Source organism: Equus asinus, chromosome 4, assembly GCF_041296235.1.
Source record: "Equus asinus isolate D_3611 breed Donkey chromosome 4, EquAss-T2T_v2, whole genome shotgun sequence".
NCBI classification, from domain to species: domain Eukaryota; kingdom Metazoa; phylum Chordata; class Mammalia; order Perissodactyla; family Equidae; genus Equus; species Equus asinus.
Window position 1 is genome coordinate 138,588,883 of NC_091793.1, and position 53,480 is coordinate 138,642,362.

General features: G+C 41.5%; 1 protein-coding gene across 5 annotated transcripts; it reads left to right on the top strand.

Annotated features, from left to right (window-relative positions):
* Window positions 1–15,408: 15,408 nt before the first annotated feature.
* Window positions 15,409–52,156, top strand: ICOS (inducible T cell costimulator). 5 transcript variants are annotated; one of them, XM_070508435.1, is made up of 7 exons: window positions 15,603–15,706; window positions 16,802–16,846; window positions 30,962–31,297; window positions 32,269–32,375; window positions 33,420–33,504; window positions 47,295–47,345; window positions 49,772–52,156. In XM_070508435.1, the coding sequence occupies exons 1-6, from the start codon at window positions 15,649–15,651 to the stop codon at window positions 47,303–47,305; spliced, it is 642 nt and encodes a 213-aa protein (XP_070364536.1). In that variant the 5' UTR covers window positions 15,603–15,648; the 3' UTR covers window positions 47,306–47,345; window positions 49,772–52,156. The 5 variants fall into 5 exon arrangements, with proteins under 5 accessions (XP_070364538.1, XP_070364537.1, XP_014691878.1 ...); XM_070508436.1 differs by lacking the exon at window positions 16,802–16,846 and having other exon boundaries at window positions 15,553–15,706; window positions 49,772–52,143; XM_014836391.3 differs by lacking the exons at window positions 47,295–47,345; window positions 49,772–52,156 and adding an exon at window positions 35,869–38,852 and having other exon boundaries at window positions 15,605–15,706.
* The last annotated feature ends 1,324 nt before the right edge of the window (window positions 52,157–53,480 follow it).

Genomic DNA, 53,480 nt, shown 5'->3' on the forward strand with positions numbered 1-53,480 from the left:
CTAGGCCGGAGTTCGGGTCCCCTCACCCGCCAATCACTGCACGCCTGACTGCGGTTCCGCCATCTGACCAATCACGGTGCAGCCTCTGACACCTGGGGTTTTCCGCGTGTCTGGCGTCTTCAGAACAGTGCTCAGGAACACATACGTGTGTCCTGCGTATGCAGGACATTTCCTGATATTTTAAAATCCCTTTAAGGTTTTTTGTTTGTTTGTTTGTTTGTTTTAACAATTTCTGGTTCAAATTCTGGGCAACTGGAGCGTACTATTGTCCATAGAGGGGAACATTGCCCGTGGCTTCCTTGAACCGGACAGGTGGGTTTTCCAGGTGGGGTGCACACTGTTTTCTCTCTTTCATGCACTGACAGGATAGCAAAATGAGACTTCTAAAATCTGGCTTGGATAATTGATGTCTTGAAACATTAATATTATTGCATTCAATTCTGGGGGCATTTAAGGAAAACACTGCCAATGTGAAACTAAATATATCCAACGAAGCAGTCAATTCGCAAACGATTTGGGGAAAGCAATTACTATCTCCCTCTCTTCCCCGTTGTTATGGATGGAGTTGATAGGGAGGAAAGCGTCAAGGGAGTTTTTTCGGCTATAAGATCACGTAGGAAAACTTTCCACTCAGCCCCGAAGATCACGTCAGCATCTGCATTGGGCTTCTTTCCCACCCCGTCTGCTTCCTCACTTTTCACATTAGTCTCTTCTTTCTAAATTCAGCTTTTGGAGCGCACATAAGGAATAGCTTTAACTTTTCACTAAATCTTACAGGTGGAGCAAGAGAAAGCTCGAAGTGATTTCTTTCTTTCTTTCTTTTTTTTTTTTTAAGGTAAACAACCTCTGCATCTTCAAAACAAAATCCACCAAGAGCGCTGGTGCCACAAAACCTCACCACCACCACAGGCCCAGCTCAGGCCGCTGGAGACAGCCTGAGGTGTTTACCAGCTAACCACGCGGCCGCCGTTGGGTTCACTCGGCCGGGCCCGTCCTCGGCTCTTCGAGGGGCGGAGGCGGCAGGGCGGGGCCTGCGGCTGTTGGGGGAGAAGTTCTGTCTGGTTCCCTGGTTTTCTTACCACCAACTGCCGCTCGTGCTTGTTGAGCCAATAAGACATATTAGATACTAGTTGAAGTACTTTACTTGTGTTAACTTTAATTCTCACAACAAACTAAGGAGGCAGGGGCTGTCATTATCTTCATTTTACAGACGAGAAAATTGAGTTCAGAAGCGCAGTCTCCTGGCCCCGGGGTTGCAGCTGGGAAGAGAGACGCCGGGCGTCCAACCCCGCAGGCCTGGCTCTGGGGCAGCAGGTGTCTGCTTCTCCACCCTGGTGGCCGGGGAGGGGGGAAGCACTGTCACTCCGTGGAGTTGGGAGCCAAGGAGAGTCTGTGAGGGGCATCCAGGGAATCCGGTTTTTCTGTTTTGAAATCTAGTTGTATGCCGCTGGAAAAATTCCTGGCCGCTGGGTGGAATAAACATCACATTTAAGAATGCGGCAAAACTGCTAATTTTATATATTAGAAGGAAAAGCTCATTCGTATAAACTATTGTTAAGAACGTGGAGCCTCACTAAATCAAATAAAAATGAACAGCTCTGGAACCTGAAACTAAAATGAGCCAGTATGAAACAAATGCCTCTGTTAATGGGGTTTCTGTCACATGTGATATTCCATGTTTGGGGCTGAGATCTCTGAAACTTGAGCAATTTGGTTTCGATTTTCTTTGAGTTTGTTTTTAATCAGTCCCAAACCTATTTGGTCCTTTTACATTTATTTCTAAGGCAATGGGTTCCCAGGCACAAATTTCGAAAGAGAGTTCTATTACTTTTTAATAACTGCAATAAGAGCGGGAGGTATTTATTCCCATAGAGAGAAAAAGTAAATGTGATTGCTGGGGCTCGCTCTTTGCCTTGCTCTCCGTTGCTGTTGAGGCTTCCCGGGTTCATGTAGGGCAGTGGCCGACCCACAACTGAGCAGACACCAGATCCTTGGCACAAACGCTGCAGCCCAAGGGCTTGGTTAGGCGAAGGCGTGGCTCAGGGAGATGGCAGCCTCAGGGAAGACGCCATAAATAACCTCTGCTGGAGGAGCTGCACCCCGGAGTTGTGGAGGGGGCCGACCTGTACAATCCAGGGGTCTTATCTCACCTTAGTTTATTATTTTATTCCTTGCTCTTCACATCAGTTGAATTTCCATACTTCTTGCTCCAGTAATCCTTGTACAGTATCATTGCAAGAGAACAGGTAACACACGAAGTTCTAAGATGCCAAGTCCTTGCTTAGAAATGGAGCTTTGTCCCAATATTTCGTAGAATGGGCAGCAGTCCAACTAGAGGTTAATTCCAAAACATGGCTAGAAAATAAATGCACTGACAATTTTGTTGTCCAGAATGAGGGCCTATATTGATGAATAGATTTAGAAGGTGCTGTAGCTGTGAGCCACGGCTCCCGGACAGAAGCGTGGTTTTGAAGGGAGGTGGCCTAGGGAATAAATACTCAACTTCTCTTTCCTCCCGCCCTGCAACCTCCCGTCAGAGCTCTCTCAGCTGAAAGCAAGTGGAAGCCAGAGGGTGAGGGGGCTGGTGCGGTCTGAGGGGTCAGCCTCCCAAAGCCCAGTGCAGGTGGAAGGGTCCTCCTCGCCCCGTGCGTTTCATCCCTTGTTACAGATGAGGTAACTTTCCAGGCCATGGAATGGTCCAACCACGAGTGCTCATTCCAGGCTCCCATGTTCTCCACTTCTATTTTGAATGATGAAATGACTAAGAAAAAGCTTCTCTTAACCACTGTCAAGTATTTAGTCTAAAAAGACTTGTTACACATCCTACCACAGTCAGTTTTCACACTGTGCCTCGAGCGTTTATTTTATCCCCAGTGTCAGGATGAAGGAAGCGTTGTCCACCTGTGCAGACTTCTGTTTTTGTCTGCCCGACATGCCTTTTCCTTTCTTCTGCTAATAGCACCATGTGGTTCCTTTGGGGCACTTTTCCCCAACTCCCAGTGCATGTGGTTGGAGGGCTGACCTCACTCTGGGCTCCAAGGATAAGCAGGTGACCAGGCCCAGCCAATCAGGACTCTGCATCTTCTTAGCCATGGGGATTATTTAAAAAAACAAAAAGGCACGTGTCCCCTATCAGCCTATGCACCTAGGGCTTCTGCTAGTGTTATATACTCTTTAAGGCTGTCATATTTTTGAAGCTGGGAGGTTGTAAGCCTGGTGTTCCTTGGAATAACCTGCTTCAGAATGAAGCCAACACAGAAAACAGCAGAAAGGAGATACTAATAAAGGCAGATTCCTGGATCTAGCCATACCTGAAGTTCTCTTGAACTTACTTTCAGTTTCATGAGCCACATTCCTTTTCTTTTCTTAAGTCAATCGGGATTTCTGTCACTTATAGTGGAGATTCCTGACTAATATGTTCTCTGTGATCTTAAAATCAGTACTGCTTTATGTTGCGTTCTATTTGTTTTGTTCATCATCAAATGGCCTGGGTTCAGTTCTGTTCTTTGTTGCATTGCTGGGATAGGTTCTTTAGCATTGCTGAAGATGATTTGTTAGCAGAAAACCAAAATTCTATATAGGCTGCCAGCTGGCCTGTTTTCTTAGGAATAGAAGCCACCTAGCCCTTATAAAGAATATCACTTATTTGGTAAAATAATGCAAAATGAAGACATGGGCCATCCACAGGAATATGTAGCATTAGTTTTAGTTTTTTAATGTAATAGCAACAAGGCTACAGGAGCAAAGAAAAATATAGTACGTTTAGAAGTTGCTCTTGTTTCTTATATATCTTTAAGTTACATTATGTAATGCAAGTTTATTTCGAGGCCTCCTTCCCTTGGTCTGCGAAGGATAAGCAGAATAGTTCCTATTACATTTTCCATTTGTTTTTTATCATTCTCTTTCAGGCTGTAAATATGTTTCTAAGGCCATTTCCGGGGCAACTTTTCAAAGCTGGAATAGGTACGTATTCTGCCACATTACTATTCAGACTTTGTCCATCCAACAGTAAACAGTTAAAATTCCTTCAGTCTTTAATGACTCCAAATTGCTATGGAGAAGATACAGCAACATCTGGACGTTTGGAGTTTGCGTCGACATTATGGAATTGCCTTCCAGAAGTTGTATCAAGGTTCCCTCCACCAGCTGTGGATAAAAGTGCCCGATACTTGCTCCCTTACCAAAGCTAAGCGTTAGGTTTTATTTAATATCTTTCAGATATCATTTAATATCTTTCAGTTATCACTTAATATCTCTTAAATATCTTTGCCAACCTGGTAGGACAAAAATGTATCTCGTGGTTTCATGTCTCTCATTTCTCTTTGCTAGCTAGTGAGCGTGAACTTCATTTTCTTAATGTGAATTTTGGACTTCTGCCTGTTCGAATTGCTTACATAGGGCTTTTATCTACTTTTCAAAGTTCAAGTGTTTATCTTCTTATGAATGATGTGTAAGAAGCTTTATATTGCTCACACTGCCTTTTTGCTGTCATTCATATTGCAGACATTTTTTCTTCCTTCACTGTTTGACTTTTTTCTTTTCTCTCTTTTTTTTTTTTGGTGAGGAAGGTTGGCCCTGAGCTGACATCTGTGCCAATCTTCCTCTTTTTGCTTGAGGAAGATTGTCACTGAGCTAACATCTGTGCCAGTCTTCCTCTATTTTGTATGTGAGACGTCTCCACAGCATGGCTTGATGAGTGGTGTGTGGGTCCATGCCTGGGATCTGAACCCACAAACCCAGATCTGCCAAAGTGGAGTGTGTGAACTCAACCCCTACGACACCCAGCTGGCCCGCCATTTAATTTTTGATTTTAGATTTTTGGTGCTTGAAAGTTGTGAGTTCTTATGAATTAAATTTATCAAGGTTTTCCCCTTTGTTTTGGGATTTAAAATACTTTCTACACTTCGAGATCAAGCAAATAGTTATCTATATATTTTTCCAAAAAAAAATCTTTATTACTTTTTCTAATGCATGATCATTGAATTAAGAAAGATAGTACAAATGAGGAGAATGCTGAGGACTAACTGTGAAAGAGTTCATTCTTCTGAACAGTTAGGATATACGTTTCTAATCTAAATTTTCTTCAAATTCTTTTATGATTTCGTTTTCATTACATTTAATTTTGAATTAGGAATTTATCTTGCCATATTTTGTAAGATAGCATTCTAACAATTTTTTTGAATAGTTGACTAATTATTCCTAACTCTTTATTTACTGAAAAATACGTATTTCCCCCACTGACTTGAAATTCTCAGTATCTATCATTTTACTAAATTCTTGCTATGTGGTTTTACTTCTGGATTTTGTATTCAGTTTAGGTAATTCTTACACCATTCTTAGGACTCAGCCCCTTGTCATTTTGCATTCCAGTCCATTAATTGTCTTGATTATTCTCAACCTTGTTCTTCCAAAAGAACTCTTGGATCACTTGGTCAGATTCTCAAACATGAAAAATCCAAATGAAAAACATTACATTTATAAATTAATTTGGAGAGAACTGATGTTTTTATAACATTGAGTCTTTCCTTCCAGAGGCTATGTGGCTTTCCATCTATTCAAATCTTGTTATAACCCTAGGAAGTTTCATAGCTTTCTTAAAATAGATTATATCTGCTTACTGTTATTTTCCCTGTATAGTTTTCTGACCATTCCTTTTTCCCTGACATAAAGAAAGCTATTGGTTTTTCTTATTTTCATTTTGCTCTTGGTTGTCTTTCTGAACTTATTTAATAATCATAATACCTTTTTAGTTCATTCTCTTGGATTTTCTCGGTAATCAGTCACATCGGAACCAATATCTGACAATTATTTCTCTTCTTTTTAAAAATGTATTGCATTTATTTCTTTTAAATATCTTTCTGAATATTGAAAACCAGCAGGGCAGTGCCTTCCTCAAGTCTTAGCTGATTCCTTTAGTTTTTCATAATGGAGCATGCTCAAGTGAATGACTTTTTAAATAAAAACAGAACTTTTAATTTATTAATTATAGTTTGTTTCTGTTTCCTAATTCAGCATTTTCTCTGTTTTAAAATATATATTAATTCTATGTTTCTGCTTTTTAAAGGCATTTAGTTTTTCTTTTTGTATTTCTTGATCTAAATGATTAGCTCATTAGTATTATTTCATTCTTGTCTAATAACAAAAAGGCTAAAATTATACAAATGCATTTTTTTCCAGTTATAGCTTTGGCCACATCTAATGTGTTTTGTAAGTTGTACTTATTGTTTCTTTCCTCAAGTTGTCTATAATTGCAGTTTACTATTTGCTCTTTGACCAAAGAGTTATTTTAGAGAGTGATTCTTGAAATTTTCAAGTAGCTATATTTTAACACCTAAATTTTTCTCACTAATTTTTAGTTTTATTGCGTAGCGATCCAAGTGTCCATCTTCTGCTTTTGGATTATCTTGAGGGTTTCTTTGAGTCCTAATATACAGTCATTTTTCATAAATGTTCCACACGTGTTGGAAAAGCAGATATAGCCTCTAATAGACTAAAAGTTTAATATGTGTCTAACAAATCAACCTTTATAATTTTGTTACTCAGATTCTATCTTCAAACTTTTTGCTTATTTTAACTTACAAAGACTAAGAATAATCTCTCATAACTATTGTGTTTCTGTCAATTTTCCATATATTTCTGGCTGTTTTTATATTTTCTAGTGAAATATTATACAAATATAAAGATTTATGGTTACTGAAGCTTCATTGTGAATTGTATTTTTTATCAACATAAAAAGACATTTTTTGTCTTGTGTTTTTCTTTCATATTAATATTTTGACCCTTTCTTTTTGTCACTGTTTGTCATACTTATCTTTTATATTTTCCCTCTTTTGTCAATTTTATATTCAAGTGCTTTGTCATCTATCTATGGGGTCTTAATGTTTTCCTGTCAATTTGCATGAGCATTTTACATAGGAAAAGTATTAATCCTTTGCCTCTTTCTTGTAAACATTGTCTTTAATCTGTTTGAATTATAATCTTTATTTTTTTATGTGCAGAATTCTTTTTGGATCTAATAATGTTTCTCTATGAGATTTCTTTTATTGCTTTTATACTTAGAATATACTTCTCCATATTCTTTTATTTTTATTATGAATTTTATAATTCACTTTTTAATGTATATGCAGTTTATGTTGATGCATGGTGTAAGCTATAGACCTAAATGAATGTTTTTCCAACTAGTTACCCAAACGTCCTGGCATCATTTGTTAAGTAACGCCTCCTTTCTAGCTGATGTGATAGGCTCTTTATGGTGGATATTGAGAATTTGTCTTGCTCAAATTCTGTTCCAGCCTCCAAGTGGGACTTTTTACATTGCAGAGGCTGGAAATCTGCAAACTACCTTTTTGGACTCTTGCAGCCACAATTCAGATGTAACTTTGGTTCCACTGATCAACACTTATTTTTGCCAATACAACACTCATTTTTAGAATGCATTATTGAAAGAGGAATGGAAGACATCTATTTGCTGGCGTAAATTCTAGCAGAGGCAGGAGAGCCTTATAATCAGTGGATTCCCAAGGTGGGAGCCTCCAACAGTGGCTGTGGCAGCTTTTATGATGATGATAGAGACCATGCGAGTCTAGGGGCTGGGAGTTATTTCTGGAAGCTAAGCGCAGACTCTGCTTCTCCAGCCCTTCCAAAGATCTTGTAATATCTGGTGACAAATCCTCTTCTGGTTAAACTGGAGAAAATGGTTTCCTATCCAGTGCTTTGATTTTATATCAAACATTAAATTCTTGCCTACACAACTACCTGGTTCTAGATATCTATTCTTTTCCATCAAATTGTCTATCTTTGTGCCGGTATAAATGATCTAATTATTATAACTTTGTATATTTTAATATATGGCAGGCCAAGTATAAAAAAATTTCTTCTTCTGGATGAACATCAGTATCACTCTGACAATTTCCTCATAGTCCTCGCCCTACCTCAGCCCTGGTCCTTGGGGATTTTGACCCACTATGCCATTTGAGGAAACTGCTCACCTCTGGGCTGGGGGTCCAGGCTGGGCTCACAGCATCTTGATAATAAACCTCATATAACTGTCGCAAAATAATTCTAAGAGTTTAAGATGGGGGTTTTGATAATAAAATGAGACATTAATTTTCAGGACTTTATAAGTGCACCTGCCAAACCTTTGTTTATATTTTTATATCAGATGACTTATGAAAAGCTAACGTCAAAAAAGTTTGGACACTTTAGTGCACCCACAATCTGGACAGGCTGGGTCCGAGATTACTTATAATTGCATTCTTTAGGTATAGGAAAATGTAAACTCTGAGAGATTGAAATGGAACTAAGCCCCCAGGATGAGCTTCTATGAGCCCAACATCTTTGTTTCTCTCTTTCATTCTAGATACTTATAAGAACAGTAATCTAGGAACAAGTATATATGAGCTCTTGTTCTGATTCTGGACTAGCTCATTTGGGCAAAACATTTAACTTCGCTGAGACAGGTCTTCGTTCCTCCAGCATAGGAACGATAATACCCCTTCTGTGCAAGTCATCGGTTTTAGCATATAATGTATGGGTAGGTGTCATCCCATCCGATGTGAGTTAATATATTTCCTGTCTTTTATCATCTTTTTTACCTACTTTAATCATAAAGACATTCTGCTGTCTCTTCTCCATCAAACTTTTCAGCTATCTCAAATCAGAGGCCTTAGCTGATCAAAAATGTGAAGCTCCTTGTCAAGCTGGTAAATCCCTTTTGTCCTTTGTGCTTTAGATATTCTGCTTCCTCATGCAAAGGTGATCTCATTCCTCACGCAAAGGTAATCTCATTCCTCACGCAAAGGTAATCTCATTCCTCACGCAAAGGTGATCTCATTCCTCACGCAAAGGTAATCTCATAAAACTTTTGGGAAAGAAAAAACCTGTTACACCCCCCCCCCCCACCATGTTTGTTTACTCCTGTTATGAGAATGATGCATGATCACAGGAGAAAATTTCAAAAGTGCAGAAAAACAAGGGAAAAATAGTTATTTGTAGTACTAGCAAATTAATTAGCAAATTAATATTCCGGCACCTATCCTTTCAATTGTTTCTATGTATGGTTTCGATGTATGAAATGGATATATCATTTTGTCTATAAATTTTTATACAAAAATTTAAACATGAAGCTCATGTATATGTGATGCATAGAACTTGCGTTTTCCACTTACTGTATCATGAACATTTTCTCAAGATTTCGTGAAATCCTTGACTTTTGACAGTGATGTGGTTTTCTTTTTTGGGGGGGCGGGGGAGTTAAAAGAAGAACATTTATTTTTCTTCTTAAAACGAAAGGGCAGATTTTCGATTTATACCAGTAGGTGTCATCCATTCACACAAAGCACATCCAAGAAAGAAACCCAATGTCGTTTGAGAACCTTGTAATAGCTACCGAATTCCGGCGTTGTATTCTAGCCTGTCTGAGACACTTGGGTGGAGGGCATTTCGATTTTAAATAGAATTTGCTGAAGATGCTGCTTTGCCCTTAGGGTGCTTGCAAAGAAAGAAAAGAAGAGAGAGAGAGGTTTTGAAATGGAGTGAATTTCATAGGTTTGCATTTCTCTTCTTATATCCTAAAAATACATCAATTACTGGGTCAAAGTTATTAAAATCTGAATAGCCACCCAAAGAAGGCCAATGAAGTTATTGTCACGTTTTTCTGAAAGAGGATCGCCAATCTTAATCCCATGTTTAAAAATTCAAGATGAGTCAAAACGTAATGAGATATTTTTGAAACATCAAGAAATTATTAAAAAGTCATGAAATTTTAAGACAATGAAATTTGCTTATAATAACTAGAGTTTTTGGTGTCATGTAAACCTTCTTAGGAGCTTTCATATCCATTGCCTTTGGTCCCCACAAGAATCCTCTGAGGTTACAGATGAGTACATTTCTGTTCAGAGAGGTTAAGCATCTTGCTCAGGGCCACACAGCTGGAGCCAGGTCTAGAACAAGGATCTTCTGCCTTTATATGCATATGTATAGGGATGCTCTGGGCCAAAATGGATCTTCAGATACGTTTTCTTTGCCTCTCATAGTGTTGGGTCACACTGTATTTTAAATTTTTTGAATATGTTGCAAAATTTAAATATCAGAATATTTCCCACAAAGACTAGAATTTCATATTTATTTGGAAAAAATCAGAAGATATAGCTATATTAGACTCATATTCCCCTTTGGCAATGTACAGCTGGATCTGATTGTCTGCTTCTCCCATGGGCTCTCCACTTTGCCCCAGTCCCTACTCCCTATTGCCTTATACCAGGTCCACTTCATTCATTTGTTCTATCTGCCTGACCTCTGTATGCATATAAGCTTGTGAGTCTTTTTTGAGCTTTAATCTTTTGGGAAAGATTGTGTATTCATTTCAACAATGCCATTATGGGTCAAGACATTTTTGGAATAGCTTTCAGGATCAGGTTAAGAGTCATACAAAAAAATAGCTTTGGTGTTTTAGCCCATTTAATTTTTTGATTAACAAATGGCATTTTCTACTTGATCACTCAGGAAGAGTATATAGAACAAGGAAAGCAGAGGATTGAAGCGTAAGTTCTGAGAACAACAGCTTCAACATTTAGGAGGAGAGAGGAATTAGAACTGGCAGAGAAGGCCAAGCTGGAAGGGGTCTGAAAGATGGGAGTTAAACAGCAGAGAGCTATGATTCTGACACGTGAAGACCACACAGGGGCCTCAATGAAGTGTTAGAAATTAGGAGGACAACGCTTTCCTCATGAGAGTTAGATTTTAAATACAACTCAGAACAGATCAGAGGAGAGGCATACGAAGTAACCTAAAGCAAGCAGAATGGCTCTTCCTTCTGGTAACTCTGTCAGGAATGGATGATACTGTTTCGAGAAAAGGTAAGTATAACATCGACATAAAGTAAGTATAGCATCGGATGATTCAGAGAGGCTGAGGGAGGGAGGGGTAGTGAGCCTTGGCTGGAGATGGCAGTGTGGACTCCGGCGGGCTTAGGGAACACAGCTTCCCTGGAATGACAGAGACAGAAACCAGTCTGCAGTGCACTGAGGAACAACTAGGAAGCAGTGAAGGGTAGAGGCTGAGAGAGAAGAGAGAAAAGTAGATGGCGGGCTGGCAAGGTCTGAGGAAATGTGTTTCTATGTGTTGATTGGAGAGATTCTAGGAGCCAGCCTCGTAGCGTAGTGGTTAAGTTCGCATGCTCAGCTTCAGTGGGCTCGGATCCTGGGCACGTACCTACACACTGCTCATCAAGCCATGCTGTGGTGGCGTCCCACCTACAAAATAGAGGAGGACTGGCATAGATGTTAGCTCAGGGCCAATCTTCCTCACCAAAAAATGAATAAGTAAACTGGAGAGATTCTAGCATGTTTATAAACGGAGGGGAAAGAGCTAGAGGAAGGAGAGGACTGAGGGATCCAGATGCTGCAGAAGCTGGAGGAAATGCATCAGGGACGTGCTTTCTGACGTTTTCAGCAATGGCACTGTCATCAGAATGAAGGCCTTGCTGCCAAAGTGACTAAGTTGGTGTACTTTTGTTAAAAATATCAATCGTATCACTTTATAGGCACATTTTCATGGTGATTTTTTTGACCATTCATGGAAATGTGCAATTAGTTTATGGGCTTTAGAAATGGATTAATAACTTTTAAATGAGAAAATATTATTTGGCTGTTAAAATGGAATGTTCTTTTGTTTGACCATTAGGGATAGACAAACGATCAGATAAGAGAGAAATCAGGATGATGAATTCTTATATTTATTGAATTAATTTCAATATGAAATACGGATGTATCTCGATAGTTTTCTGCCCTCCCATTTTGGTTCAAAGAGCAAAGTGTTACTTGGTGATTGTTCTTGAGGTAATAGGGTTCCTTCGAAAGTCAAGGGTTCTTCAAACACTCATCCATTCAACAAGTAGGAAGCATCTGCTGTGCCCCGGGCACGGCGTTGGGCATTGCAGACACGGCTGTGGGAAGAAGCCTTCAGTCCTTGTTCTGGTGTGCTCACAGTCCATAGGGGCCACAAGAAAGCCAACAGGCCATCCTGGATGGGGGAACCCAGGGCTTTAGGAGGAGGCAGAAGAGCCACCCAGTGGACCCTAGTTATGGAAGCACTTGGCAGTGAGTGAACAGAGCAGGAGGGGTTTCTTTGATGAGCTGATGGGGGGTCAGCACAGGTGTGAATAATGGAAGGATTTCTGCAGAAGACGGGAGGCTGGGGTGGTGAGGAAGGGAAGGGGGGACAAGCAGAGGCTCTTGGCGCTTGGTTTGAGGAGGAGTTAGATGGGGAATTTAGGGAACGCCACGTCATTCAGTATGGCTGAAACACTTAGCGCAGGAGGAAGGAGAACAAACGTGGCCAGAGATGAGGCTGAGTGGAGCCCCGCTCTAAAGGGTCTTGTGCGGTGCGGGGTTTGGGCCTTGTCTTAGACCCGCAGGAAGACACAGAGGGTGTCAGGCAGGGAAGCAGAGAGGAACACGATTTACATTTTACAAAGATGACTTACTCAGGTTGTAGTGTGGAGACAGATGGAAGTGGGACAAGAGAAGGGACAGAAAGACCAGGAGAGAAATGCTGGAGGCACTGATGGAAGGCAGTGACCCTGGCAAGAGGGGGAGAAAAAAGACACGGTGTCAGCTAGGAGGTGGGACAAAATTGGTGAATTAGTGGTGAGTGGAGAGGGCCGAGATGCAGGTTCCCGGCTGGTGAAGTGACTGGATGGTGGTGCCACCCAGCAGCATGGGGCAGGTCCCAGGAGAAACAAGTCTGATCGGGAAGAAGCCGCCTCCGTCAGCGCCTTTCTGTTTCAGATTGGCAAGCCAAGTTCAGGGGAAGCACAGATGCTTTGGGGGTGTTCTTAACCCCATCATTTGGACTCAATGGCCCCTACACACGTAAACGGTGCTTTCAGTAAGTTTCAAGCAAAGCAAAAGGAAGATATTCACCTGTGGGAGCTGAGAAAAGGCAGCAACGTGCGCAGCATCATGAACCTGGGCGCCCGCAAGGCTAGTGATCATAAACATCCCACTTTTCATGTAACAGACTTTCCATTCCCCTCCCCTACACCAGGCATCTGCGCACACAAATCAAAAGCCTCTTAAGTCATGGAATGAAAAAATGAAAAAAAATAAAAGCAAAAAGTACTTCCTGTGGGGGGCAATGGAAATTTTTGCCCAGTTTATTTTCCAGGCCCGTGAAAAGCTGTTCTGAATATTTAAAACCACAATTAATGGTACTCTTAGCTGAGATTGTGAGAAGAGGAGGCAGCGAAGGAGCTCATTCAGGGTCTTTCACACGAGGCACGATTTGCATGGGAGCGAGGTCTGCTCAGCTTGAAGATCAGTTACCACCGAACGTCGTTCAAACAGAGAAGTGTGGGGCTTGGGGAAAAGCAGACAGATTCATATCAAATAACAACACACAACCCAACCATAGCTTGTGTAACTTTTCTTCCCTTGGGGTAGAAACATGGCACCAAATTTTATTAGGAAATCTCTTTTGCATTCAGATATTTTGGAACTTCATCTAGGACCTAAGTCAGCTTCTTTCACCAAAATATGAGGCCAAAAAATTGTGTTACCAGTAATTTCTGGACAGATAAATGAAGACTAGAAAGTATGGTCATTGAGAGTGTGGAATTCAGAGTCTCGTCCTCTGGGTCTGACCTGGCTCCATCACTTTGCAGCGGTGTGATCTTGGGCTCCTTACTTCGTCTCTCTGACTCTCGGTTTCCTCATCTGTGGAACGGGAATAATAATGGGATCTACCTCCTAGAGTAGCTGTGACAGCTGGGTGAGATCAACCGTGTGAGGCCCAGGGTCTGGCACACAGCATGTACTCAGTAAATGCTCATTATCAGGGTCCTGCCCTCTTTTCCTTTGCAGAACTGCGGCCACCTCTACGACTCATGGCAACTTTTATCAAGGAGGTGAAAGCTCTCCATGCTGAGTTCCCGAGCTAGGTCACAACCAGATCCGAGAAAGGCAGTTATCCTCCACTGCCTGCCTGTCTCTTCGATGGAAGAGGACTGCAGGACGACGTCAGTGGGTCTAGAGGCATCTCCTCCAGAAGCATCAGGGGGCCCAGTGGAAGGGAGAGTGAGGAAACTGGGGTGGCAGCTTCCCAGGGATCCTGACAGCCCAGTCTGTACTGCTCAAGCTAGCTCCATACCTCTAATAGCCTCTTTCCCACCCGCTCCTGAGGCCCAGGCGCCCTGACAGGAAACTGGGGAAGCCTCAGCTGCTGGGGGAGCTGTGGAGGACCAGCCGCCGACCTGCCTTTGGACCCTGTGGCTCTGACCCTGAAGTCCTGATTGCTGTTCCGTAGCCCCAAACCTGGATGCTGCTCAGAGCCTGGACATTTTAGACTGACACCTTGGTGGTCCTGCCCAGCCAATTTCAGCTTTTCACCTGGATGTCACCTCTATGGGCTGAGAGTTGGTCCTGCCCTGTAATTCCCCAGGAACCCAGCCTGGATCCAGCATCCTGGAAGCTGGGTCAGACCTCCGGATGGAAGGCTCAGGAGGCCTTGGCATAAATGGTTCCACTTGCTTGGTTAAGAGTGAGGACCGTGGAGTGGGGCTCTCCAAATCTTGGTGCCGCCACTTACTAATGAAATGACTTGGGCCAGGTACTTTCCACTCTGTGCCTCAGTTTTCCTCATCTGTAAAATGGGGAGATTAGTAGTCCTCATCTCATAGGGTGGTCAAGAGGATTAAATGAATTAATACACGTATAAAACATAGTATAAATCTATATACACAAATAACCCACTTAAATACATGTGAAACAATATAAATGTAATTAGTATTAGTTACATTTATATTATATTTTGTACATGTTAAATAAATTATATATCATTTTACACTTAATTTTATACATAAATTAACATGTATTATTTCATATAAAACATTTGTGTACATATAAAGGTAATTATTTATATTATGATTACTGTTGTGATTGTCTGCTCTCTCTCCCGCAGGGAATCAGCGAACTTGGGCAGGCCTTTCGACTTTCTTGCTTTCATCTGAGGCTGTAGGTGCAGAATCTCTGGTTTCTACAGACCCTGCTGTAATGTGCAGAGCAGGGTCTAGGTTAGATTAAAACTGACTCCATCATTTGGGAAGTCGTAATCTGCAATGAATGCCACGTAAATACTATTTCTCAGATTCCTGTGGCCCTCCTCTTTCAGATATCTTCATTTCAATTTCTGTAATAATTTCATTTATTTCTTATCTTATTTCAAAGCCTTTCTATCTCTGGAGCAAACAGCATATGATAAAAATGTGTCAAATAGGTGTTATTCATGCTGTGGCTATTTTTAGGTGCTGCGATCTCCAATAACTGTTGAGTCAGAGAAGGAGGGTGGTTCTGAAAAGAAGAGGCATTGTCCCTCACTTGTTTTGTTGGAACCAGAATGAGGGTAAAGTTTTTCTCCGTTTTCAAAATCATCAGCAATCCATGGATTAAGCTTAACTCCCATGAGCAATAATGCCTCCAGAGAGCGGGCGACATCAATTAGGAGACGTCTCCTTGACTTGATGGTAAGTGTGACACTACGTCAACCCCCACAAACCCACTTCCTTTCTGGCAAATAGAAAACAACCGAGAGCATGAATCTGCTGTCAGCTTTGAGCACTGGAGAAGAAGGCTGTGTTTGTTTCTGGTAAACATGAAGTCAAACCTCTGCTATTTCTTTCTCTTCTGCTTCCAAGTTGAAGCTCTCACAGGTAAGTGGCCTATTGAATATCTCTTATTAAGTTCTAATTCAAGGGAACATTAGGAAAAATCAAAAGTAGAAAAATTAGGCATCAAATAGAATTTTTTCTTTGTTGGAAGTAGGAACAATTACAGAAGAGCCCAAGCAGCATGGCTAAGGGCGTTTGTCGCCCACGTCACTGTTGATGGCATTGAGTTTGCGTTGCTGCCTTTGATTCTGTGTTTTAAGAAGAAGAAAATGTTTCATAAAACCATTAAAATTTTAAATTACCAGCTGGGAGTCACCTTTAGTGGATGAAGTAGAAGCGTGGCTTGCTGTTCGCGGAGAAAGAGGACTCGTGTCAACAGAATGAAAATTAAATAGTCCTGGCATTTGGGCTGGGAATTCTTTCCGAAGGAGAAAATAAAACAGAAGGGCTTTGAAAAGACAGATTTTGATTTTAATCTTCTCTGGGTGGTCTGTTGTCAGAAGTGCCTGGGCTGCCACAGAGTTTTTTCAACACCAGTGGGTGATGTTAAAATACTCCCTAGGCCCCTACGGATGTTAAAAAAAAAATATTCTGAAGTCCTGGATTGTCTCTCAGATGGTATAGATCGGGCTCTATTTGAACAATTTCCATAAGGCCACCTACAACCAAATTAATATACATGCTTCTGTTGCTTCTTACTTGGTACATTTTCGTATTACTTTCATTTTATCTTTTACTCTGAGCCATGTTCTTGAGGCTGAGAAAAATGAATTTAAATTATATTTAATTGGTAAGTTCTTTTAACACTAAAAGTGAATGATCTTATCTTGAGATAAATTTTGCAGTGGTACAAAGAAATAGACTTTATTTTTCTCTCCAAAGAAATAAAAAACAAAAGCAGATTGCTCAGATGTTTGATCTTGTGGTGGCTCCAGGTGGCTCAGATGCTCTTAAGTAAAGACGAATGAGGAGTAAGTGTCTGCTTTTAATAAGGCCCAAGGGCAGTTCCGGGCTACTTCATTGTTTAACTGGGCCTTTTCTACAACCCAGTGAAGGCCTTTAGCAGCATGAACAACAAATGACTAGTGTCAGAATTTGTATTCATTCATTCATTCACTTCTCCGTTCCTTCATGCAGCACCAAGCACTCGCCGGGCAGGAGGCACTGAGGTAGCCGCTGCAGGTACACTGATGAGCAAAATCAGGCCAGTCCCTGCTCTCACGAAGCTAACAGAATGATTAATCAACCAATCCCATGAATTAATAGTAATTACAGGCAGAACTCAGTTCTTTGAGAGGATGCCACAAAGAAGCCTGTCTAGACTGGTGGGTGTGGAGGTGGGGTTGGGGAGCAGGGCTCATTGAAGTCTTTCCTGTCAAAGCGGTACTTGAGCTGAGATTTGAAGAACAAGTAGGAGTGGATGGGGAGAAGGGCGTGAGGGAGGGAAGAACATTCCATACCATGAGAAGAGTAAGCGCCTGTGGCAGGAGGGAATGAAGGAAGGTCAGGGAACTTCGAGAAAGAGGATGTGCCTGAGCACAGAGAGGGAGGGGTTGGGGATGGCGCAAGATGAGGTTGGAAAGAAATGTAGAGGCCAGAGCAATCAGACTGTGTGGGCTGTGTGAAGGCTTTGGATTTTCTTCCAAACACATTGGTACAAGCCATTGAAGGATTTGTCTGTACTGCTAAAAGTCATCCTGACGTGCCAAAGCCATGAGAACGCTGGTGGCGGCGATATTGCGCCCGGGAGATCTGAATTAGCACAGCTGTTATTTCCGAGGAAGGATGGATGCAGCCTAGGTTGAATCATTTCAAGTCACCAGACTAAGCTGATGAATAAATTGTGCTTCTGGAATGATATTCGTCTTAGATTCTAATGGAATAAAACCAGTGTTCACTCTCATCACACAGAAAACCGTGACAGGCTGTTTTCCCGTTGACAGGTGGCATAGTTGAGGCACGAATGGCTAAACATTGACGGTAAATACACTAACAATCTTCAAATGAAAAATATCTTTGCCAGGCATTTATCCAGCAACTACCGTTTTTAAAAGCTCTAAACACAAGGTAAACTGAGCACTTGCTTATTTCTAATCCTGCCGACTGTGTAGCCTTTCTCATTCCACAGAAAGGCAGGCATTGTCACCTTCAGTTAATGTTTGAAGGATCTCAGACCAGGGAAGGCTAAGTGATTTGTTGCATAATTCATGGCAGAACCAGGATTAGAACTCAAATGTGCCTGACTCCAATATCTACCTTCTTTCTACACCGTGGTGGCGTGGCACAGATGAAACGTAAATCTCAAAAGACAGAAATTCTGACCAGTTTTGTTACTTGGCTGGTGAGTTGAGGTTGGAAATCATGGTGATCCTCAGTCTTCTCTTGATCTCAATGTAAAGTTTAACAAAGCTGCCTTCTTTTAATGACTCTGGAACAATAGGAGGCTCCTCATTGTGAAAGAACCTGGGGAAAATGTGAACCTCTCATTGCATTTAGAAGACGCTCTTTCTCGACCTTATGGTCCATGGGGACCATGCGGTGACCTGATAAATTCTTGTTTTAGAATGACCGCTTTGAAAGCAGTGGAGTGGGAATGATGGATGTCAGATGGTGCTTAATAAATGTGCATGTCTCCTGATGTGTTCTGGGAGGAAGCTGGGAGGACAACCTTCAGGCTCATTTTGAGCCATGCTTTTGTCACCAAGGCACCAAAGCAGGGATTCCTGAATTCCGCCACCTCAGGAAAAACAGCCTTTGGTGTCTCCAGTACTGGTCCCTCCCCAGAGCTCAGAGAGGAGTCTGTGGGGCTTGCTGACCTTTGACCCCTCCCAGTACCCCCTTCAAGTATTCAACTGGATTTAAACAAATCCAAATTGTCAATCTTTTCTTTTGGTAGAGGAATTTAGGTCATTCTCACTCAGCATGGTAAGCCTTATTGATTTTATCCCTTCAATATGATGTTTACTTCTATTTATTTTCCTCTGTTGTAGTATCCTCTTTTTTCTCTTTTATGTTTGTTGGTATGATGAAGTTTCTGTTAACTCCCCTCTTTCCCTCCGTAATTTAGAAGGTTGACCACACTTCTTAATTGACTAAGTCATTATCACGTTCAGAGCATCTTAACAGAATGTCTATTTATTTATTATTGTATTAAAATGAATAATGACAATGCCCTTGCCTGATACCCACGCCCCTCCCTTTGACATGAGGAAGTAGGAATGTTCTTTCCTTCCTTCTCCCGTGTTGGCCCGTTAGCACATCCCTGCCCCACACGAGGGTTTTGTTAAAATAACTGAAAACCTTTAGTCATTGCTAGATTTCCTTTTACAGTATTTCTCTCCTGTTTCAAGGATTCTTCACATTTACTTCACCTGTTTTCAGCATGCTTCTTGCCATCTGTTCCTGTCTTGTGATCTCTGTTCTGAGCCAATGATCAGATTTCCATTATTTTCTTCAGAGACCCCAAACTCTCTGAATCCCAGCATGAGTAAAGACGTCTTGCTTTCACTGATGGGAGACTGATGCCTTTTCTGGGGATAGGATCCTGGAGTGTTGGCTGTTCTCTGAATAGTCTGTGGGTCTTCACTCATCGTCTGCTTGCCTCTAGGATTACAGAGGATGAGCTCTGTGCTAGTCTGATTCTCATTCCTTTGTAAGTAACTTAAATTCTCTAGAATCTTGTAGGCTATTCATTTCAATCTTGGGATTCAGGAATTCCAACAGGGTTGGCCTGGTTCTGTGAGTGTTTCCACGGGCATTGCTTGGGGCTGAGTAAGACCTTCCAATCTGCTGCCCTAAGTGGGGTTTTGTTGTTGTTTTTTAAATATCAGGGATAGTTTTCTCCCAGTAGTTTAATTAATTATATCTTTTTCTTTGTCTTTTTTCCTTTTTTCTAGAAATGTCTATTATTCCTATGTAAAATCTTAAATCACTTGTTCTTTCATCATTAGTGAACAAAATGGCTTTCATAACTTGCCACTGCTGTCAACAACTCCCTCAGATGAAATGGAATATCATAGTTTGTAAATTACTAACAGCATTTCCCATTTCTTGGTAGAAACAGAATGTAGGTGCATAGGGAGGCCCTTAATTCTCATCTTAGCTTTGCTCACTGTAAGATCCATGGACTTATTTGACCTAAAAAAATTGGCCTCAGTAGTCACAGTTGTAAACTGAGCAAAACCCCCAATTTATGCAACCTCCTTATCCCAAGTATATGAATTTGTATGGAAAAAGATTTATTGGACTTTGTGAATTTAAAAAAATATTTAAAAAACCATTTGTAGCCTTGAATACCCCCCCCCCCAAGACTACCTTTGCTCCATAAATAGCATCTCTGTGCCACTGCTGTTATAATAAATTGGGTCTATCAAATAGTTATTTTTGGTCATTGTAAGTAAAAGAAGAATTTTGGCATTTGAAACCTTTTTATAAAAATTCAAAATTATATTTTGGAAAGTGGAACTGAAGTATGTAGAGAATATGGAATACAAATGAAAGCTGTTAGTTAAAAATTTTTTTTTCACTGGTTTGGCCTGTAAGATTGATCAGAACAGACCAAGATTTGTAAGATTAAAGAGAGTCAGAAATTGAGGGGGTGAACCTCCCCTGGGTCGTGCACAGCATACTCAGGCCTGTGTCTGCTTGTCTTGAGGAAAAGCTAAGAAGAAACAGGTTGTCCTTAAGGAGGGTGACAGACTCAGAGAGTTTTGATTCAGTCAACCACTGGTTCCGAGAGAATCTTCTGTTTGTCTGAGTCGTGTTGACATAGACGTGGCACTTTCAACAAGCAATTAAAGATCATTTAAATGTAACTTTTTGAGTTTGAGAAATCGAACTTTTTGTAGACATCGTTTATATCCTCCTCCAGCCCAGCATCAAAAAAATCCATTCACGAACGACAGCAACAACAAATACAACCTCTCCTGCGCTCACAGTTAGAGTTCTGTTCATTTCGTCCTGTCTAGATCCAAAGCAAAAACCTCATCCAGCTCCTGTTTGTACTTATTTATGTATGATGAAAGTTTCATGTGTATGTGAATCCATATTTTTACATTTCTAAAGGCAGGTAAGTTACAGAATAATCATTAAGAATTTAGACCTTGTTGGAGCAAGGACCCCACTGTGTTGCAGGTGCTGATACACAGGGCAGCTCAACACACAGTGGTTGATGGACGAGGATGTTGAGGGAAATCGGTGTGTTAAGCACAATGTATTGTCATATCTAAGAAATTATTTGATATATTTTTTGATGTATGATAACCCTTTCAATCACAGAATACATATATGGCATGAATGTGAGTACTACTTTAAGTATTTGGGATAATTATATACCCAGTACATCTTGAAGGAAAAGAAATATCCACAAATAACTTCCAAATCCAGCTTAACGTACTAAGAGGCTTTTAAACAGTGTGGACTCTGGTCTCAGATTGTCTAAGTTCAAATTATGGCTCCACCACATATTGGCTCTATAACCTTGGGCCAGTTATTCAAGTCTCAGTTTCCTCACCTGTAAAACAGGGCTAAAAATAAGAAATGTGGCTTAAAAGGCAGTTATAGACATCAAATGAGATATTGCATGTAATGCATTTAACACAGTACTCAAAACATAAGAAACACTCAATGCTTGTAATTACAATGCTTGTGATTGTTATTATTACTTTTTTGGAAGCTTTTGAAAGCTTAGATGTTTACATAGCTTCCAGAGCTATGGGGCTTCAGAGAACTGGCTGAACGTCACTCAGTTGGAGAATTTGCCTTCGGACTGCGAAGCAAGTGTTCTCCAACATTCAGTAAGCAGGCTCTCTTGCTCTGCTTTTCTTGCTCCTTTCCTCAGTGCATTGCAGGACATGGACCAACCGTGCTCAGCCCCCAAATTCTTCTACACATTCATTTATTTAATATTATTGAGCTTCTAACATGTTCTAGGTCCTGGGATTATTTAGGTGACCATGTAGTCCTTATCCTTGTGAAGTTCACAGTTAAGTGAGAAAGATAGACAAAAATAATAGTGATCTAAGCTTTCATAATGCATTATAAATATACTGATGTAAGCAAAGTATTATTGAGAACATAGAGATAGGAGTCTTTGTCTAGGGGCCTCAGGGACTAATTTAAAATGATTCTTAAAGAATGAATGGGGGTTTCTAGGCAGATAAAGGAGCAATTGGATATCCTAGTCTAAGGAAACAGAAGTAAGAATGTGAAAAGAATCGCCAAAAAGTTCAGTATGGCTTGAACCATGGTCCATGAGATTGTGAAAAGATTTTGTGTCATGCCAAGAAAATTGATTTTTCAAATCATAAACAATTTAATGGAGACTTTTAGGCTGGAGAGTGAAATGCTTTTTAGAAACACCTTTTTTGGGAGCAGCATTGAGGATGGACTTGGAGGGGAAAGACTGCTGTTGAGAAGGCCAGTCAAGAAGATGCTTCCACAGTTGACAGAAGACATGAAAAGGTCCTAGACTGGCAATGGGAGTGGAGAAAAGCAATTGAATTGAAGACATATCCTTGAGCAAGAGTCAACTGGACTTGGTGACCAATTGGATCAGGAGAGTCAGAGACGGGGAGAAATGAGGAAGACTCTGAGGTTCCAAGGGTCAGACTAGTGACTCCTTTAGAGGAAGAGGTGTGGGTTTGCGAGTGAATATTGAATTCAGTTTGGAAATGTTTCTCTTCGTGTGTCAGGGAATATCCTGATAGAGATGTTGACGGGACGTTGGAAATATCCCCTAGAGACAAGGGGAGAGGTGGGCTTGAGAGAAAGACGTAGGTTGCTGGAGTACAGATGAGAGCCGAAGCCTCAAAGTAAACAGGTTCAGCCAGTGAACACCCTGTCTATGTGCCCAAAGGGCTGTGCATAGCAGCTGAAGGACGGGAAGTAACATGGATATTCGTGGGTACTGATAGAATGCCCACCCCTCCCCCTCTGTGGAAGAGAGTTGGGTTTATTTTGTATCCTGTGATTTCCCTAGTAGGACAGTTTCAAATTAATGGCAATGAAATAACTGGCAAAGTAACTTGTTTGAAAATTAATTACTTCGGGAATAGTGCTACAAAGTTTTATAACACCTCTGAGATTTTTCCATTTTCATGAAGAAAATCAGTTTTTACTAGAAGAAAATCAATTTTCCATTTTTCTTATTATATACACTTAGAGGACCAACGGTTGTTTTATCTTCCCTACAGAGCTTCCTGGAGAGTCAAAACAATTTACTCCTTTAATGTATATGCGTGTGTATATACTCTTGGCTTTTTGACTTTCTCCTTACTTTTCTTCACATTTTTTGGCTTTCTTTTCTTCAAGTGTTAAGAATTTGGGTTGGGTTTATTTTGCCTACCCTTCCTGCAAATTTCCATCGCTTCTTTATAGTAGGGATGGCTTTGAAAAACAATGTGAATATAAAAATGATGCATATATAAAAGTCTACTAATCAGGACTCTAAAAATTTTAGCTAGTAGACTCAAAAGAAATGACATTGCTTTTATGAAAGGTGAAAAAAGTGGTAGAAAGCACATTTTTTAAATGCCACAATTTCTTCGTAAAAGATCAAATGTAACAAGAACCTAATATAAATATTGCAATTTTTAAAATTTCTCCTCTTATGCTACATTCATGTGCTGTGCTAAGCTAAAGCTTATCATTGTTGGATTACAGAAAACGTGTTTAATAAGCACTATCAGTAATTGCGAACTCAGGAGATCTTATCTCTCTGCGACTCTGAGGCCTTTGTGGAGGTTTGTGGTTAGCAGTCTGAATTAAGGAGAGTCAAGTTGAATTGCTGATTTGTCTTGCACCCTGCCGCGTGGTGTGGGTTTTTGCCAAAAGCTTTTCAACTGGGAGAATACAACTGCTTACAAAGAGTCCTGGCAGGATGGTTCCAGCAAGACCATCTCATACTGAAGAAATGAAATAGTTTAGATATTCAAAGAATCAACTTGCAAATAAAGTTCTGAACCATAGCGCAATTCTCAGGTGAATGACCTTTTCTTCAGAGATTTTCTTAACAGCCTTTTAAGAAGAAGATGCAAATGCTCTTATCATTTAAAAAATGTGAAAACCTGAAAAAGTCACCCAGCACTAAGACTCTGGTTTTACTCTTGAAAACATTAGCCTATTGATACAACAGTTATGTTATAAAAATCATAGTAGCAGTTCACAGGTTTGAGCCTTTGTTGGGAAGACTGCAGCCTGTAGACACGGTAGTCGTGCGACGAAGAAGATCCAGCACCTGTTCTCTCGAGGACTCGGAATCTAGGAGTACCAGCAAGGAGTAAACAGATACGGTAGCAAGACAAAAACTAAGACTTAATAATCAGATTTTAAAACTAATCACCCCAGGAGTCAAGAGAACATTTTCTTATTTGTGTTTTTAGGAGTGCATTAAATGCTAGAGGATATAGCATGGTGTTTATATCACAAATCTCTAACATGCTGTGGTTATGAGACGTTTCGGTGTGTTAGAACAATTGTTGGCCCAGCGGCCCCTGTCCTGGCCCTCTGTTGGGCAAACTTAGCGACTGTTCACTCTGGAGGATCCAGATAATCAATCAGGTTTAAACCTGTCCTCCCCTCTCCAGAGAATCATCAACCATCTTAACAAGTTTTATGAACCTAGTGGACATTTATAGGTAAAGAACCTGTTTCTTTAAAGCTCAGACAGATAATTTTCATTAGAATCTGACATCCTACTTGAGGAGGTGTCTTTTATGCTTGATTGTATATTTGTGTGTACTTGTTTCCAGAAGAAAGGCAACATGGTGTAGCTAACCCTGGAATCATGTCCCAGCTATAAGCTGTGTAATCCTGGGCAGGATACTCACTTTTCTGGCCCCAGATTAGCTTGATAAATGTAAATGTAAAATGTAAAATGAAAGGCTGAATTGGGCCATTTCTAAGAGCCCTTCTAGTTCTTACATTCTATATTCAAGACTTCATCTCCCCAGATTTATAACATCAATGAAATCTACATATTCATTTGTTCATCCATCCATCCATCCATCCATCCATCCATACATCCATCCAGTAAATATTTATTGTGACTAACTGCATACCAGGTGCTATTGTAGATACCCGGGATGGATCGGTGAAAAAAATCAACAAGGTCCCTGCCTTTCCAACTTGAATTATAGTGGGGTAGCCAGACAACAAACAAGTGAACAAATAAATCAGACATTTTCAGGCAATGATAAATACTTTATCTCAGGTAATATTCTATAAAGTGATAGGGATGCACTTTGGATTGACCAATGGTTGCTGGAGGAGTAAGAGGCAGCTATAGGAAGATCAGAAAGAACATTCCAGGCAAGAAAACAACAAATTCAAAGCCCTGGGAACCAGCTGCGTGTGTTTGGGGAATAGAAAGAAGAGTAGTGTGACTGCAGTGTAGTGAATGGTGGGTATAAAATGGTGTTGGACAGCTAGGGTTGGTCATGCAGGTTGTGGAAACCAGGGCAGGAGTTGGACTTTATTCTAAGTGAGATGGGAAGGCCCTGGATGTTGATAAGCAGGGCAATGATGTTATCTGATTATGTACGTTCAAAGAATGTTCTGGCTGCCCTGAGGAGAATAGATGGTTGATGAGTGAGAGCAGAAAGTTAGGCAGTTCTGGAGTCCCAGATAGAGATGAGGCTGGTTTGCGTGAGTTGCAGTTTAGATGGAGGAGAAGTAGATAGATTCTACCAGACATGAAACAGAGGCACAGGAAGTTAGACCTTCTTCCTGTAGGCAGATCTGGACAGCGATCCTGTAGGACTTAGTCTGGAGTGACCACTGGCCAGCTTTACATGGCTGCTGCTTTCGTTACACTTCTCTTGACTGTTGCCAGTGTCACTTCAACCTTAGATTGAACCCCAAATCTTCATGCATCCAAAAAGTGGTGTGACCTCAGACAGATAATCTAACCTGTTTGGGCCGTTGGTTGACTGTACATGGAAGAATCAGGCTTGCTGGATGATTTCTAAGTTTACCAGGTCTGAGCGTGTGTGATGCTGGGCAGAGGTTGAACCATATTACAGGAGCACGGGTGTGAAGGTGAGGCTGTTTACAGGGTGTCTGAAACATGGGCAGACAGGGTATATGAGGATTTATGGATGTTGGAGATGGAGATGGGATGTTAGGGAGAGTGAGGAACGTGTCAAAGATAGTGTGAGAGAGGATATTTTGGAGGATTATTTTATATTAAGAGATGGTAGATGAAGAAAATTTAAGCGTGAGACAAAGGAAGGAAGAGATTAGTGAGGGGGGACACGCAATTTTTAACTACTGGTACAGTAGAGGGACTGACCAAATTTGATACCCAACCAATCAAAACAGACACTGGCTATAAAAACTGGTGCTATCATACTAGTACTCCTGGTTGAATATTAGACTTGGAGATGAGAACCCCAGGGAAGGTGGAGAAAAGATTCTAGCTGCTTCTTCAGTTATAAGAAACTTGTGTGTTCAGATTTTCCTTAACTTGTCTGTCTATTCATGAAATGTTTTAGTCATGGTTGTAGTAGTGATCTGCTTTGACACTACTCTTCAAATGTCACCAAGGCTAAGGGGAATTTGTGATCAGGCGTTGGAGCACACCTGTTCTATAGGTGCCAAGGTAACTAGGGAGCAATTGGTCAGATGCCGTATCTGGTTCCTTTGATTGAAACAGTTAAACCGCAGATTTCGAGTTGCCAAATGGTTTTCCAGCTAAAAGGAGTAAGCACTAGGGATACAGAAACTTCCTATCACCACAGTGAATAATAAAAAGGCGACTCAGGCAGTTTTTAGACTAAAAATGAGAAAATAAAAAATTCAGCCTGTCCAGTAGAAATGACACTTTGGAACCCCCAGTGACTTCTCTGACGTCAGTGGCATGCACCCTTGGCGCTGCCACTGGGGAAAAACTGTGGGAGTCTTCCTAGCCACAGCTGAATACTTTTATGGGCAAGGAAGGTAGTCTCATTAATTTTCATTTCTCCTGGCTCCCTGAAACAGCCCAGTATTATGCTGGGGCACAGAGAGGATTATGGGAACATGACTTCTCCTCTGGAGGACCCAACAGCAAAGCAATGGCTCTCTCAGTTGTTTGTGGTCTCATCTGGATATGTTCTGATCCTGGATCCAGAGGGAATAAGTGTTGGAAAGAACTTTAAGAGATTTTGGTCTCACTTCCTTTTTCACAGATGAAGAGACTGAAGTCCAGAGGGGTTCCCTAGTCACAGAGGCTTGCTAATGGCAAAGCCAGAATTTGCCTCTGGTTTCCTTGGGAACCGCTGCATTGGACTTCCACGGACGATTACATTTTATCTTGGCGTTTGGTTATAAGTCACAGCTTGGGCACAAGAGGGGAAAAAGCTGCTGACAAACCATCTTGAGAAACAGAAGACACTGCGTCTACCTCTGTGTGTGCACACGGCGGCCGCAGACACTTTTGCTCCAAGATCTCTTTGTGGTTTACTGGCTGCCATTCTCAAGTCCTTGGGAAATTTGCTCTGAACGTTTCTAAAGGAACTGAGAACCAGCCCCCTGATTTTAATGTCTGCAGCAGATGGTAGAGACATAAGTGTCAAAACAACAGTAGTGCAACAGAATCTACTTTCAGACAAACATGTCCGCAGGCAACACCCCTTTCATTCTCATCGCCTGGGGACGGCTCCTCTTCTCAGGCCGTTGGTTCCTTCCCCTTTGCCTTTTGCGTACCTTGTTCCTTCTGCTTTTAAAATGAAACAAGCATTATTTTCCTTCTATATACTTTTAAAGATTTTAATTCTAGGACAAAACCACTATACAGAAAAGTGAACAAATGTCAATGTACAATTTAATGAATAATAATAAAGCGCACCACCGCACTCCCGCAGTCACTACAGGTCAAGAGATGAAACATTGTCAGCACACAGAAGCCTTTCCATTCCTGCGCTTTCCTTCCTGATCCCAGCTCCTCTCCTCCTTTATACACACTATGAGATGGAATTGTGTGATATTCACTTAGATTATATCTTCTGTTCCTATTCTTTCAGTCATTAAGCAAGAAATCGCAATATGTGTGCTTTGCTTATCAAATTTTCAAGTTACAAATACCTTCACTATTCTCCTCGACAGTATATTCTGGGTTGACAGGTCATTTCTTTCAGCACATTGAAGATATAAGACCCAATTCTACTGTATCATGGCTTTTATTGTTGATGTTGAGACATCAACTGTCAGTCGAATAGCTGCTTCTTTGAAGGTACTCAATCTCTTTTCTCTGGCTGCTTTTAGGATTTTCACTATGGTATATCTAGACGTGCATGTTAAAAAAAAATCTACTTGTGGGGCTGGCCCAGTGGTGCAGTGGTTAAGTGTGCACATCCCGCTTTGGTGGCCCAGGGTTTGCCACTTTGGATCCCACGTGTGGACATGGCACAGCCTGGCAAGCCATGCAGTGTAGGCGTCCCACATATAAAGTGGAGGAAGATGGACACAGATGTTAGCTCAGGGCCAGTCTTCCTCAGCAAAAAAAAAAAAAAAGAGGAGGATTGGCAGCAGATGTTAGCTCAGGGCTAATCTTCCTCAAAAAAAAAGAAAAAGGAAAAAAAAATCTGCTTGTGATTTGTTGGGATTCTTGAATCTGTGAATTATGGCTAATTCTGAATAATTTTTCTAACCTATTTTCCAGTTCATCAGCTCTCCCTTTAGCTTGTCTATACGATCTTAACCTATCCATTGAGTTTTAATCTCAGTTAGTGTGGGGTTTTTTTGCCTGTCTAATCGATTCTTCTTCAAATTAGTTGACTTTTTTTTTTGAAATTTCCTATGCTGTGCAGATATTATTACACCTTTATCTTTTACTTCTATTTTGGAGATCTGATAATTCAAATATGCGATTGCTTGTGGGTTTGTTTCTGTTGTCTGCTGCTTTTGTTATCTTGTTTCCTTGCATGTCTGATTATTTTTATGGTGTACTTATTGTATTTAAATATTATTTGTAGAAAGGACTTGAGGCCTAGGATGTAAATTTTTTCTCTCTGGAATAGTTTGCATTTTTACTTTCAAAACCCTAGGGGTAATAAGAGTCCACAATCATCTTAAACAAAGTTCAAGGATTGAAGTTTTCTAGACCATTGAAGTGATTTGAAGCTGGGCTTCAGTCCGCATGAGTGCTGGTTTTCTCCTGGTTTACCTGTACTCCAAGGATGAAACTCTTCGGAATCCCAGATTTTCGAAGGGAGGGTCTTCTACTGGATTTCTCACTTTGTAGACTCTGGGAGTTGAGAGAGAAAAACAAAAGTCTGAATCTGGGAAACAGCAAATGCTCCTAGAGTAAAAGCAGTTCATCTCTCTGGGCTCTGGTTCTTCAAATTTAACCTAGTAATTTTTCTTCCTTTTGTCATTTCTTTAATCCTTTTAATAATATTTTTAGACACTTTTTTCAGCATTTTTGGTTGTTTTGATGTGGGAATTAGTTGAATAATCTGGACATAACTGAAAAGTAGGACACATGTATTTTCACAATCAAATTCCCTGAGTCAAAAATCTCTTCCCTAGTAATATGAGAGATATCAATGAAAGCCTAGAGATGTTAGGAAAAATAAGTAACTGTGGTGAATCTTCAATAAAATTATGGCAGCTAGTGCAAGCAGACTTGTGGCATAATGCTAGTTCTCTTATAAATTGGAGCAGTTCTTCTGGACAGCAGTATGGCAATACATAGTGTTATAATGATGTTTAAACATTTTGACCAAATGTCATAATATTTACATAAAACCAAAATGCTAAAAATAACCCCGATATCCACCATTAGTGGAATGCTTTAATAAATTATGGTAGATTAGCATCATGGCCTGTTATATAGTCACTAAGAAGAGTAATTATGATGACTATGTAAAAAATGGAATATTTATGATATAACATTCACTGACAATAGCGGAACACAAAATAGTATGTTCATTATATGAAACAAGTATAAAGAGCAAAAATACACAAATGATATTTCTATTTCACTGGAGGACTAGGTAATTGTTTTTTCTTAAAAATTCTTTATGAGCCTCCCTTGATGGCCTAACGGTTAGAGTTTGGCATGCTCCGCTTTGGCAGCCTGGGTTCACTTCCAGGCACGGAACCACACCACTCGTCTGTCAGGAGCCATGCTGTGTTGGCAGCTCACATAGAAGAACCAGAAGGGCTTACAGCTATATACACCTATGTACTGGGGCTTTGAGGCGGGGAAAAAGGAGGAAGATTGGCAACAGATTGGCTCAGGGCGAATCTTCCCCTGCAAAAACAACAACAACAATAAAAACAACAACAAAAATGACTACATTGCCAGGGAAAAGAAATACCAAAGACTCAAAAAATGTTGTTTAGACGTGTTGCATGCTTTTCTCAAGAAGAAAGAGATTTCCAAACTTAAGTAAAGGACTGTTGTGCTAATAATTTTTCCCAATTTCTGCATGAAACTTTCTCATATTAAAAAAAGAAAAAGAAGAGAGAAAAAGGAAACAGGAAGGCAAAGAACACTTTGCACTTAAAACCCAATAACTCGGAATCTGCAACCAGGCCAAAACCATTTCTGGTCTCCCCTCTGTGATCCCTCCGCAGCTCACAAAAACAACCTTGGCTTCCTAAAAGCTCAAAATTTATTTTAGAAATGAAAAACTAAACAGCCCCCTGGGGTTTCCCTTTGTTATCGGACCTCGATTCAGTTTTGATGGACGAGGTTCAGAGAAGACACATTTCTGTCATTTGCAAATGCTTCATCCGTTCTTTCGCTCTCTAGTGGGAGGGTACAGTCTAAATGTATATCATCATTCATTTTTAGCTTAAGCTGTTTCGTACTTTTCAGAGTTTTTGTCCTAAACCACATCTTTCCTCAAACCTTTCCTTGTTTAAGTGTTAATCCTTCTCAATTCAATTTTAAAAGTCACTGCTAAAGTGGCATCTTCTGATTCTCCGATCAAAATTAGACCCCAAGCCAGCAGCTTTATTCCAGTAGCACTCCACTCCTTGCACGAGCGATGGGGCGTTACTGCCTATTTATTTGCTTACCATCTGTCTCCAATAATCAAAGCTGCCGGAGGGCAGGAACCAATCTGTGTGATTCCTACCGTGCCTGTGTATCATTCAATGTGTTATAGATTATAGGCTCACATATGACATGCACAGATCTGGTTAGGTTTCTCTGGGGCACAGTTTTCCCTTTGGCTGTGAAGTTCTTTCATTTTGGGGCACGAGAGGGGACTTTATGAAGAGATGACTTCTGTGTTCAAATATGATGATGAGCACAACATATTCACAGAGCGTTATGTTTCCTCGGTTTTCTTTCTTTTTATCCAGGGAAAATTGGTGATTCTGCCAAGTCGGACATGTTTATAGCTCATGACGGGGGTGTCCAAATTTTATGCAAATATCCTGAGACTGTCCGGCAGTTTAAAATGCAGTTGCTGAAGGGGATGCAACCACTTTGCAACCTCACGAGGATGGAGGAGAGCGGAAACACGGTGTCCGTCAAGAACCTGCAGCTCTGCCAGTCTCAGCTGTCCAACAGCAGCGTCTCTTTCTTCCTGTATAACCTGGACCGTTCTCATGCCAGCTACTACTCCTGCAAACTCCTCATTTTTGATCCTCCTCCTTTTCAAGAGATTGTTAGCACAGAATATTTGCATATTTATGGTAAGATGTTGTTTGCATTTGCCAGACTTAACAGTGCATACGCATTTTGACAATTTCCTCACCAATGAAAATAATGAAACAAATAAGTATATTTTGTGTTGGAGTTCATTTAGGTGCTTTGATGGCAATCATTTATGATGAAAATATGCTAGAGATGATTTATTAATAATAATATAATTAGCATTAATCAGTAATAAGCAATTTAATCACGTAGACTGCTGAGTTATAAATAGGTCATGTTGTCTTTAAAACACATATGCCATTAAAATCAGGGAAAAGAATTTAAGACAAATACTCAAACCCATGTCTTAATGGCTATTACCTCTATTTACCTAATGTTTAAGGTTTGGGTTTTGTGCTGGATTTGAAGTGAGAGATGATTGAAAATAACAGTTGTAGGGGGCCAGCCCCATGGCTGAGTGGTTAAGTTCACGTGCTCCACTTCAGCAGCCCAGGTTCACAAGTTCAGATCCTGGGCAGGAACCTATGCACCGCTCATCAAGCCATGCTGTGGCAGCATCCCACATAGAAGAACTAGAAGGACCTACAACTAGAATATACAACTATGTCCTGAGGCTTTGGGGAGAAAAAAGAACGAGAGAAAGATTGGCAACAGATGTTAGCTCAGGGTCAATCTTCCACACCAAAAAAACCCAACAAGGCTTGCTTAGAATATAATAGTTTTACTTTCCCTGCTTACACTTTTGCAAAATAGAGACAGATAAGCCCTTTATTACCCACATTTGTAAACATATATGTACACAGAGTCTTTTAGGTTTTAGTTTTGGATCCTTGCTGTAATACCAAAATGATGTTATTTACCATTTAGTGGATTTCATGATTGTGATGAAGAAAAGCGTCATTTGATTAAACAGCTCTTTTAAGTTTGGTAAAAGAACTTGAGATTCAGCACGGAAAGAGGAGATTTGATTCTCAGAGTTTTTCCTTAACGTGTCTTTTTCCCGACCCAGAATCACAGCTCTGTTGCCAGCTGAAGCTCTGGTTGCCCATAGGATGTGCGGCTTTTCTGGTGGTCTACATTTTTGCCTGTGTCCTTATATGTTGCCTTGTAAAAAAGGTGAGCAATTTCTACCTTTTCTTGCATCTGTTTTACTGAGGAATACCAGTGGTTATTTACTCATCAAAGTACGTGTTGCTCTTGCCAGATTAATTTGATCAATAGGTAGACCATTTCTTTTCCTCAAGATATATCTACTAATTATATTACTAACTTGGAACAAAGGTTTATTTGTTTTATACCCACTTTATTCCAAAAAAGATTCAATGGCTTACAGAGAGATGTATTATTATTATTCTTCAAAAGAGATAAGGAAATTGGGTCCAAGGAAGACAAGAAGTCAGGGGGAAGGTTAAAACATAAAAATAGATGCTTCTGGCTTTTAAAAATTATTAAACGTGGGCTGCAAATTTGATTCTAAGCTTCCTAAGAGGTCAGGGCAAAGAGGAAAGAATTAGTTACAAGTTTCACTCAACTGGTCAATTGAAAAACAATGAGTGAGAAAGTCCTATAAGGTGCCAGGAGCAGCTAAGAAGGAAATGGCCAGCTACTTTTCCTGGTAAGTTATTAGGACTTCCTGCTTTTAAAGAAAACCACTGAAAAGTAAGCAGAAAGATAAAACAACACCAACCGTCACGACAACAAAAATCTCTCTGTGCTGGGGGGCATGCTGGTTAGTCTTTCACGATGTGGGTTCTTAGTGAAAACACTTAGACCTTTGTGCATATCCTGCAAGTCTGCTGATGCTCCAGCATGTCCACAGGGTCATCACTGAGCAGGGGGTGCTGTCTGTGCAGAATGGGACTTGACGAGAGAGACCAAGAAGGAAGAGAGCGGGGTAGGGCCCACGATCTCAGTCTAGGGAGGAAGGAAAAATAAAGGCAAAATTGAGGAAGGAAGTTCAGCAGAAAGCTCTTTTTATTTAAAGCCCTTTTCCTACTTAGCCTGAAGTCAGGAGCCTAGGTCACATTATAGCACTGCTGTTACATACGACTTCATCAGAGAACAGAGAACAGCCAAAACAAACAGCAGCAGCAACAGCAAACCAGGGCTGGAGATGGGGAAGAGCAGCGGACAAACCATGTTTCTGCCTTTTTCTTCCAGAAGCCTCGCCCCAGTGTGCACGACCCTAATAGTGAATACATGTTCATGGCTGCGGTGAACACGGCTAAGAAGCCTAGACTCGCAGGTACAGCTCCACTGGGGCTTTGGGGAAGGGAAGGGCGCTTCACATTAAGCCTGGAATTTTAATTTTAAAGAAAGGGAAACTGTCTCTCAAGCCTAATTTTAGTATTTTTTGTGAAAATCTGAATTTTCACTTTCACTGAATTTATGCTTTCTGAAGTACATTGAAAGCAAACAAACAGTAAGTTTGTAAAAGCACTAATAAAAATAAACAGACAAAAGTTCATAAGCCACTATTGTATCAAGGCAGTTTTCCAATTAATATTTCAAAAATTGGGATGATTCTAAGTCTTCCTTGTCAAAAATGCAAATTACTGGGGCCGGCCCGGCGGTGCAGTGGTTAAGTTCGCACGTTCTGCTTTGGTGGCCCGGGGTTCACTGGTTTGGATCCTGGGTGTGGACATGGCACCACTTGGCAAGCCATGCTGTGGTAGGCGTCCCACATATAAAGTAGAGGAAGATGGGCATGGATGTTGGCTCAGGGCCAGTCTTGCTCAGCAAAAAGAGGAGGATTGGCGGCAGATGTTAGCTCAGGGCTAATCTTCCTCAAAAAAAAAAAAAAAAGCAAATTACTGAGTGAGGCACTGTGAGGCTCCACAGACATATGCCAATTTTAGACTGAGATGTGGAAGAGAGATCTGGGCTGGTGCCACCAAAGGCAAGAAGGAGAAATCGGTGAAGATATGCAGTTATTTCGATGTAAGGAATGTGCAGGTTTAGGGGACCTGAGTGGCCGCAGAAGGCCAGTTAGGTGGGACTTGGACATTTTCCATTGAGAGTGAGTTTTGTCAACTTGAGTGCTGTCATGTTGAGGAACATCCAGAAAGTCTGAAGCATCGATTGTGGAAAATTTGTATGCCTTCTGCCTTTGAGGTTGCAGTGACGTGAGGCAGATAGTGAGACAGAAACCACTGCCCTTCTGTCAGCACTCAGTGGTGAAGGACTGTACAAAAGAGATGCCCACAGCATCCAGTTGTCATGAAATTGTAGCATGGGAAGGGAGCTAAGCGTTCCTGTAGTCCACCTCCTTATCTTTCAGATGAGAGAAACTGACTCTCCAGGGTGTTCAGTGACTCCTTTGGTGACCCAGAGAGTGAAGACTGTGGCTTTGACCCTAGAGAAGAACTTGTGTTTCATTACTTTGCTATCGGAAAAAAATCTTTTCTCTCAATCTCTGTGCTCACAATAATGTATTCTGTCCTAGTTTGGGTCCCTGGAGGCAGACCCTGAGACAGAGATCTGGGTGCAAGTAGTTTACTTGGATGGTGACCCCAGGAAGAAGCGGCGAGGGAGCAGGGAGAGGGAGCCAGACAGGGAGGGAAAGCAATGAAGGTTGCAGTACCAACGTCTCGCAGAGGCTGCAGGAGCTCCGAGACGTGTGCAGAGGTCTCCCAGAAGTGTTCTTCAGAAGAATAGGAAGTGGGGCATTTATCCAGCGGCTCCCATCCCCACCGGCTTGGGATTGCCTGCAGGGAGCATTAATTTCCCCTCGTCCCTGAGCTGCACCAGGTGCTGGGGGTGAGTCTGCTTTCAAGGCTTCAGAGAAAGCCCTGAGGCAGAAAAGCAGAGAAATGCATTGGAGGGCTGTTTTGCTAGAACGGTCAGCGAGTGCAGAAGTGTCCGCCCCAGCTGCGGCTGGAATCAAAGTTCGGCAGTTTCATAGCCACCTACCAAGCCTAGCACATACCTTGCAATGAGAGGTAAACAAACAATAGCTGTGAAAATGGCCAGAGCACAAACTTCTCGAGGATAGGCAGGGTCTTCCATCTGTATTCTGGAAGCATTATGCACACACAATTCCAAGCAGAGCACGACTCAGCACTTCCGCAAAACAGGCTTCATGCAATTTCTGGAGGATGGGTCCCCAGAGGGATGACTCTACAGGCTTAGCATACAACAGGTGCTCAAGAGTTGTTTATTAAATAAATAAATTAATATTTCACCTAAGTCAAATATTTATTGTATGATTATTCCATGAATCGCGCTGTGCTGAGTAACGTGTGTTGGGCAGAGGGAGAGGAACCCAAGACAGTCCTTGTCTTCAGTTTGTAATGCCATTGGGAGAGGTGGTGTGTTTGCACGGAAGGTGGAGTCACATGATAGTGTCAGAAGTACTCAATTGCAAAGTGTAGAGTTCAGATGATGTGTGTTATAGGAGTCGAGAGGGGGCTGGGGTCAAACTTCATGGAAAATGTGGAACTGCTCCTGGGTCTTGAAGCATAAAGAAAAGTTTGGATGGGGCGTGCGTGTGTATGTGCATATGTGTGTATGTGTGTGTGTGTTCACAAGAGGCAGAGGAAAGGAGAAAGTTTGTTGAAGCCTATTGGCACATGGAGAGCTTGCTATTCTTACTAAATTTCTGTTACAGATGTGAGCCGTCATTTGGAACTCTCTGGCACCCAGGCGTGAAACCCGTTGGCCAGCTCCCTCCAACTTGAAGTGCAAGATTCCCTCATTTCCTGGACCACAGGGAATCTGACTTGATTTGACTACATACATCTTCTGCTCATGTTTGGTTCAATCTGGCCCAGTGACTCTATCAGTCAATAGGGGTCTTAACAGACTGACTCAGTCCTGTTGAGTTCTCTCAAGACAAACACCCTCTCGCAACTAGCTTTATAGAAAGCCCGGCTCATGTGTGCTCAACAAATAGACCTCACTGGGGCCGAATGCCTGTCTGCACATCTGCTTCTAGCAATGCGCCAGCTAGTAAAACAGACACATCTACAAAAATTTTTTAAAGAATGTGCAAAGCAAAAGGGCAGCCCAGGGCCAGCATCTGTCCACGTTTCACTACCTCTTCTTCCTGTAGAGATGGGCATTCCTTTTTCAATCAGACAGTAGTTATTTGATTTCTCAAGCGTAGATGTGTAACTGCAGCATGCTGATGCGTTAGTGCACAGCGCTCTTCTGCAGCTTCCGAACCCCCAGTGACCACTCCACCAAGAGTTTAGATGCCTCTTCTGTCCTCAGTTTTCTTTTTTAAAAATGCTTCTACATGCCTACTTGACAGACACTCTGAGTAGGGAGCTATGTCTACATTTTTTCCCTCTGCCGCTCAATTACATAGATACATAGTTGCAGCCTAATGAACACATCTTGCCTATATTTTCCCTAAAAGCATATTTTTGCTCCGGAAAGAGATCTTATTTATCTTCTTTTCCCAAATTTAGTTAAAATGGTTTACTTTGTTGACTTGTTGACATTAGTGGTAGGAAACATTGCCCAGAATCAAAAGCGACTTCATTTTATGATACTGTTTTCTACCATTATCTATTTTTTCATGGTGCTATTAATTGCAAGTTAGGCCTTTTTTGTAGATCATATTAAAATCGCAAACAAACCGACAGATCCACCTTCCACAGTCCAGCACTGTCCCGGGGTGAGAGCCAATGATCCGTTCAGCCGAGAGCAGCAGCTCCCTGGGCTACCGGCAAACTGCAGCCGCGCTGCCTCTGGGCTTGACAGGCTGGAATGGCCCCCATGGGCCCGGAGCAGCCGTCCAGACCTGGGTGGCATTCCAAGGGCTGAGAGACTCTCTTGAGCCAGGGACAACCAGGTGCTCTTGCCCCCAGAGGCTGAAGTCACCCTGGGGACCACAGTGGGTCTGCCTGCACTTGTACCTCCAGGATCTACAAAGAAGCATAGATGTGCCAGGGGACCTCAGCATGATCCATTCTCCTAGAAACCATTCAGCCTGGAAACTGGCCCTGGCCCTTCGAGATAGTCTTCCTTTGAATATGATTTGATTGGAAAGATTCTTAAACACATGTAATGTGGTTATTCTTAGCTGAAATATTTTCTCCACTTTGTGTCTGCATGACCAACCGAGGCTTCTGAAGCAGCCAGTGTGTATGCAACAATATTTTTAACTTTAGGTAAAATGAGATGATTTACTAGTTTTAAAAATTTGTAGTGGCCTGCTTATACTTTACTTTAAAAGTGAGACCTAACGTGTCATTACGCACGCTTATATTGTTTTAAGCGTGTGTAGTGCTGGATGTGTACAGTACAGTACTGAAACTGTAATTTGAATCAAGTATGGTGTTCTCTGTTTCCAGCTCATGTGGATGCCCAGCTGGCTTTGCGGAGGTGTTCCTGAGTCGTTTGCAGTTTTCTGGGGAGGGTGGGGGCGGGTGGGCAGGAGACCCTCCTTGTGGCTGGGTGGCCTGGTTGTCAGAGTTGTGCCCTAAAGAATCCTCACCCTCAGTACTGGATATTTCACAGAGAATTATTAAAGGGTACAATTTCTGTTAAATGAAAACTGGTCTTAAGAGGAGCTAATTATGAAATAGATTTTAGCAATAGTAGGAAACTAAAGAATAAACATTTGATATTTGGCAACTGAAATACACCTGACTGTTTTCTTGGGGGAGGGAAAAGATTACTGTAGCAGCACTTGTAAATTTGACCTTGTTCTTGAACGTGGTTGGGTTGCTTGGCACAGTTGGTCTTTTCATTTTTTAAAAATATTTTGAAACAACCACAAACTTATAAAAAAGTTGGAAGTACGGCAAAAGGACTGTTCTTTTCCTGAGTAAGTTTCTGACCTAATGCTCTGTCACCTCTGAATAGTATGTATTTCCTATTCACAAGAGAACTCTCCTCCACAGCCACAATAAACCATCAACATCACAAAATTAATGTCAATATGTTGCTGCTGACTAATCCTCAGACCGCATTCCAGTTTTGCAAGGTGTCCTCATAATGTATTTTATAGCAAAGAATCTATCCAGAATCTCCCTTTGCGTTTCGTTGTCACATCTTTGTTGTGTACTTCAGTCTGGACAGTTCCTCAGGCCAGACTTTCACGGCCTTGGCTCTTCTGAAGATTATAAGCAGTTATTTTGTAGAATGTCTTTCGGTTTGAGTCAAGTCTGATGTGTCTTCATAATTAAAATCAGGTTATTGATCTTCAGCAAAAATAGCACAGAAGTCATGCTACATTCTATTTTTTTTCTTTGAGGAAGATTAGCCCTGAACTAACATCTGCCACCAATCCTCCTCTTTTTGCTGGGGAAGACTGGCCCTGAGCTCACATCCGTGCCCATCTTCCTCTACTTTATATGTGGGATGACTACCACAGCACGGCTTGCCAAGTGGCGCCATGTCCTCACCCAGAATCTGAACCGCTGAACCTGGGGCTGCCAAAGTGAAACATGCGCACTTAACCGCTGCCCACCGGGCTGGCCCTGCTTCATTCTTTTAATTGCATCTAATCAAGTGACTCATAATCTCGGTTTGTTACATTACTGATAATGTTCATTTTGATCACTTAACTAAGGCAGTGTCTGTCAAACTTCCCAACTGTGAAATACTCTTTCCTCGTTATGGTTAATAAATAGTTTCTGTGGAGGAAATTTGAAATTTTGGACACCTTCTGTTCCTTATGAAAATTTCAATTTATTCTTTTGTTCATTTATATTTCTATGGTTACCTATTTTGTTCAATGGGTAAACACTTGTTGCTATCATTGCTTTATTTTGATCTTTAAATTGTCCCATCCTTGGCCAGTGGGAGCCTATTCAAACTGGCTCTGATGTCCTTCCACTTCATCCCCAGCATTCTTTCAGCATGTCCCTGCTTTTTGGCAGAACAAGATATTCCAGGCTCAACTCCTGTTTTCCCCGCCCTGTGCTGGAATCAGTCATTTCTCCACGGAGCCCTGGTTTCTTTGAGTGGGCAATGGTTTTTAGAAGCCAAGAGGCAGGCATTAGTAAACGCTCATTTCTATTGGGATTTCCCTATTCCTAGGCCCCTCAGGGGGCAGCACTGGGATACAGATGTAAGTGTGTGCATATATGAGTGTATACAAATATGTATACGTAAATAATATGTTGTATATTTAAATATAGATGGAAATGTGTGCACATATGTACGCACACCTATATGTATAGTTATAGATGGAAACGTGTGCACATATGTACGCACACCTATATGTATAGTTATAGATGGAAATGTGTGCACATATGTACGCACACCTATATGTATAGTCATAGATGGAAATGTGTGCACATATGTACGCACACCTATATGTATAGTCATAGATGGAAATGTGTGCACATATGTACGCACACCTATATGTATAGTTATAGATGGAAACGTGTGCACATATGTACGCACACCTATATGTATAGTGATAGATGGAAATGTGTGCACATATGTACGCACACCTATATGTATAGTGATAGATGGAAATGTGTGCACATATGTACGCACACCTATATGTATAGTTATAGATGGAAATGTGTGCACATATGTACGCACACCTATATGTATAGTCATAGATGGAAATGTGTGCACATATGTACGCACACCTATATGTATAGTTATAGATGGAAACGTGTGCACATATGTACGCACACCTATATGTATAGTGATAGATGGAAATGTGTGCACATATGTACGCACACCTATATGTATAGTGATAGATGGAAATGTGTGCACATATGTACGCACACCTATATGTATAGTTATAGATGGAAATGTGTGCACATATGTACGCACACCTATATGTATAGTCATAGATGGAAATGTGTGCACATATGTACGCACACCTATATGTATAGTGATAGATGGAAATGTGTGCACATATGTACGCACACCTATATGTATAGTCATAGATGGAAATGTGTGCACATATGTACGCACACCTATATGTATAGTCATAGATGGAAACGTGTGCACATATGTACGCACACCTATATGTATAGTCATAGATGGAAATGTGTGCACATATGTACGCACACCTATATGTATAGTCATAGATGGAAATGTGTGCACATATGTACGCACACCTATATGTATAGTCATAGATGGAAACGTGTGCACATATGTACGCACACCTATATGTATAGTTATAGATGGAAACGTGTGCACATATGTACGCACACCTATATGTATAGTTATAGATGGAAATGTGTGCACATATGTACGCACACCTATATGTATAGTCATAGATGGAAACGTGTGCACATATGTACGCACACCTATATGTATAGTCATAGATGGAAATGTGTGCACATATGTACGCACACCTATATGTATAGTTATAGATGGAAACGTGTGCACATATGTGCGCACACCTATATGTATAGTTATAGATGGAAACGTGTGCACATATGTGCGCACACCTATATGTATAGTTATAGATGGAAACGTGTGCACATATGTACGCACACCTATATGTATAGTCATAGATGGAAACGTGTGCACATATGTACGCACACCTATATGTATAGTTATAGATGGAAACGTGTGCACATATGTACGCACACCTATATGTATAGTCATAGATGGAAATGTGTGCACATATGTACGCACACCTATATGTATAGTTATAGATGGAAATGTGTGCACATATGTACGCACACCTATATGTATAGTTATAGATGGAAATGTGTGCACATATGTACGCACACCTATATGTATAGTCATAGATGGAAATGTGTGCACATATGTACGCACACCTATATGTATAGTCATAGATGGAAACGTGTGCACATATGTACGCACACCTATATGTATAGTCATAGATGGAAATGTGTGCACATATGTACGCACACCTATATGTATAGTTATAGATGGAAATGTGTGCACATATGTACGCACACCTATATGTATAGTTATAGATGGAAATGTGTGCACATATGTACGCACACCTATATGTATAGTCATAGATGGAAATGTGTGCACATATGTACGCACACCTATATGTATAGTCATAGATGGAAACGTGTGCACATATGTACGCACACCTATATGTATAGTCATAGATGGAAATGTGTGCACATATGTACGCACACCTATATGTATAGTCATAGATGGAAACGTGTGCACATATGTACGCACACCTATATGTATAGTCATAGATGGAAATGTGTGCACATATGTACGCACACCTATATGTATAATTATAGATGGAAATGTGTGCACATATGTACGCACACCTATATGTATAGTTATAGATGGAAATGTGTGCACATATGTACGCACACCTATATGTATAGTCATAGATGGAAATGTGTGCACATATGTACGCACACCTATATGTATAATTATAGATGGAAATGTGTGCACATATGTACGCACACCTATATGTATAGTTATAGATGGAAATGTGTGCACATATGTACGCACACCTATATGTATAGTCATAGATGGAAATGTGTGCACATATGTACGCACACCTATATGTATAGTTATAGATGGAAACGTGTGCACATATGTACGCACACCTATATGTATAGTCATAGATGGAAATGTGTGCACATATGTACGCACACCTATATGTATAGTCATAGATGGAAATGTGTGCACATATGTACGCACACCTATATGTATAGTCATAGATGGAAACGTGTGCACATATGTACGCACACCTATATGTATAGTCATAGATGGAAATGTGTGCACATATGTACGCACACCTATATGTATAGTCATAGATGGAAACGTGTGCACATATGTACGCACACCTATATGTATAGTTATAGATGGAAACGTGTGCACATATGTACGCACACCTATATGTATAGTCATAGATGGAAATGTGTGCACATATGTACGCACACCTATATGTATAGTTATAGATGGAAACGTGTGCACATATGTACGCACACCTATATGTATAGTTATAGATGGAAATGTGTGCACATATGTACGCACACCTATATGTATAGTCATAGATGGAAATGTGTGCACATATGTACGCACACCTATATGTATAATTATAGATGGAAATGTGTGCACATATGTACGCACACCTATATGTATAGTTATAGATGGAAATGTGTGCACATATGTACGCACACCTATATGTATAGTCATAGATGGAAATGTGTGCACATATGTACGCACACCTATATGTATAGTCATAGATGGAAATGTGTGCACATATGTACGCACACCTATATGTATAGTCATAGATGGAAATGTGTGCACATATGTACGCACACCTATATGTATAGTCATAGATGGAAACGTGTGCACATATGTACGCACACCTATATGTATAGTTATAGATGGAAACGTGTGCACATATGTACGCACACCTATATGTATAGTCATAGATGGAAATGTGTGCACATATGTACGCACACCTATATGTATAGTCATAGATGGAAATGTGTGCACATATGTACGCACACCTATATGTATAGTTATAGATGGAAATGTGTGCACATATGTACGCACACCTATATGTATAGTTATAGATGGAAATGTGTGCACATATGTACGCACACCTATATGTATAGTCATAGATGGAAACGTGTGCACATATGTACGCACACCTATATGTATAGTCATAGATGGAAATGTGTGCACATATGTACGCACACCTATATGTATAGTTATAGATGGAAATGTGTATATACATGCATGAACATATACACATATATGTGCACACATACACATATTTACATCTGTTTTATTTCTGCACCTACTTATATATGTTGAAATCCACGAGTTTACACTTGTGCCTTTAATTCAAATACAACACCACATGGTTCATTCTAGATTTTTTCCTTTCTACTATTTGTTCCTCTTATGACAGTGAGAAACTCGACTCTTCTTATCCTGACTATGTTTACTTATTTGATGGATCCCCCGGTGTGAACCCTTTCCCATCTTGGTTGCGTGCCCTCCCCACGTGGTGGTTCCTCTCCCAGCCTGGGCTCTGACTCCTCGTTCCCGGCTGCCCAGGCCTGGAATTGGCCAGCTTGGGCTCTGGTGCCTCCCGCTGACCTCTCCCACCCCACGGATGTCCTTCTACCCTGTTTGGGCTCTAACGCCCCAGGCTGGGTGGATCCTCCATCCGCAGTTGGGGCTGCAGTGGCTCCGCTGGCCTGCACCATGAGGTGGCTAACCTCGCGTCTCTCTGACCCCGCCACCCAGAGTCTGTCCATCACGTTCATTTCCAGTTGCCACCAGTGGTTCTGGTTTGCTGCCTTTTATCGACAGTCATTCCTTCCTTCCCGGTCTCACGTCCTCACTTCCCTCTGGTGTTTCCGTCACTTCTCACATCAACTGCTTACGTGGGAATCCTGTAGCATCCTCTGCTTCTGGGGAAACTCCAGTTCGGACCCCCATTGCCCCTCCAGGCCAAGGTGAAACGGTGGTTTTCCACTGCTGCTGGCTGCTGGTGCTTCGTCCTCCCTTGTTTCTGGACTCCAGCTACGCCTTTGCAAACAACCCCTTCATTACCCTCTTCACTTAACCCTTAGACTGTCACCTATCTGTCACCTATCTTCAGAGACTGACTGAATCACACCGCAAAGTGGCTTGCTTCTTCTACTCCATCCCCTTCTGTGTCCAGTGCCCTGGGACGCAGAGTCCTCCTGGGGTCCGATCTCTTCGACTAGGAGTATTAGCTTGAATTCTGATGGATAGAATTCTCTACCTTGTTATACATTTTTCTTTGTTAAATTCACACTCTTCACAAGAGGAGATCACTTTTTCTCTGTGGGACCCAAGTCCTCTTCCCACACGTAACTCCTTCCACTTTTTGTTTTTCCTTTGCACTAAGTAGATAAGATTTCTCTTGCTGCCATGGAAGACAGGCTATGTTCAGCCTACATGCTAGCCAAGCTTTGGTCTATGAAAATGAGGAGTAGGGAATTTGAAATTTTCCAGGTGGGTGAACGCATCAGTATCAACATTTAACCCCCACCCCACAGGTCTGCGTTCTCAGTGTCAAGAGGAAGGTGGTGAATTCACTGAGTCTTTCCTACCTAAAGCCGAGCTGACCTTCGGCTTTCACTCTAGGCTGCCTTTTACTTCTGTCTGTCTTGTTGGTTAGTGTTTGGGAACTCAAGTTATGAATCTGAGCTATCCTCCACCTTGCCGTATTGTCCGCCTAAGGCAGTGAGACTGTCATCAAATCTAGAAATAACCTCTAATACCAGCCGTTGTGGACTCTCACTTCTCAATCTTCCAAGTCTATTCATCCTCTTGTCATTTCAGGGACACACTCTAACCATGACTAAAAATCATCCTTTCTCCCTTCGTCTCCTTAGCATAGCGCGTCCTACAATTTTTTTCATTTTCAGGAAGCAAATAGCAATGGTTAGGCAGATTCACCGGGAAGCTGGTCTCTGCAGGTAGAACTGGTCAGATGCCTCCAACTAGACTGTGGACACCTACCCCTGACCTCTCTTTAGGAAGAGTCTCCACTGAGGCAGGTTAAAAACCAATCTCTTGTTTCGTATGGGAGAGTATCTAGTCTTCATGTAAATGAAGAGTAAGATGTATGGTTCTTTGACAAAAATACTGAATCCCATGGGTGACTTCTCCTTGGTGTGGTCCCCTCCACTCCATCCTCTTGGCTTTAAGGAGACAGCCCCAAATGACTGCAGCTTGTCTAATGGATGTGGCACTCTTTTCTGTCATTATTCCAATAATTTGGAAGTCGTGGTGAAATGCTCTCTTGAGCTAGGCTAGGAAGATGATTTGAATTCCAAACGCAGCCAAATACCTTATCCAAAAGTTCCTCTAAAGTCCCCAGGATAAAATCCAGATACCTCTGAACCCACTCATTAACATCAAAAGAAATGCCATTCCCTCAGAAATACATTTTAACTGAAAAGCTACCTTTTCCCAGTCTTTTGAGAGCATGCCAAAATGGGGATGGGTGTAATTCGCAAAGCGCAGTAAAACTTCACTAAAAAAACCCTTTTCCTCATTATCACGGCCTCTTTCATGCTTAGAGGCAGTTCTTGAAGCAGCTCCGCCCTCTTTTTCTTCTGCTAGAGCCTTCCCTAAGCAGCCCGCACATCTCTTCCATCTCCTCCCCATATTTTTGCATTCAAAGCACTTGATAAAATAGTTTTCTCTTTCTTGCTAATTCACATTGTCCCTGTATTGGTTTCCTATGGCTGTTTTAACAAATCATTACAAACTTGGTGGCTTAAAAAAATGCAAATTTATTCTCTTACCGTCCTGGAGGCCGGAAGTCTGAAATAAGTTTCAAGGGGCTAAAGTCAAGGCGTGGGCAGGGCTGGTCCCTCTGGAGGCTCCAGCAGGAATCCATTTTCTCGCTTTTCCAGAGTTTCTGGTGTCTGCCAGCCTTTTTAGGCTTGTCATCACTCTAGCCTCTGCTTCTGTAGTTACACTGCCTTCTCCATTTCTGTTGTGGAATCTCCCTCTGCCTTTCTCTTAAAAGGACACTTATGATTACTTTTGGGGCCCATCTGGATAATCTGGGTTTATTCCCCATCTCAAGATCCTTAACTAATCCCATCTGCAAAGCCCCTTTTGCCGCATAAGGTGACCCGCAGGTCCCAGGGGTTAGGACGGGGAGATCTTTCATGACCGTTATTCAGCCTACCACACTCTGCTAACCACCTGGGGTTTTTGGAGTGGCAAATCCCCTATAAACCTTTCCCCACTCCCAACCTGGGTCCCTATGCTTAGGACTCCCCACCTCCTTCCGTAATTCTCTCTTTCTGAAACTCCGCACCCTTCCTGGACAAAGCTGCAGTTATAGATTCTTTAGACTCTTTCCCTATCCAGTGGGCCAGGTTCCAAGTCTGAGTCCTACAGTCATGATTAGTCTTAGACTTCGGCCCACTGGATGGCTGACACTCATGACTCTTAGCAGAGCAGGCGCTGGAGTGGAGGGAGGGTGGGTCAATAAGGGCTTCAGTCCCATGGGCAATGGTGAACTCAACGTCCAGTCTCCTTTTCATTATATCCACCAAAGGGAGCTGCAGACCCATTGAGTTGTTTGCTAGTTGGTCCATTATAGGAGGCACATTCCTGAAGAACAAACTACACTTGGGAGTCAGTACAGTTTGAACTCATGTTAAGAAAAGACTCAGTTGCCTCACTTAGCCAGGAACCTGCCCTGTCCTTTGTGTCATTGGGTGCCCATCACTGTGAAATAAAGTTTTCCTCTTGCTTCATCTGACAGGGCCTGCCAGAATCCTAAAAGAAGCTGACATTAGCTTTTACTGGCTCTTCACTTCATAAATGTGGGAAGTGGGCAAGACTTAATTCCATTATTTTGGGTCAGAGTTTCCCTCTAATGGAAATCAGGGTGGGGATCTTCTGTTTTCCTTCATCCACAGTATATAGTAAATGCTGCGGGGTCTGAATTTATTTCCTAGCAACAGTCGAGAAAAATAGCTATTTCTCGGAAGCACTTCTCTTTTAACAAAAAGAAACTCAAGTGAATGAACACGAGAAATATGGGAACCATTGACTGTCTTCCAGTTGAAGCTTGGATCCAGCCTAGCATTTCCCAAACAGGGCTTTGAGAGTAAGTCCTATTGGTATGCGAGGAGCAAAGGAGTGATTTAAAACAATTGAAATGCCTCTCCATCCTTCCCATCCCTGCCTAGTTCCACTCTCCCACCGTAAAGGAACAATTACTTTATGTTGAGCTCTGGATTTCAAGCAAAATATTATAGAAATTCAGCTGTCCAGATTTTCAAATGTCTAGAATGATCAGTTTTATGAGATCAGTGAAGGCAAGGCCTGAGATATCAAATCTGATCCCAAGGATAAGTGTTCATAAAGCTCAGCAGAACAACCACAGAATCTTCCCTTCAACCACAGCATCTCCAAGGATCCACAGTCCAACTTTCAGTTGGTGCAGAGAAGTAAAACGACTTCCCGTGGTTACATTCCTGGTATCAGAAGCAGAGGGGAAACTGTACCTCTTATTTCTGACATCATGGCTTATCTCTTTTTCCACTTGCTTTATTTTACCCAACCCAACTTGACATACCCTATAGCCTCTCCCTAAACAGTCATTCTCCCCTCTTATCTCCCACCTTCTTCCACCCACAGAGGGAGACTGAAGAGGCTAAAGAAGGAGGAGGGAGCGGGCAGCAAGTGGAGGTGAGCCAACCGTGGGAGAAGGAGCCTCTCTCTTCACCAAGCCTTGTCACCACCCCAAGCCCTGCCTGCCCTCAGGGCCAAGGTTGTCCCAACAACCCTTCCCCATCCAAGTTCTAAGCACACATGAGAAGCTCTACTCAAAACTGTTTTTGAATGAAGGGGTCGGAGGAAATGAGAGCTAGATTCCTAAGTTCTGGGACTCAGACTCTATCCTTCCACTCCCACTAAATCCTTCCAGTTTATTTGCAGCTCTCCTAATCACCTTCTCTAAAACCTGAGATTTATGCCATTACCTCATCATTACTCCAGCAAGAAAAAGCTTACCAGTACACTTTTGTGTCTAGGTTTCTTCTGGGAAGCACTCTGAGTAAGAGAATTGTTCTTGTCAGTCACTAAAGCGTCAGAGCCCTGCGACAATCTTATCAGAATCTATCTTTTCATCTAGTACCACAACTTCAGCCGGTGTAATCCACTTACCTAACTACCAGTCCATAAGATGGCTTATCTTTAGGCTTTGTCACTGGTTTGGATATATTTAATATATATAATAAGCACAATGAAAAAGACCTCTGGCATCACTATTTATCAGGGCAATGCAATTAAAACCACAACAAGACAGCACTCACTCCCCACTGGTAAGGCTAAGATTAAAGCATGGCCAGATATGGAGCAACTGGAACTTTCATTCATTTTTAGTGGGAGTGCCAAATGGTGAAGCACTTTAGAAAACAGATTGGCAATTTCTTATAAAGTTAAACACCCCCTTACCATATGACCTAGCAATTCTACTAGTAGGAATCTTCCCAACAAAATGAAAATACATGTCTTCACAAAAACCTGTATGCAAATATTCATGGCAACATTATTCATAATAATGGAAAACCAAAAACAACTAAAATGTCCATTAACTGATGATACTCAGGTCCAAAAATCATGGTAGGCTGCCTTGTGATAAATACAGAAATAACTCATTTAAGCACTAAGTTTAATTGTTAGAATCTCAGCTGAGCCTTTCAGAAAGAATTTACAGACGACAAAAGAGAAAAATGAACCCCCAGACACAGATCCTATGATTGAAGAAAAAGATGGAGCAGAATGAAATTCTACTCAAATCCTGGAACATCCAAAAGCTAAGGGAAAACAGCAGTGGTTTGAGGATCCCGGGCAGAGAAATCAGCTTTCACTAGGACCCCCAGGAAGAAAACATCCTGCAACATTCGTAGGAGCTTCAGTTTAGAGAGCTACTGAGGGTGAGACTCCAGCAGAAAAAAATGTGGGGAGTCAGGTAATATCTTTTCTAGGAAACTGGCTCCATAGGCCCAAGCAATTCTACTTCAAGAGGCCAAGGGAGCAGCCACTGTGTCATAGGACTGAAATGCTTGCCAGGAAATTGGCATGGAAATGATGGTCTAAATAGATACCACACTAGGTATGGCATCAGAGCACCTGAAATACAGACTTGAAGGGAAATGAAAATAAGATCTTGTGACTGGTACAGTAACCACGTTCTACAAAGATCTACTCTTTCTGAGAAGGCTGCGGTGTCTTTAACACCTGTCTCAGGGGAGAGAGATAGTGAGCTCTTGGATTTTCCCACAGAGGTGATAGTAACCTCTTAGGAGAAATTAACCTTTAGGAGAAATTTTCTCCCAATTGGCTTTAAGTTCATAGCCACGGACTTTAGATAATGGACCATCAGCTGATTGGCATCCTGGTAAGACTAGAATTCAGAGCTTCTCTTCTCTGCTGACCTTCCTCCCTCAGGACCACTGACTCACTGCCATGGTCTTTGGCCACATTAATGTGGCTCTAGACTAACTATCATGTTCAGGAAATAGTTTTGCCTGAGATGAGCTTTCTAGGGGCTGGGTTTTGTTTGTTTGGAGTTTTGTGAGTGTAGTGCTGCTGCTGTGTTAACCTGGATGTCTCTCTGGATTCTTTAAATGTTAGGGACCACAAGAAATTATGCTCATTTCAGTGACGAAAATCTCGGGCAGCGCTCGTTGAAAGAACCCAGACTCCACTAGGTGTCTGAGCCTTTATCCTTCAGCTGAGCTGAGTAGGAGGGAACTCGGGGAGGGAGAATTAAGGTCGTTAATTCTTTGGCACATTAAATTATTTGGACATTAACTTGTAAGAGAATTTAATCTTTGGACTTCAATTTCTTCTGGGAATTTCACAACAGGAGGGAGTTTATATGCAAATTTCGGGCACTTTTATGTTGTTGGAAATTTATTAGTGGAATATGTTAGCGTTGTCACTTAATCATCTTGCCTAACCTCTGGTGAGCTATATCAGGCAGTGTAGTTGGGCATAATTTGGAATGAGACATAGAAGAGGGAGCAAATTCTCAGTCCTGGACGCTATGTAGATTTGGAGTTAATCCAATGAGTGCGCTGTCTGAGAGCATTTTTATGCTTCCACAGGAGGATGCCACAGGAGCAGTCAGTGGTACTGAGGAAACAGCCCATGAACGTGGAACTAGACTGCCCGGATGAACAAGTGACATCCTCCCATTCAGAGGAGTATCACTCCCTCGGTTGATATAATTCATGGTGAATCCCAAAGGATAAGAGAAAAAACACAGGAAATGATTGAGGGAACCCCTCATTCCTCAATCTCATTTTTTTAAATATGAGGGTCCTTAAATAACATCCTTGTCTTTTATCCGTCTTCCTTCTTACCCCACCCCTTCTGATGGTAGGAGATTGCATTGGTCCATGTTGATCCATTTGGTGGAGCCGATCTATTACAAAGTTCCAAGCACTAGGATGCTAATTTGTATTATTTTCTCTCCATCCTGGGTCAGTGTGAGGCAAAGATTCTGGATAGTGTTTTATTTTCAGATCCAAGTTTTTCCCTTGAGTGGGATTTCCTAAGGTCTAACCAGACTATGAATGGAGGTAGTATGGTAGACAGTGGTTAGTTAACAGTAATTAACAGTTAACTTATTGCATAAGTTAACCACATGCTCCACCTTTGCCTTCATAGTAAGAAATCTAACATTTTGATCATTTTGATCTCCATTTTCCTGACTCCAATCGAGAGTCTATTTCCCAATCAGTTTTTAACTTGGATGGGGAGTAGAGGTGTAGGTTGTTTTTTTTTGTTTTTTTTTTTTTTAACTCTCTCAAACCAGAGGCATCAAGACGAAATCACAAAGAGAGTGGAGAGTAGGCTGTGTTGGAGACAAGCCAGTGATCTGAGTATGCGTGAAAGTGGTGGGAAATAAGCCAGGAAATGTAGTTTGGGGCCAAACGTAGTTAATGGCTTTAGATTTAATTTTTTTAGCAAATGAGGGAAGTATTTGAGCAGGGCAGACATATTTCCAGAGATGAGAGTTTTCCAAAAACGAATCTAGTGGCAGTATGTAATAGGCTTTGTGGGCCATCCAGTCTCCATGGTAACTATTCAACTCTGCTATTGTGGCATGAAAACATCCATTGACAATACATGAATGAACGAACAAGGCTGCGTTCCAATAAAACTTTATTTACTAAAAGCTCCATCCAACAGACCATGGTTTGCTGATCCCTGGTTTAGAGGGCTATGACACCAGCGCTGGTATTCAACTGTCATCTCTGAGCTCTAAACACACCCTTTCGTTCCATTCCCTGAGATGCTGGGGTTGGGACTCTGCAAACCACATTTCTGTTTTGCCTGCTGCTCCCTGTGAGGTCTGGAGCAGGGAGGAGGGACGCAGCCTTCCTGAATGGCTTGCTATTCCTGTCAGGATCATCACAACAATGGTCTTCACCTGGAAGCTGCAGTCGGTTCTGATTTCCAGTTTCTTCCCATTTGCCCAGAAGTAGCTCAAATAGAGCCCTCTCCCCAGATGCAGGATTCCAAGTCCTAATAATCCTAAATTCTTCCTGCTGTTCCAACAGCCCTATGAGCGGTAGCAGCCTCCCACAGTAACTGTCTTTGTGTTACCTTAGAATTCCCTTTTGCTTTGTCTTTTCAACTCTCTGATGCCTATTTAACCTATTTCCTGTGTTAAATTCTGTTAGAATGACTGGTGTGGTTTCTGTTTCTCTAACTGAACTCTGATGAATACAGAACTATATTCTGCATAGACTAGGGGTCTATGTAGGGATATAGACAGAAAATACAACAAGTACAGTCTTAGAGGGATACGTGGCGAGTCTACTTTTAGAAACGGTGAGTTTGAAGTCCTGAAAAATTAATCACTTCTAGATTTCTAGCTGGCAATTGGATATTAGAAAAAGTCAGCGATGTATCACTTACATAAAGGTGCTCTTTATATGAGTAGAGATCAACAACTAGGAAAGTCTAGCTAGAATGGAAAGTAGAAATGGGAAACACCTTCAATTTTGAGAGAAATGATGAGGAAAAAGGAAAGACAATGAACATGACAAAGAAATAATTTTTTTAGGGGCAGAAGGAAAACCTGCAGATTATAAGAAGCAAAGAAAAGAATGAGTTTCAAGAAGAAGGAGGTCAGAGTGGGCGAATCCTATAAATATCAAGGGAGATTACTGGTGACTTCCCAAAGGGTAGTTTTAATAGAACAACAAAATTAGAATTGGAAGATTTGGTAAGAGAAACGAGGCCAGTAAAAACTGTCTTTTCTTTTTTTTTAAGTGAAGACATTTGATGGTGAAAGGAAGATGAAAATTATACGGAGATCTACAAGTCTAAATAAATCAATTTTTATGTATTTATTTATGTTACTAAGGAAACCTTGAGGAAGTTTTTATGTAGAGAAGTTATCCTTGGTGAGGGACAATGGAACACACAGAGGATAAGGGAATGATACTCGTAATCCAGGGATGGAGAAAGGTGGGTGAGGGTGGGTGGGCTAGAGAACCCCACTGATGTAAAGGAAGGGCACCTCTTTATCTGAGATCCAGGTAAATTTCATGTGAGGAGGAGAGAAGCTGGATTTGTTTTGAAAACTGAAACCATCCTAATTCCTTGTTCCTGAGTTAAACAATGATGGGACCAGATGTATTTTCCCATGTCTATGCTAAACAGTGCTGAGACCAAGCAATAATAACAATGGCTGCTATTCAGGGAGTACACGCTCATGGATGATGAGACTGTGGACCACTCTGTCTAGACCCCTCTTCAAGGAAAAACTTCCACTCTAGCTGCTGGGGAATGCTGTTGGAAGAAAGCCTTTAGCTGTCATTCCCTTCAGAGATTGGCTTAAATGCAGAAAGCTGCCTTGCCAGTTACTTCCTTCCAGGGCTAGCCCATGCTGTATGATGTGGACCAATGTGGGACATTTCAGATGAGTCATTTTAAAGACATAGAGCTCCCTATGGGGATTGACTGACTGTGGAGCTTGCATCCCAGCTTGACCTCTCTCCTTGGCCAATCCGGCTTCCTCCCCCTCCATCACACAGGTGATGATCTCAAGGGTACTCCCTAACAATCATCCTGAATTCTAAACGTGCTCCAGAGTCTGCTTCACGGACAGCACAACCTGTGATGCCAGCTCGACAGCTTACTTCTAACAGCTTGCCCATCAAGACTCACTTTAACATCTATGCCTCAATGTACCCTCCAAATCAGCTTATTTTGTCATAAACTCAGCCCAATCCCAACCAGCTCCTGCCTTCAAGCCCTGCCTTAAAGTCATCCAGCTTAGACCCTAAAACTCTGTGGATAACCCGGCTCAATTTTCTATTTTCATGCTGTCAAGGTGGTGTCCTCCCTTACTTTAATAAGTTTAATAAACTTAGTTTTACTTGATTTACAGGTTTTTCTGGTGGTCTTCTAGAGAATCAATAGTTGAGAATTTCCATCAGATATCATGATTCTTCCCAGGTTTAGAAAGCCTGCTAGCTTCAGGGAAAGAGGGAAAGTTTGGAAAATATATTTTGGTCAATGTCATGAGGAATCAACTCTAGAAACCACATTTCTGTCTTGACTCGGGATTTTGCAAGGAAGAGTGATCTCCTTGGGGTACAGGGATGGCAGGAGTTCTACCAGCTTGGGCACAGATGACATGGAATAGGACAGTCACGGTCGATAGCTGCTATCTGCACCTTGTAATTGGTGTTCCCAGAAGTCCTTATTCCTCTGATGAAGCAGCCTGGGCTATGGTGGAAGATGAGTCCCTGACACTCACTTGACGCAGTGGCCATGTGTTTCTTTGATTCTGAG

Excerpts from the sequence above, each read along its gene's own strand:
- ICOS (XM_014836391.3), top strand. The coding sequence starts at position 15,649 with ATGAAGTCAAACCTCTGCTATTTCTTTCTCTTCTGCTTCCAAGTTGAA. Across the intron at positions 15,707-16,801 it reads CCAAGTTGAAGCTCTCACAG|CACCAAGCACTCGCCGGGCA; the intron begins GTAAGTGGCCTA and ends TCCTTCATGCAG. Across the intron at positions 31,298-32,268 it reads AGAATATTTGCATATTTATG|AATCACAGCTCTGTTGCCAG; the intron begins GTAAGATGTTGT and ends TTCCCGACCCAG.